At 41.4% G+C, this 72,089-nt stretch overlaps 1 protein-coding gene across 10 annotated transcripts; it reads left to right on the forward strand.

Moving 5' to 3' along the window:
• Window positions 1–6,583: 6,583 nt before the first annotated feature.
• Window positions 6,584–53,221, forward strand: wipi1 (WD repeat domain, phosphoinositide interacting 1). Of its 10 annotated transcripts, none has more exons than XM_033644607.2 (13): window positions 6,584–6,950; window positions 17,860–17,942; window positions 21,776–21,945; window positions 26,366–26,462; window positions 26,826–26,923; window positions 27,630–27,722; window positions 29,788–29,858; window positions 30,198–30,305; window positions 30,540–30,704; window positions 39,721–39,828; window positions 41,556–41,695; window positions 46,294–46,446; window positions 52,383–53,221. In XM_033644607.2, exons 1-12 carry the CDS (start codon window positions 6,862–6,864, stop codon window positions 46,413–46,415), a joined length of 1,344 nt encoding a protein of 447 aa, XP_033500498.1. In that variant the 5' UTR covers window positions 6,584–6,861; the 3' UTR covers window positions 46,416–46,446; window positions 52,383–53,221. The 10 variants fall into 10 exon arrangements, with proteins under 10 accessions (XP_033500498.1, XP_033500497.1, XP_078017876.1 ...); XM_033644606.2 differs by having other exon boundaries at window positions 46,294–46,394; XM_078161750.1 differs by having other exon boundaries at window positions 21,779–21,945; window positions 46,294–46,394.
• The last annotated feature ends 18,868 nt before the right edge of the window (window positions 53,222–72,089 follow it).

Here is a 72,089-nt window from a genome sequence, read left to right on the forward strand (position 1 = left end):
ACTTATGAGAAATGGCTTAACAACTAAACATATCCTGCAATTAAACTGGTACACTGGTTTATAAACAGTGTGCTGGTGGATCTCCCGCTGCGCACCTCACAATTGTGCGTAATAGTCGCGCGTAATGACCGCTCCTCATCTGTTCTTAACTTATCAGAGGAGGAGGGTGGCTGGTTGATTGTTATTTCATTTATTTATTTTATTTAGATCCCCCCTGTAGCCACAAATATTTTTCCTTGAGCTTTTCGAAGTGAATGGTGAAAATTGCATGACCCTTCACCATGAATTAGATTTTTAAAATTTAGCTGAGCTCATCGGATGAACTTAGCTGAGCGTGCCAGGCAATCCAACTACAAAAGCCAGTGGACTAAAGACATCCTTTGTGTCTAATAGTAGAGCAGTAGGCCCAATGTAGCCCTGTGTGTGTGTGTGCCGGGCCCTTACCACACACATAATGGAGGAGAGGGTGACTCCAGAGGAGCCTTTGTATTTTGTTGTTTTCCTATTGTGTGTTATATATGGGGCAGTCTACCGAATGTGTGCAAAGTTAGGCTGGAAATATTTTGTTGTTTTATTTCCAAAACTTTGTCCCTGTATATATTGTACCATGTGTAAAGGTCACATATCTAGTAAAATGATTGTAAATTTTTATGTTACATTATATATTTTTATATAATATATATTTATATTATATATGTTTTTCCTCTCCTAAAATTTGTCACTACCGAAACATATAGTATTATATTACACAAAAAAATATTTATCAACCTGTCATCCCTAAAGATTTAAACTTTTACAAATTTTGACTGAAGGTTTTCACAATTAAATCTATAAAAATGGTTATTTTAACAAATTTTGAAGTATAGAATTCTTCAAAATCTAAATGCAATCTTTCTTTGTAAAATTCATAACGCTGATCAGATTGATTTCACAGTTAATAACTGATGAAACAGAACATAAATGTAAATGATTAGCATCATAATACTTACTACTTAATTTTTGAGAGAGCAGAGCAGAGTAGAGTGGAGAAGAGTATAGTGGAGCAGAGTATAATAGAATAGAGCAAAGTAGAACAGAGTATAGTAGAGTAGAGAAGAGCAGAATAGAGTAGAGCAGAGTAGATCAGAGTAGAGCAAAGTAGAGCAGAGTAGAGCAGAGTATAGTAGACCAGAGTAGAGTAGAGTAGAGCAGAGTATAGAGTAGAGCACAGCAGAGTAGAGCAGAGTATAGTAGAGTAGAGCACAGCAGAATACAGTAGAGCAGAGCAGAGCAGAATAGAGTAGAGCATAGCAGAGTATAGTAGAGCAGAGTAGAGCAGAGTAGTGCAAAGTAGAGCAGAGTAGAACAGAGCAGAGCAGAATAGAGTAGAGCAGAGTAGACCAAAGTAGAGTATAGTAGAGTAGAGCAGAAGAGAGCAGAGCAGAATAGAGTAGAACAGAGCAGAGTATAGTAGAGCAAAGTAGAGCAGAGTAGAGCAAAGTAGAGCAAAGTAGAGTATAGTAGAGTAGAGTAGAACAGAACAGCACAGAACAGAGCAGAGCAGAATAGAGTAGAGCAGAGTAGAACAGAGCAGAGTAGAGCAGAGTATAGTAGAGCAAAGTAGAGCAGAGTAGAGCAAAGTAGAGTATAGCAGAGTAGAGTAGAGCAGAAGAGAGTAGAGCAGAGCAGAATAGAGTAGAGCAGAGTAGAATAGAGCAGAGTAGAACAGAGTATAGTAGAGCAGAGTAGAGCAGAGTAGAGCAAAGTAGAGTATAGTAGAGTAGAGTAGAACAGAGTAGAGCAGAGCAGAGTAGAGTAGAGCAGAGCAGAACAGAGCAGAGTAGAGCAGAGTATAGTAGAGTAGAGTAGAGCAGAGTAGAGCAAAGTAGAGTATAGTAGAGTAGAGTAGAACAGAGTAGAGCAGAGCAGAGTAGAGTAGAGCAGAGCAGAACAGAGCAGAGTAGAGCAGAGTATAGTAGAGTAGAGCAGAACAGAGCAGAGTAGAGCAGAATAGAGTAAAGCAGAGTAGAGTAGAGAAGAGTAGAGTATAGAGTAAAGCAGAGTAGAGTAGACCAGAGTAGAGTAGAGCAGAGCAGAGAAGAGCAAGACTTTGGACCACAAAATTATGGGGTTTAACTACTGACCATTCCATTTTGTCACTACCGAAATGATCATGTCACTACCGAAACTTTACCATAGGTTTCGGTAGTGACTGTTTCAGTAGTGACAATCCTAGCTATTTTTCAGGATAACTAAAGAATGCTAGCAGTCACATGGCTAACAAGCACATGTTTGAAGAGTTGTTCACACCATAGACATATATACATAGACGCCGCATTGACTGCCGCTGCCGATCAGAGCCGACGTCCGCGCCGGCCACCATCTTGGATGGGTCTCGCTTCGCCTCCACAGTGCATTCACTTCTATTGAGGAAGGAGCTGTATGCACAAGTAAAATAGAATAACTCACTGAATTTTCAACTGATTTTCACGTGGTTTGGTTTGTTACAAACGGCACACATGTAGTTATGATACAGGATGCTTTCGTACATTAAAAATGCGGGATTTCATGCTTTAATACTTTCTGCAGATAGCAACAGCATGTTATTTAGGTCACAACACAGTTCTTTTATTCACCTCAACCCCAGAGTGGGATATGGATATATATATATATATATATATATATATATATATATATAGGCTATATATATATATATACATATATATATATACAGTATTTATATACTGTATAAACTGTACAAATAAACTTGCCTTGCCTAGCACACCTTTGTGCACATATTCACTTTTCCACCAGCTGTGCTACAAATATCCCCTGCTGCTCATCCTTCTGTATCTTTTTTCAAATTATCTTGACCACAGTCCCATTTTCATAGTTATAATACCAATACCAAAATTAAATTCAGTGTTTATGTAAATACTGAAAATGTTTTTTACTACTTTTGAGGGATCACAGCAGTCAGTGTAATAAGAATAACTTTACTAATCCCCGAAAAGAAAATTTCAAAGAAGTCTGTAAGATCATCTATTTAACAAAGAATTATGAAGTCTGATGGCTGTGGGTATAAAAGAGAGTGGGTGTGTGTGAGAAATAAACTCAATCAACAATAGAGCTTTTTCTTTATTAAAATATTAAGAAATTTATTAATATGCTATACTATGTTTTGTATTGTGTATATTGTGTTTATACAGTGTATATATATGTGTGTGTATATCTATATCTATATCTATATATATCTATATCTATATATATATCTATATATATATATATATATATATATATATATATATATATATATATATATATATATATATATACATACATGTATATATACATGTGTCTGATTTTCAGACTTTGGAAGACATTTATTTAAAAAATGATGGGAGTCAGCAACTTCCCATGCAGCCATCTGGGACGGGGGTGCAGTGCTTCTATGGAGCTATATTTGTGTCTTTATTACATGCGAGAAAATAAATGATATGAGAGGGAAAAAAATGTTTGAGAGAAAAGAAAATATTTGAGAGAAAAAGTTTTCACACTGATAGCAAAAAATAATATTTGAGACTAAAAAAAGTTTTGAGAGAAAGTATTTTGTCAGAATATAAAAAAAAAATCATTTGAGATTTAAAAAAAATGATTTCCAAGAAAAAAACTCCCTCAAAAAAAAATTTTGTTTCTCTCAAAACATTTTTCTTCTCTTTCTCAAAACCTATGTCTTTGCTCTGGTGTCAGGATTTTGCTCTCAATGTGAAAATAATGTCATGGGCGGGGCCACGTTCCTAATGGCCAGTCTCAATCGAATTGACAGCTAGGTGAGGATCGTCTTGGGAGTCGAATTCAACTGAATCATTCATCCACCATGGTGGATTCACCGGCATAGATGCGCTGCGTTATTTGGGAGCGGATATGCATACATTAACGTTATGCATGTGTGGCCAAATGGAGAGGAGAGGGAAATGAACCGACAACGCCACCTGTGGAATTGCACCCCAGGGAGTACACTCAAACCTGTAGACTACTCTTAACAACAGAAGGTCACACAGATTCGTACACTGGTAAATATGGGGACAGGAGACGGACTTCCAAATATAACACAGAGGTCCAAAGCCGCATGAATGCACAGCCGCATTACAGTGTGCTTTAATCAGTCTGTGGAAAACCGGCAGAACAGCAGTGGAAAACGGAGCAGCCGCACCGGGGCTGGAGGCCGTGGATAGCCGTCCTTCAGGATGCCCAGCTGACGGCCCACGTCACTGGGCTACGGAGTGCAGCCCCACACAGTGCGCAGAGGAGGAGGAGAAGCCACAAGCTGTGGCCTCAGCTACAGCAGGATAGAGAGCAGGACAACCTGTTAACATGAAGTTAACAAAACTAGCAGAAGTAGAAATAAAAAAACACAGCGCGTTTACTGGAGCGAAGGGAGCTTAACACACAGCGCACAGCTCAAACCCAGTCACCGTCTCGCAGTGAGGAAGAGCAGACACCACGCTTTTCAAAGTCCCCTCCGAAGCTGCACACAACAGGAACGGCCAACGCCGCTGTAAAGCGAAGAGTCACGGCAGCTGTGACACCATAATACGCTTTAACAGTACACAAACACTGCAGCACCCATGCCTACCTTATGAGTCCCAAGTTTGGGTACAGAAACCAGAGCACAACACACACAAAGCACGCCAACCGGAGCACGCCACACACAGCCCTCGCCAGGTAAACGCCAGGTAGAAGTGAGCGTGCCCGTGAGGGGAAGACCAAATAACGCAGGTACCACCGCTGCGCAATTAGGCTCCGACAACTGGAAATTAGGCCCAGCTGATGCCAATTAAGGGCGGAAGTGTAGCAGCGCTCACCCTGCCACACATGGAATGTTGGAAGAGAAAAGCACCGTAGTAAAGTAACGTTAATGGGATAACCTAGCTAGATGTAAAATTAACACTAGCTGGCTAGTGCAGTTAATAACACAATCTCGGTAAAATAATGTTAGGTGAGGAAAGGGATTCATTATAGGAATGATTTTGATAACCAACTTGCTCAGCTAATGACCCATCAATTGTGTGTGTCATCATCTTACCCAAACATTGGAGTCTCTGCTCCCAAATAACACATCTATGTTACATCTATGCCAGTGAATCCACCATGGTGATGAATGATTCAGTTGAATTCAACTCCCAAGACGATCCTCACCAAGCTGTCAATTCGATTGAGACTGGCCAATAGGAACGTGGCCTCGCCCATGACATTATTTTCACAGTGAGAGCAAAATCCTGACACCAGAGCAAAGACTTTTTTTTTGAGAGAGAGAAGAAAAATGTTTTGAGAGAAACAATTTTTTTTTTTTGAGAGAAAATGTTTTCACAGCAAAAAAATAATATTTGAGAGTAAAAAAAGTTTTTTGAGAGAGTTTTTTTCTTGGAAATCATTTTTTAAATCTCAAATTATTGTTTTTTTTATATTCTATGACAAAATATTTTCTCTCAAAACTTTTTTAGTCTCAAACATTATTATTTTTTGCTATCAGTGTGAAAACTTGTTCTCTCAAATATTTTTTTTTTCTCTCAAACATTTTTTTTCCCTCTCATATCATTTATTTTCTCGCATGTAATAAAGACACAAATATAGCTCCATATACTACCCCCCTTCTCAGAAATTCAGGGGTGTGGCTAAAATCCAGACCAGTGCATTAAAACTCTTGTGTTTCAGTAGTGACATGAAAACAAGGGGCACTATTTTTTAGCATAGTTTCTTAATTTAAAAATGAATCCCAAAATACATCTAAATCGTTCAATTTCTGTTTAAACTTAATCACAAAGATGTTTTAAATTAGACTTTTGAAAAAAATATGAAAAATGTTGTTATTAGTGTTATTTACATGAATTGAATTTTAGAGGTCAGGGTTGGGGACAGCTACTTCCCAATAGAAAGTACCCTATAAATGAATAAATAAAATGAATTTTTTATAAGGCTTAAAGTTGCGCATAATTGAGGGCGTGGTCATTTTGAGTGACAGGTGGCGCCATGGGGGGGCGGGGGGATAATACGAAATATGCATTAAATAGCCTATATAACTTACTCAATGATTGAGAAGGAGTCCCTTAAGGAAAAAGGTTGGGAACCACTGCATAAATAACATAACGAAAGATTTCCTGGGATCATCAGGATGATCTGATATATTCGGCATATGCAAGTAACTATCAAGCCGCACCGAATTTCATTAAAGTTGAAAATTAGTACTGCACCACAGTGCTCCTCCACGGTCTATTTTTCATGTAATGTGACCAGTAGGCCTAAAGTTGATGTTATGGCACATGTTTTAAGAAATGCAAAATACAATCACGTTAAATGTGACTGCATCTCGACCATAAGAGGAAAAAACAAACAAACAAAAAAGTAGCCTTGTCAGTTCCCCACAGCAGAGAGCAATGTTGATATCGCTGTAGGCTACGTCACATGAATGGACGAACACAAACAAAGCCCTCAATGTTTAAACAGCCAATCAAAAGACACTGTTGCACGTCTGTCAAATCAAAAATAGAAGCCAAACAACATGGTTTCACTACCAGCCAATCGTAAGAGGCGGAGATGTGACGTAGTGCTGTCAGCTGTTCCTGTTTTGTTTCTGTTTTCCCCCTCTTTTCCTCCAGTGTCTGGATCACCGACTTCAGTAAATAACTGCAGTAGAACTGAAATTCATCTCATTTACAGCGGAGAAATACTCCAGCTCTGCCCGGGGCTCTTACCTACACACCAGCCGGTCACCATTTCTTCCACATTGGAGCCGTCTTCCGCCGACATCGAGCGAAGAGGTGCAGCCGATCCCGGGCCTCCAATCCAGGGCGGAGGGAGGGAAGGAGGGCGCTGGGAATCGGGATGGAGAGCGGAGAGGGTGTCGGCGGGCCTGGTGGGCCGGACGGACCGGGGCTCCAGTTTGGCTGCGCCTCTTTCAACCAAGACTCCACGTAAGCAAGCCGCCAGATAACAAGCTACTGGGTCAAGTACAGACCGCTCCTGCTTCATTTCTCCCTGGAATTTAACAGATGGATAAAGCTGTTGTCACTTATGACAGAACGGGGTATTCAGACTAGGTTTTAAAGTGGCACTACACAACTTTACAAATGAAAATCAGTTTGATTATCATGAGAAGTGCCATTCAACCGGCAAAAATGCCATCAGTATCATGTTTTCTGTGGCTCTGGAGAGGCTTTCCAAAGTTTGAGAACATAACCCTTATTACGTCATCATAGTGATGTCACCAGGGTTATCTTGGCTTGAGCTTGGAGACTATAAACAACAGCCTGAAAACCTGGGTGGGTGGGTGATTACATGTACTGGGGGAGGGGTTAAAAATCTGCATTAAAGGAAATGACAGATTCACCATTTTTTGAGCTTGAGTAAACCAGATACTCAAAGTCAGGATGTCATGGCCTCAGCGGCTGCACAGATTGTGACCAATCCTGCTTTACAAACTGGGTGTCGATGTTGTCTCGAAGATGTCAGCTGTTTTTCTGCCACTTACTACTGTAGGTAATAATAATAATAATAATGATAATAATAATAATAACAATAATAACTTTATTTGTACAGCATCTTTCATACATAAAATGCAGCTCAAAGTGCTTCACATTTGAAACTTCAAAACAAATAGGTACAACAATATTATAGTAGAAACAGCAATCAAATGCTGCACTCAAATCTAAAAGAATAAGGATTGACACTCAGTTTAAGTCAGTGGCATATCTAAGATCGTTTACTATTTTGACTAAGGCTGTTTCTGTACTATGATTTGATCTGAAACCTGATTGGAATTTCTCTAGGATACTGTTATCATTAAGGAAGGTGTTGAGCTGATTAAAAACTACTTTCTCAAGAAAGTTAGGTTAGATATGGGTCTGTAACTAAGGACAGTCATATCCAGATTTTATTTTTTGAGTAAAGGTTTCACTACAGCAGTCTTAAAGGCACTATGTGTAACAGTTTCAGTTGTTCTTTGAGACAAACAAGTTTTGCAGTCAAAAGTGTGTCCTAGCACATGTGTATTTACCTCCATCAGCGTATCTAAGTAGGTCCGTAAGCTCCGAAATTCTCATTTACATATACATTGCGACCAGTGTCTCATGATGTACGTGCGCCATCTTGAAAATACAGGTACGTACAGGGACAGGTACGTACTTGAGAAAAATGGAAACGCCTTTTTCACTTGTCGGTTTCCGGTTTCCGCCTGCAGGTAGAGTGACTAAATGCAGCAGCAAGAAGGCTAGTCACAAGTGCCGGTGCATTTGAAAAAAGGCAACGTGGCCGGCGATTTCAAAAAACGAGGGTCAACATTGGGGTAGCCTTTCCCAGGTGGAGAGAGCTGCTGAAGGAGGATCACAGCTAACAGCGGCTAACAGTTAGATGGGAGAAATTCCTACACAGTACCCGTTTAAAGGCAGTAGGAAATATACCTGCTTCCAATGAGGTGTTGGTTATCTTAAGAGTGGAGAGAGCCAAACTGTCATATATGTTTTTAAGGAATTTTGTAGGTACTGGATCCAGAGCACATGTTGAGCAGCTTGTTTGAGTTACAATTCTTTGCAACTCAGATTACGAAATACTGCTAAAACATTTCAGTTTCAGGGGACTGATTTTTGGTGTATCACAGGAGTTACCAGCATTTAATGTATTAGCAATACCTGTCCTTATAGAGGTGACCCTGTCTTTGAAAAAGCTTGCAAATTCTTCACATTTCAAAGCAGATGCCTGACTAAGTGCATCAAAGGGTGTTGGATTTAGTACTCTGTAATTAGTAAGTAAGTAATCAGATAGTAAGTAATTATCTGATCATAATTTGTGATGATGAGTGACATAAGTCCAGAGAACTGATCGAGAAATCCTGCCCGTAGTTAAGGGGGACGGTACAATGTTAGTAAAAGTACAGCTGGTTCATCCTTTAGAGTGAGGGCAATGTACTCAAATGAGGTGAAATCACCAAAATACACTCTAGAACAGCTATATTTATTTGAGAAGATGGTGGCAATTCCGCCTCCTCATTTGCCTTGCCTAACCGAATGGAAGAAGTTGTAGTTGGGGTGCAGGTCTCAAGAAGAGATAAAAAGTCTAGTTTACAATCATTGATTGTAAAGGTCTTAGAAGTGAGAGTTCCTACATTCAGCAGAGCCATGTTAATTAAAGATAAATCTGGTTGTAGTGGTACATTTTGAGGTACAGTTAAAATATTAGTTGGATTCCTGAAATTTATAGCTTTGGAGCTGCCATGGGAACGGAAAGAGCTTGTTGTGACAATGGTCTGAATGGGGAGACCAACAGCAGATGGGGTTAGTGACGGCTGGGGCCTGTAGGGGGAGTTGTCGCGGGAAGAGGTAGACTGAGAAGGCACTGCAGAAGAAGAGGGAGGTACCTGAGCGTGTGTGAGATGTGTAAATAGTCAATCACGTGGGTAGGATTGCACAGCATGTTGCAAATTGGCCGTTAACATGCGGCTGCCCAGCTTGTTGGGATGGACACCGTCGGCCTTAAAAAGGATTTGCGCTCCCAGAAAAGATTAAAATTATGAATGAAGCCTACATTGTTTGACCTGCATGCAGACAGGAGCCATGTATGCAGGGAGAGGACTCTGGTGAACCTTTCTGACCCACAGCTGTGAGGAGAACGCGGCCCACTGATAAAAACAGATTTTCCACAGTCTTTTAGGAGCTGCAGAAGTTTGTTAAAATGAATTTTGGTTACCTCAGACTGTCGAAATGCCGTGTCATTATAACCAAGGTCAACAATTACACTGTGGATGGAGGACAGCAGTGTGTGCAGCAGACCTGGGAGCTTCGCCAAGATGTCAGGGACCGTGGCTCTGGGGAAGCAACGCCTTACTGCATTGAAAAAACTAATGTTTCTGGTTATGGAGTCACTGATAATCAGTGTAGTCAGAGGAAATAGGGGGCGAGGAGATGTTGGGTGTGGGCTCTCAGGACTGGATGATGGACGAGTGGACGGTGTAAACAGCGGTATAGAGCGGCGTCTATTGGAGTGGGAGGATTGCTCAGGTATGACTGGAGGAGGGGTCGGAGTTGATGAAGATCCACGGGGCCCCTGGAAAGGCAGGGGGGATGGAGAAGAAGGCTGGGGCTCCTCAACCAGTGGAGGGAAATTGTGCTCGTCGAGAGGGGCAAACTTATTCTCCAGCACAGTGATAGGTTGGCGATGGAGGGTAGCAGCCGCTAGCAAGGAGGGTACGGGCACTTGCAGGCAGGGGCTCCAACCCGGAGCCCACAGCGTTGAAATGGCTTAAGAAACACAGAGAGGACCGGGTGTCAGGCAGCGGGACTTAACCGGCATGCTGCGGAGATCAGGCTTCAGTTGGTGGAGATGTTTAGACAGCGTCTTGACACCCAATAAAGTCCTCGGTCTGGATTAGCTCCACAGCTAAAAACAAGCCGGTGCAGAAGGCGGAAGGGAACTTTCCCACACTGACAAGCAGGTTGTCACTTGCAATGATTTTGATAAAAGCATAAAATCCAGGGCAGGCGACTGAAGTCCTCAACAGGTTGAATTATATAGTTAAAACAGCCACTATAAAAAAAGTGCAGTGAAAAAAAAATGCGGATAAAAACTTGATAAAAAGTTAATACGGATAGAGGAACGGATAGAGAAACTAGCGAGCTCCTGGCAAGCATACACAGACGCCAATGCATGCACTGACACAGACAGCACTACCAGCACTACCAGCCAGGTAGGCTGGCCCTCTTACACATTGACTACTGTGATGATAACACTAAAATTAATTGTTATGTAATAGCCAGATATCAGGGCTGGGAATCACCAGAGCCTTTACACAGCCTGTACAAGGCAGGAATATTGCCTCTTCGTTGCTGTGTATAAAGGGTACAATTGCGGAATGAGAGGACAGAGTTGTTTTGCCTCTGAGCTGGCAACAAAGGTAGTTACGGTGCTGAAACACTCTCTGTAGAAATCGGACAGGACGTGATCATGGTTGGCAACGTTATGACATTTTGATAAAGTGTTATGCGTTCAACCCAGTGCAGGAGACTTAAAAAGTAGGTGGTAGCAGTTAGTGGCCATCTTAAAGAAGAAGAGCCGTGGCTGTTAATGTCTGCAAATTGGGAAAACAGTAAGGTCCAGGAGCTCCTCAACCTCCAAGCAGAGGATGAGATCATCTGTGATAACAGAGATGGTCATTGATTGTTATTGACATATTATGCCATTGTTAATGTTTATAAAGTGCTGCCGACGTGTATGTTATATGTTACACCAGAAGTCGAAGCTGTTGGGTTACATGTCACACCTCTTTTGCTTCTGCAATGCCAGTATACTGTCTGAAATCACACACTGGAGCAGCATGATGCCGCAGTTGTTTGGTTCTATGTAAAAATACAAAGGCAGTATGATTTGTAGCACCCCTGTGATGCTATCTCTGTGTTAAAAGGACTATATATTCAGATTTTTTTTTTTTCAACTGATTTATATAGTAGTGAATTGTTACTTGGTGCCTGTGTATCGATACAATATTGCCACACAAAGTATTGCGATACTATACTGTATTGATTTTTTTCTCCGAACTCTACTATAGATACCTCTGTCCCACCTTGTACTTACCTGTCCAGGGCAGGCTGTTAAATTAGTAGTGATAAATTTGGCACAGTGGCTGCTGTCCGTGGTGCTGATGCCAGGCTGTTTGCAGGATCAGAGGTGCTTGGCGAGCCTCTCCATGGTGACATAATACTTGTCTGCTTTGCAATTTTCTGGAGTGGTTGTGTGTCTGGTGTGCACGAGTGTGTGCTTGTGTTTTGGATAAAGCGAGGGCCCAAGAAAAACTATTTGCTCTGGGGCCAGTCCCAGTTATGCTAATCTGCTGGGCCTTGGAGTTAACAAGGTGAACTGTTTTTTCATTCATCCAAACTAGGGTCATGCTATGTCAAGATATATCGGCCTCTGCTGGAAAAAATCTGTCTCAAAAGTCCACTTGTTTCGTAGAACGAGGTTGGGGTTGCTGGAGTAGTCCTTAAATCCCAGTCCCACTGGGAGCTGCCCAGTCTAACCACAGTATCCTCTGTTGTTGGCTGTTACAGCAGCTCTACTGGGTCAGTAGGGTGTTCTCAGTGCCTTGCTCAAGGGCAGTCTCTGCCAAACAGATGCTCTAATTTAAGGGTGTATCTCTTGTTGCATAGAGTCACTGTAAGCAACTGCAAGTTCCAGCCAGGATTCAAACAACAGGTCACAAACCCCTTACTTAAATAATAGTACAAATATACAACTACACAACTACAAAGAGTTGCTTTATGCTGAGTACGTTCCACTGTTTGTACATTAAACAGGATGTTCACACAAGTCAGCCTCTGTCCATTCAGTTTAAGTGCTGTGTAATGCAAAGATAAGAGGGAGATGTTGCGAAACAAAGGACTGTGTTCATTTCGATGTTTTCTGTCTGTCTGTGTCTGTGCTAACTCACACTCACCTGACATAATCATCTTCAGTTCATGTGGCAGGAACAGTTTTCAGACAGCAGAAGACTCCATTTTATGTTTTGTCTCCAGCATGTACAGTATCTCACATAAGAATTCATGTTTCCCTAAATGAACCGAGCTCCCCAGAGCCGGCAGCACTCAGGCAGCCCCAAACCATGATGTTGCCACCACTATACTTGACTGTAAGCAAGGGACAGTTGTCTTGGTGCTCTTTCAGCATGTGTGGCACCTTGGTGAAGAGCACCAAGACAACTGTCCCTTGCTTACAGTCAAGTATAGTGGTGGCAGCATTCTAAGCAGAGCATGATTGCCCCTCTTCAGAAACTGAGCCGCAATGCAGTTTTCCAACATGATAATGACCCAAAACACACCTAGTAGATGACAACTGCCTTGCTGAGGAAGCTGAAGGTGAAGGTGATGGACTGGCCAAGTATGTATCCAGCCCTAAACTCACCTGTGTACCTGTGGGGCATCCTCAAGCTGAAGGTGGAGGAGCGCAAGGTGTCTTCACATCCATCTGCTCCATGATGTCATCATGGAGGAGTGGGAGAGGATTCCTGAAGCAACCTGTGAGCTCTGGTGAATTCCATGCCCAAAAGGGTTAAGGCAGTGCTAGATAATAATGGTTGGCACACAAAATATTGACACTTTAGGCACAATTTGGACATGTTCACTGTGGGGTGTACTCACTTATGTTGCCAGCTGTTTAGATGTTGATGGCTGTGGTTTGAGTAATTTTCAGAGGAAGGTAAATCTATCCTACTATACAAGCTGTACACTGACTACTTTAAATTATATCAAAGTGTCATTTCTATAGTGTTGTCTCATGACAAGATATAATAAAATATTTCCAAAAATGGGAGGGGTGTACTCACTTATGTGAGATACTGTAATTACTCAGTCCTCTCTCTTATATTAATCAACTCTGTACAAACTAAGGAGGAGATCAGAGAAAAAAGACGCATCTGTCACAAAATGAGATGATTGTGCATGAGCAGCAGAAACGTGCTGTATCTTCTTCAGAGTTCTGCAGGTTTGCTTCTGCTCAGAAACAGGATGAGGCAGGACAGGAATGTACACATCTCATGGTGGGGAATGAGGGCACAGGTGGCCATTAAGAAAATGACTGGTGTGAAAAGAGACAGGTAAGCAAGCAGGTAAGAGACAGGGAGTGACAGGAAGTTGGTTAGCTTGTTTGACAAGACATCAAATGAACTTTTAATGTGTGGTCCTGAGGGCTATGGCAACAGGTGAGCATTTACAAATGTCTCACCTTGACAAAATGTTTTTCATTTTTGCCCTGGTGTTGCGCACCAATTGGAAATCCATTTCAGGGCATGTTTTTAAATCATAGATCAATTTTTGGACCCAGCTACCGAGGGGAAGTGAAGCACTGTAAAACCAGTTGGAACTGAATTTTTTGATTAATGAGGAACTTATATTTTCTCAAATATAAATATAATAGGGAAAAGAAAGGGCCAGTGGGTGCTATTTAAATCAACTAAACAAACAGAATCAAAAGAAGACTCTAAAATAGGTCCCCTGACCTGCAACTCCTGAATTGGAGGTTTGGGCTGGGTGCTACTCCAGTCAGGATCTCTGGATATCTAAGCAGGCAGTGAGATGAGCAGTTCCGGGATAGAGCCGAACTTGAACAGGGAACCACACATCCTACTTGACTTATGCAAAGGAAGCACTACATGGGTTATACACATCAGAAGGTGCTGGTGGCATCTCTAACCACAATAGAGCAATGATCCACTTGTGCTGTGTCTTGGATCTGTATCTCAGTTTTGTTATAGTGATGCATTGTTGTTTTTCGAGGACTAGAAAGACAGTTTACTGGTGTAGACATGGTCAGGAATAAAATGTATTTTAGCCACCTAAAAAAATCAATATTAGTTTAAATGTATGCTATATTGAGTGTATTTTCACTGCTTTACCTTTCCATTAAACAGCAATATCCGTCAGGGAAATGAAGCCATTGTATCGCTCTAAAAGCCAGATTCCACTGAGAAAAACAGTGATTTAACATAACTGAACACAGGAGCTGCTGGTCTTCTGTTGACTCTTATCAGTTAGTTTGTTTTGTATTGTGTGGGCACTTTCAGCAGTTAGATTAGATTCACCAAAGTCACACAATAACACAAACTAACTAACTGATGATAGCAGTGATAGATCAGCTGCTCCTGTTTTCAGCGAGCTAAAATTACTGTTTTTGTCAAAGGAGTCTGGTAGCTTTAAAGAGAGCACAGATGTGGAACTGAAGCTGTTAACAGATTCCCTGTTAAAATGGGCTGTCCCACGGAAGGGTATAGCAGTGAAATATAGCGCACACTTAAACTGATACTGACTTTTTTAGGTGGGACTTTTTTTAAGGTGGCTAAAATATGTTTTGCTGATGCCCCCCATCCACAGCAGTACAGTGCTAAGCTTCCATTTTGGCACTCCTGACACTTTTCCATACTGTAGGGGTGTGCTGACAGACATCTATCGTAGGTAATACATTGATTTGGAAAAGGTCCTCATACAACCCCACTTCATAAACATCTAAAGTATCACATCCAAAGTATCCCTTTAAACTATCCCTGCCTACTAAATGCATATTTCTTTAAAACCCTACAGCACCATTATAATGCAGGATTTCTATGAAAAGTTTTAGGTCTTAAGCCGAAATCAAGATAACCCTGATGACATCAACATATTTTGTCTGACTTGAATCTTCCAGATTAGATTAGATTAGATAGATTAGATTAGATAGAACTTTATTAATCCCTTGGGAAGACTCCCTCAGGGAAATTAAGATTCCAGCAGTATTGGACAGCAGCACACAGGGTAAAGAGCACACAGGGTATCAAAACGTAAAAAGTAAAAAAACAAAATTTGCAAAATATAAATATAAGATATATGATATAGATATGATATATACAGAGAAAATAAGTAATGCGTATTATATTCCTTATTGTAGTGGCTACAGGCTGCTGGTTACTGCTCCTTCCCATCCTCTGTCTTCCTGTTACTCCTCCTCCCCCCGAGTAAGGAGTTGTACAGTCTGATAGTCCTGCACTTGGGAAGGAGCAGTCTTTGGCTGAACCACAGAGGAAAAGAAAGAGCACTCAGAAAAGCACTCAGAGAGTGCAGACCTCCGCCAAGTAGGTGATATTCCCTCCCCCTCTGCATCAGATTTTGCAGCCTGCATCACAATTAGGTTATTTGCATTATTATATATATATTATTATATATATATTAGGTTATATATGCCTTCACCATGGAGACACTGTGGTGTATTTATTTTGTTTTTATTTTGTACCAACACAGAATATAATATGTTTTTTTGTATTTTTCACTTTCTTTTTTTCCAACACAGAACATTAATTTCAACTTTAGAATTACAACAATATTTAGCAAGTAGAACAAGACGTGCTTTCTGGCCACCAGATGGCACTATTTAGAAATTGGCTGTTAGACGATAGACTTTATTTTTCATTATTTTATCCACTTTGCTTCAGCCGATCACCACCAAAATATTATCATCTGTTCCTTGTCCCATTATCCAGTTTCCTGAAAATTTCATCAAAATCCATTCATAACTATTTGAGTTATTTTGCAGACAAACAAACAGACCAATGCCGGCAAAAACATAACCTCCTTGGCGGAGATAATTATACAACTGTTTTCACAAGCTGAGTGGTACTCTTTGAGATGACTAAACTGAACTTGAAATATTAATAATGTGAAATGCACCTTTAACCTAAGCTTGACCTACTGACTGTACACCTTGCTTTTAACTGCTTCCAGTGGTCTTGCTCAGCAAATACCATGAGTCATCTGTGATCAAAATTACTACATCTCTATGACCACTGAGCAGAATTCATTCACTTAGGAAGGCTATTAGATGCTCTGGAGAAACGTAGGTAGTAGACTGAACCACTTTGATGAGCTGTGAGGGTTGTTTGATTACAACTTAAGCTGATCCCTTTGTTCCCACAAAAGCTTACTTTTTGTACATGACAATTCTTACCACTAGAGGGCTCTATATAGCAAGTATCAGGGAGAGTGTGATGATCAGGAGTGAATCCAAACCCCCTCATATCAGATTTCCCCTGAATATTCAGGTGGAGTGCAACAGAATTTGATAGATTTATTCCTTCCCTGCTGAGAATGGCTGTAAATTAAATAGTGAGAGAAATTAATTAAAGGGATAGTGCACCCAAAAATGAAAATTCACCCATTATCTACTCACCCATATGCCGATGGAGGCCCTGGTGAAGTTTTAGAGTCCTCACATCCCTTGTGGAGATCAGCGGGGGGAGCGGCTAGCAAACCTAATGGCATACGGCGCCCCAGACTAACGTCCAAGAACACAAAATTGAATCCACAAAGTATCTCCATACTGCTCATCCGTAGTGATCCAAGTGTGCTGCAGCCCCAACATAAAAAGTTGTTTCGAAAAACATCATTTGAACTCTGTTTTTAGCCTCACTGTAGCCTGTAGCTTTGACTGCTTCTCTGTGCTCCGCGGTCATGTGTGCACGCTCAGGGTGATCGGTGATGCACGGTCTCTGAAGAACAGCAGTCTCATCAGTACTGATGTCCAGATTCTCAAGTGCAGGCATCGCCAATTCCCAGTCTGAACAGCAAAGACTTTCCTCATCCGATGGCATTGCTTTGCATTTGAAACAACTACACCACCAGGTTTCCAGTGCTCAACTCCGGTATTCTGCAGCTGGCTGAGGCTCATGTGCTGCGGCGGCTGCTTCATCCACTAGCCTGAGTTCCGTCCGTATACTCGGGCTCAAACAAATACGGCTCAACAAAGAAATGCTGTTCCTCCTCAATTTCAAAGTCTTCAGACATGTTGGGCTGTTCTTTGCTAACGTAGTGCAAATTATCTTTTAGCTACTGTGGTTACTGTTGTCTCCCCCTGTGGTGCACGTGATGCAAACACGGGTGAGCAAAGCTCATGCTTTCGCTGGTCTCGCGCAGGCGTGCACACATTAACGCGGAGCACAGAGAAGCAGTCAGAGCTACAGGCTACGATGAGGCTAAAAACAGTTCATATGACGAAACAACTTTTTATGTCGGGGCTGCAGCACACTTGGATCACTACGGATGAGCAGTATGGCGGTACTCTGTGGATTCAATTTTGTGTTCTTGGACGTTAGTCTGGGGCGCCGTCTGCCATTAGGTGTACTAGCCGCTCCCCCCGCCGATCTCCGCAAGGGATGTGAAGGCTCTAAAACTTCACCAGGGCCTCCATCGGCATATGGGTGAGTAGATAATGGGTGAATTTTCATTTTTGGGTGCACTATCCCTTTAAAGCTTTGTAGATGTGTTGCAGTTGTACTGATGGTGGATATACAGCATGTACATGTTTGTGTTTATGTTGCAGGTCACTGGCTGTGGGAACAAAGACTGGCTACAAGCTGTTTTCTCTGACCATGGTGGAAAATTTGGACTGTATCAATGAGAGTGGTTAGTATGGAGCTCTAACTCTAGACTTTGCATCAGCATGGACTAAACATCCTTCCAATGGCATCAGTTTAGCCATTAAATGATGACAGCATGAACACCAGAATCATCCATATATCCCTGATGGATCATTGAGTTTTATATGACAAAAAGGACAAACATTTTTTTCCACTTTTATACACTTGTGCACTACTTCTACACAAGCTGTTGTGTTAGCTCATCTGTCCTAGACTCACCCCCTCAGGTTTCACTGAAAGGAACACAGAGTTATTGAAAGACTGAAAATACTGAAAATGTTACATGTACCCACAGTGCATACTCTGTTTATTTTTCAATCTCTAGTTAAACTCCTATTAAGGTTAATCTGTTTCCATCAAACAAACTTTTTTCTGAATCCCTCTCTTGCCATGAGTTAACCTAACAACTGTTAATTCACCTCTACTGCTACCTTGTAAAACAAAGAATATACGTGAAAATGCTAAATACAACTCTTGGTCGCATTTTTACATCAAAATATACCCATGGCATGATGTGCACCTGGGTGAGAACACAAACACAAATTCAGAGTCACACACACAGTGACAGGGCTAATCCTTAGCCTCACATGGCTAACATTACGTGGTGGTTATTAACAGGTTTAATAACTTAGTCATTTATGTGTCGGTGTGAGATTAACAACTCAGTGTCAGATGTTAACCACTGCTACAGGGCTTCTGCCCAAGTGGCAAAATATGACAAGTTGGAGTGAGATCATGTTGTGCTGTGTTAGCTCATAATAATTGGCTTAGAATCCGTGTCAGCATTGGAACTGTTTTTGAAATTTTCACTTGCAAAATTGCCCCCACAATTTCATCGCAAAAAACACCTATAATCATTGCAACATGCATCACAGTTTTTTAGAAAAGGTGCAGTGAAGTCAGACATTTCAGGCCACAACAATCCCAAAAACAGGACTGATTGAGGGCTATGGATGTCTGGGTGCTAAGTAGCGGTGGGGGAAAAAAATTGAGACAGCATAGTATTGCTATATTTTGTGTGGCAATATTGTATCAATACACGAACACCATTTCTCAATTTTTTAATAATATAAATTATAAATATTGCAACTACAAATGAAACTTTTGGTAGCCCAATAGAGTAATGACATAAATTGTATTTTCAGTCCACTAGACACATGTTGCTTTCATAAAAATGATTAAAGTGAGATGAACAAAAACGTGATCTTACTACATAAGAACAGATGTGGACAAAGTTTTTCCTTAATTTGCAGTTGAAAAATGTTTATAAGTCAGTATATCTATCACAATACTCAACATATCGCAATACATTTAATATTGCAATAATATTGTATTGTGACCAAAGTATCATGCTAGTATCAGATCGGTGGGCCTCTGGTGATTCCCACCCCCACTGCTAATCATTTTTGCCATCTTTTAAGTTGTCAAAAGAAAACCAAAAACAAAACAACAAAGGATGGAATCTTAGAAATGTTCTACAGAAGCCAGCTACAGTATTAGCAAATTTTGTAAATTTGGTAACACATATGCATGTCACAATGTGAAAGTGCAAAGGAGTAGGTGTTGTGTTGTGTATTTGAGCTGTTTCTCATTAAAAAATTAGAGAAATGTAGCAGCCAAACAACCAACAGTACTATCCACAGAGCCATGTCAGAAGTATGGTTAAACATGAATTTATGAAAATAATAAAGATCCTATATTAGGTGGGAGGCAGCAGTGGTATGCAGTGATGCTCCAGAGTTATAGAAGAGTGACTGGAGTTCTTTTGATATTCTGTCAGTTTGTAACACATCTGGAAAATTAATGTTCTGATTGTCTAGTGAGCTGAAATACTGATCAGCACTTTTTCTTTTTTTTTTTCTTTACTTTTATAAATATGCTTAACATTTCCATTTGGCTGGAAAGCTACAGTCACTCTCAGACTCTCAGACAAGGCTGAGCTTGCTGTAATCACACAGTGCTCAGTGCTTTTGGCAGGAGCCTCTCATGGCAGTGAAGAAGAAGAGAGTTTCCCCAGACTGGGTGTGTTTTGGCTAAAGTGTCCAGTGTCAGGTCCAGTCTGGTGTGCTGGATGACATATGTCAACTTGGCATGCTGGGAAGGTTATATTAAAAAGCTTAACGTTATTGAGCATTTGTGTCAAGTCAAGTCAAATTAATGTTCATGGCCCAATATCACAAATCACAAATTTGCCTCAAGGGGCTTTGTGTCAGAGCATGATTCATTATTTAAAAGGATTATAGCACAACAATTTAAAGTCTAGCTGATATTGGATTATGTAGATATATCTATATTTGGCAATTTAAACATCAGATCCAAATCTGATCAATATGTTTTTGGCATTTCTGCACTGCAACTTTTGTTACTTATTGGCCGACATATCCACCGATACTGATATTTGTGATAAACTAAATTGGTTGATCAATCAAATAATCAGTCATTTATATGTCACATGGATTTATAAACATACAACTCCAGTGAAATGTGATCCCATCATCTCCTTTAACTTGTGCACTGTATTTTGTCATTTGTTTGCATCTTCTTACATTGTTAACTGCTGCTTTATAATTGTCCATGTTGCTGGATGGTTCTGGTAATCCATCGTTTCTGCTTGTGAAATAATTTAACTGCCCACACACCCTGACTTCAGCAAGACGGTTGTATGGTCGCTCCTGCTGAACACGGGCAGTGCCGCACTGCACATGCCTCTGAGTGGTGTATAGCAGTGATCCGCAGCAGGAACAGGACAGCACTTCACATTCCCACTGTCACACCAGTCCTTATTCACTGTAAAGCACTCTCCCACAGTCCTCTGCTCTACCAGATCAGCATATAGAAAAGAGCCTCCTTTTTGAGAGGCGCTGTCCAGGATTTAGCCAAGTTTAAGCAAATCAAAAGATATAAAAGGTTCTGATATCCTGTTGGAAACTGATGCAACATGGAGGTCGTCCAGTTTATTATCCAGTGTCTGTGCAATGGCCAGCAGGATACTAGTTCAGCTGGTTCCCATCTTCTCCATCTTTTCCTGGATGTTTACTGATGTTTACATTTAAAAAACCCTCAACATGGCTTGTTAGCAGAGATTGGCAGGAGGAGAGTTTATAGACTGATGAATGGATTTCCTCATCCCTATGAGTGACTTGCAGGCACACACCAACACTGTCCAACACCAACCACAAAAGGCGCTACCAAGACTTGCAAAATAGACATTAGAGCATAATTAGCCCAAAATTGACAGTTCACAGAGAGGTGACTGGAAACATCTGCAACTGCAGTAAGTCATATTCAACGAAAACATTTGCTATACAATATATTGATCAGGCTGTAGATATAATGCACCTAAATTAATATGACAGATTTCATAATAAATTTATTTGCCAGCAGGTGACAGGTAACCTGAAATTGTTAAAATTTCGATAACCTCAAAGCTGTTTCTGATCCATCCACCTTTCCAGTTTTCCATGATACAATTTAAGCCTGTAATGAAGCATTGATGGATACTGATGGAGACCTCTGCAGCTTTACCTGTCGCACAGGTATTTGAAGGGTCGACCCGAAGAGCTTCGACCCTCAGGCCCCCAGGATCCTGAATAACAAATATATAGTGAATAGAGAATACAGCGTCACACAGCATGGGAAATTATTTCTTCTGACCTGAAATTAAAGAGAACATCTGGGTTGAAGTGGTTAGAATGGCTGTATTTCTTTTGAGGGAAAATTTGTAGGTGGCCTTCTGGGTCTAAGAGATAGTTTTGATTTGTCGACATTAAAGCTGTATTGTCATCACTGCCTGTCTGTCTGCCCCCTGTTCTTCCCCAGCAGAGACTCCAGATGTCTACATCGTGGAGCGTCTATTCTCCAGCAGTCTGATAGTCATGGTGAGCACCACCATGCCACAGCGCATGAACATCTATCACTTCAAGAAGGGGACAGAGATCTGCAACTATAGCTATCCCAACAACATCCTGGCTATCAAGCTTAACAGACAGGTGAGCTACCCCATTTCATACCTACAACCCTCAAATATTAGTGTGTTTCCATGTAATTCATCATATGTAGGAACTGATTCACATAGGAAGCCTCTTGGTCAAAAACATCCATGTTGCTGAAGCATCTTTTTTGCCCTTGTGTCTTTAAAACCTGCTCACCATCATTTGCATTCTGAATGAGATGTGAGCTGCAGCACATGTAGAAGTGCAAATCTCCAAGTTTAAAAACACACCCCATCCCATGAACTCCTCTGGATGCACAGCACTATGCAGATTACAGTTATGACACTGGCAGTTAGGCTTAGGTGGTATCTATTTTGGGCTGCTGTGGCTCAGAGGGTAGAGCGGGTCGTCCACTAGTTGGAAGATGGGCAGTTTGATCAAAGTATCCTTGAGCAAGATACTGAACCCCAAATTGCTTCTGAGGGCTGTTCCATCAGTGTGTAAGTTAAAAACTGATTAGCAGATGGCACCCTGTATGATAGCCACAGCCACCAGTGTATGAATGTGTGTGTGAACGGGTGAATGTGACTTGTGGTCGGAAGACTAGAAAGATCAGAAGACTAGAAAGGCGCTACACAAGTGCATTCCACTTACTATATTTTTTTGTACCCTCATACCTGGAATTTCCCCCTGGTATTCAGTATATGACGATATTTATGTATAGCGCTTTCTGCACACATCTTTATTACAACCTTTCCAGTATGAGGTTAATAGACAGATGAGCATCTGTAGGAGCATCTGTCAGGATTTCTAAACCACCTGGTATACCCCAATACTCTGATACTGTCCAAGCCTACTGGCAGTCCTCTGTCATAGCATTCATATCATGTCTCACCATGGGGAACACTTTCCGCGTAACCTTGTCAGAAGATCAAATAATGTTATGTCAGCCTTAATTGGCTGGCACTTGTGAAGCCTATGTTAGGATGAGATGTGACCCTCCTCCTATATATTTGGCTGACATAAGCACCTCTTGTCATTCAGAAACCTCTTCTCGCTTCTTGCAGAAGCCTGTTGAAAACTGTGCTATTGGGTGCTACGCTAAACTATCCACAGACAGTGGATAGCAGTGCATAACTCTGATAATGCTTTGTTCCCAGCTATACAGTTCACAAACTAGTTTACAAACAGTAGCAAAACTCTTCTACATCTAGTTTTGGTGTAATGTAGCAATACCTTTAACTTGGTATATTTTCCAAAGTAGTAACACTTTTGCGAATAAAGTTACTATTAGCAATATCAAAATGTGACAACACCTCGTAGCAGGTGGTGTTAGCAATACGTCCCAACAGGTAGCAATACATCACAGGGAGCAGTGCCTCCAAAAAAGTAGTACTTCTTTTTGCCCCCATGCTAGTGGGGAAAATAGCGATATTCTCCAACCTTATTCCACTCAGTTGCTGCACAAGCTGTTAAGCAAATTCACAAACCCACTAGCATCTACAACCCACTAGCAAACCATGGCTACAGCTAACTACCCTAGTGAGGTTGGGAAAAGGCCAAAGCTTTCTTCCTGCAGCAAATGAAATATCTATCTGGGACACTAGCCCTGTGTCTAACAGAATTAAATGTGTACCAAAATACGTGTATGATGTTTCAAATTGTAAACAAAATAAATAATAGATTGTCTGAGCTTTTTCGAATCTGCAGTCCTCAGCACATTTACAATACCAGAAAAAACATCTTATCTATGGTAAAAAACAGAAGACTTAAAAACACCAGTCTGACCATTGCTTGCAGGGGCCCGCAGATTTGGAACGAGCTCGATGAGAGCTTAAAAATGTCCATCTCTACCTTCAAAAAACTGTTAAAGGACAGTTCATATATTTGACACCACTTGTAGGTCCTACATCTAACTGATCTGAGAAAACTAGAATTGTGATGTATATGGTATGTATGATGTTGTGTATTGTTATGTTATGTATTGTTAGTATATTGTAAATTGTTATTTATGTACCCCAGTCTCCCTTTATAAGCTTTAGATAGCTCCTTCGGGAGACCTGATTCGCACACTGTAACCTCCTGCCATGTTCTAAGGAAACGTGTGTGTGTGTGTGTGTGTGTGTGTGAATAAAGAAAGATAAAGATAAAGAGTATGCGGCACGTCTGGGCTTACCCCTTGCTTAGGCTGCTTTAACCTCCACCTACGAGTGTATTCACTGCGTTGCTTTTCCCACACACTACTTCACTGCTGGAAGACCTGCCAAGCTAGCCAGCAGTAAAGAGAGGGGGCCCACCTATGTGTGATGAAACTGTGCTGCAGGGAGAAGCAGATATGTCAGAAGGCTTGGCCTCTACACCCGGACCAAGCTGGGTGGAGGCAGACCCCCTGCTCCTGGCCCCTGTTTTTTCATGTCACAAGAGACAGATAAGGGTTACAAAGGCATCGCTGCTGCTCATGCCATTCTAAAAGGAGATGATGATGATGGTGGGGGAAAGTTGGCCGATTTGAAGTTTCCTATTTGATGACAGTGAGGAGAAATTTACCTTCCTAGGCAGCACTCGCAGGGCTGCAAAGCCCCTCGCTGCTAAGGAAGGTAACCAAACTTCTCCATTTTCTCCTCTGGATCTTGACATCCAGGACATGTATAAGTGTGCAGCTACTTAGCATTCCATGCCTGTTGTCTAAGTGGAGGGTGTAAAATCTTAGCCTGGCATTGCCAGACCCAATTTGCAAAACGTGAATGGGTCTGGATACAGACTGTACATTTCCTCTATTCCCGAAGGGCGGTATCAACAGCTGTCACTCAAAGTGCCCCTTCACGCAATTGGAAAGACGGAAAACCAATCAGAGTAAACAAAACGTGTGACTTAGGCTAGCACAACGCCACTGTAAACAGACCAGCAAGCAAGTGCAGCATGCACTGGAGATGAGCTGTGATGATATTTAGGATAGAGTGTTGCCGTCTTTGCAGATTTCCTCCACACTGTGGACTCCGAGTTGCATGGCTGTGATTCCTAGTGATGGTGAAATCGAAGCTTCATGAAGCAGTGAAACACTTTGACACAACTGCTTCAAGAATGACACACTGCTTCGAAGCATTTCCAACAGTCAGAAGAGTGACATCTGCTGGCTGTGTGTCAGAACGGCATCTAAGTGGAAGACCTGGAAAAGCCTCTAACAAGGCCTCGCTTTCAGTAGTCACGTGATTGTGGGCGTGCCAAAGCAGGGATCGAAACGCGCTTCATAAGATCGACACTGTGTCGAGCAAAGTGACTCGAGCATAACATCACTAGTGATTCCCAGTTTGGTCGCTTCCCTGACCTGCTCCTCCATGAGAGCAACTAGTGGAGAAACAACAATAGCCACTGGGTTTTCAATGAGCTCCATCTTTTTCCCAATCAACGGAGCCAGTTGGTAAATTAAACTTTTACCAAACCCTGTATGAAGGACGGCAAACACATCTTTTTTTTCAATAAAAGCTTTCGGTGCAGCCGTTTGTTCTGCTTTTAAAGAAAATGAACATTCCAGTTCGTTCAACACATACCATCGCAGTTTCAAAATAAGTAGCCATGTTGGTTGTTTATGAAATACATTCACTCCACTCCTTGTCCCTCCTATTCTGATGACATGATTTCAGATAACCCGCACCACAGTCATAAACGGTTGTGATTGGCCCGGTAAGCCAAAACCGATGCCAGAATTTGCGTTTATGACTCCATGGCCAGACTGATCTGTGGAGCGAAATACAATATGAGCTCGCGAGATCAGGATGGTTTCACCAGGCTAGTAAAATCTTGGTTTCAGCAATAAACTACAGAAAGTGAAAAAGACGGTTAGGTAAGTGTTTGCTATTTTCATGGTATTTCTTCCTCCATGACAAGTTTGCAGTGACGTGAAAAGATAGGCGATACAGTGAGAAACACCCTATCATGGTATGCTGGCTGATAGATTGTAAGGTGATGGAAGCCCATGGTGTCCACCAGATGCATCCTATAGAGCCACTGGTAGTGACCCACCTTCAGACACACTGTCTCCGAAAATGGCTGCAAAATTGCACAAAATGATTGCAATCTGGAGCCGTGCACTATGGACATACTAGCCACACCGGCGACTTGTTTTAAGGGAGGGCAATGTTAGTGGGTCCACTATGTTAGTTCCATCTGATATAACTCAGTACGCATTGAGAAGATTGCCATAGAATGTTGTACATGTATGTTCTCCTCAGGATGAGGACATCACCATGTCAACATTTTAAATGTGTCCAATACCTTGGTTTATGACCAAATACCTGCAAAAGTAATGGCATTCCCATCATCCTCGGCTGTACCTTGTGTTTAGTGCAATCTATATGCTAGCAAGCTAAACTAAGATCATTGACTTTTTTTTAGTGGGATTTCACTGATATGAGTAATATAAGCCAGTGCTGACTGTATTACATTAGAGTAGAATGACCTGAGGTCTGCTGTCTTGCAGAGGCTCGTGGTGTGCCTTGAAGAGTCCATTTATATCCACAACATCAAAGATATGAAGCTGCTCAAGACTCTGCTCAACACTCCTATCAATCCCTCTGGTAAGACATTAATACCAACAACTGCAAGTAAGTTGTTAATGCATACAAACCCACTTCCTGTGGCACTGTGATAGCTGGGTTTGTCAACTGAAACATCTTTTGAAAGGATAATTCCAGTTGTGTATTATTGTCAATAGTTTTAGACCCCTGAGCCACTGTCTGTAAAACACATCTGTGCTCATTCCTTGTTCACATTAAGTTTCTTCATCCTTGCTTGTTTGGAATGTTGGAGTGGTTTAATAGTCTTAGTGCTCTGCCCATAAAAAATGATTGTTGAGTTTCTTGACTGACAAGCTCCACATCTTTCATGAACCGCCATTTGCCATTCAATAGATGTTTCTTTTTCCTTTTTCTCCTCTGTAGGTCTCTGTGCTCTTTCTATCAACCATTCCAACTCCTACCTGGCCTATCCAGGCAGTGCCACTATTGGGGAGATCATAGTGTATGATGCCAACAGTTTGGTAAGAAATATGGCATCACAGAACACAGTCAGCTGATGTTATAACAGCTACACTGTTAGTTGTATTTTATTCAGTGTGTGTAGACTTGGCATATACAGTGTAGTCCAAAACATAAAAACATGATGAGTCCTCACCATCAGCCAGAATTCTAATTTATATCAGGTGTTAATTGGACAACCAAGTGCAGCCATGCACTTTTTTAATAATATTTTTGGTGGCAAATCACACAATCAATGTGTTGGCGTTTAAAGTGTCTTTTGACAGTAATGTATTGAAGCCATCACAAAAAAATCTGTTTAGCTTCCCCCACAGTTTTAAACTTTTGGCATTATAACAACATGTGACTCTATTGTAAGTTTAAATCATATGTAAATTAAGAGGATTATTACCAAAAGACCCAAATTCTACTATATAAAAAACAATGCAGGCCAAGCCTGTGATATTATTTATTTGACCAATGGTTTCCATTACAATTACATCATATAATTTCTTTATCAATGACAGTTTCTTTCAGGAGACTGTAAACCATTTCACTGTTGGAAAATTCTGAATTTCTGGATTTTACTTTTTTTAATTTGATGCCTCTCTATGATAAACAAACTGCAGCTAGATGGAAATTCATCTCATCTTAGTGGCATGAACATAATTTCAGTATGGAATAACACTCTTTTTCCTGTCCAGTGTATCACCCTCTTGGTCATTTCAGAACACAGTGACCATGATCCCGGCTCATGACAGTCCTGTGGCAGCTCTCACCTTCAACGCCTCGGCCACCAAACTTGCCAGCGCCTCAGAGAGGGTAAAAAACCTATTTCAACTCTCAGACCCCCTGTGATAGTTTTACTGTAATTTACCTCCAAAGATAAAACGATAGTTTGAGGGTGGCAGTCTGTCCATCCAGCACTTTTGTCCTGTTATGGATGTTCAGGGTCCCCAGAAAATGAATTCTTGTTATTCTGACCTTTCTTTTTACGCCACTGTCAGACCATAAATTTTCTTACACCAGCATTTTCATCCAGGGCAAGGCAGTTCAAAAGCTAGGGCTAAATTTCCATTACGTTTGTTTTGGATGTTGGATCTTTTCCTTAAGTGCCACCACCAGGTTTTAACAATCATTTAACAAAAATTAATATATCCAGCAGATCACTGAAATATGTTAAGCACATTTATTTTCCCCAGAGGATGAACCTTTTTCATTTTGAACAAATTGTCTTTCTACTTACTATATGTTTAAGCCAAAATGTGAAGTTTGGGCAGGGCATTTTGCAATGACAGTTGAGCACATCCTGTTTCCTAATGGAATAGAGTTTTAAATTACCTCATAAACTTTTCTCATGTGCCACCTTCAGGCTTTATATCCTTAACCAAACTACTTTTGTGGCTCTATTAATAATAGCAAATTCACAAGTACATTGTTTCTTTCTTTCAAAACTTTTGTTTTGTTGGATACAACAGCACTGTAGCTTCAAGTGCTGTAAGAGGGCTTAAGATACATTGGTATTTTTAGGTGGAAAATGGGTGGACAACAACTACTTTGGACTGATGCAAAAAACAGAAAATTATACCATTTGACAAAATGTGCTATTTTACATTTTCCACACAGTTTAACCCAGGTGATAGTCTGAGCACATACATGATCTAAATTTGCTGTTACACTGCTCAATCCTTCATTTATATGCACAGTAAATGGATTAGAATTTGGTTGTCAAAGGTCACTGTGACCCTGCATCCATCTTATTCTAATGAACTTGATATTTTAAGAAGGATTTGAGGGAATTCTCTTAAATTTGGCACAAACGTCTACTTGGACTCATGAATGAACCAGTTAGAATTTAGTAGTCAGAGGTCAAGGTCACTGAGACCTCACAAAACATGTTTTTGGCCATAACACAAGAATTCATAGGCATATTATGAAAAAACTTCACACAAACGTCTAATAGGATAAAATAATAAAGTGATGACATTTTATATCCAAAAGGTCAATAGGCAACTTCACCTTGGCATCACAGTATATGGCAAACACACCGTTTTGGCCATTTTTCAATGTCGTATCTCAGGAACGGAAGGGGAGACATTTGGTCAGATACTGAATTGGTGACACTAATCTTGGGTGTCCACCTTGAAACTGTGTTGCTTGTATACATCTTTTGTGCTGCTGGGGGGAGATGTGTGTGAAACATCTACATTTTTGAATATGTAGCTTTGCAACAACATCCACATTTGAAGCACTATCAACTGTTGTGGCTACATATTAATTTTAGGCGGGCGTGGATGTAAACTGAAACCTGACTGGTTGCGGAGGCAATACAACAACAAATCTAGTTTTTGTTTGTTTGTTTGTTTGTTTTTAATCAGCAGTTTGGTTTATATCCATACCCCTGGCTGCTGGGCACTGAGGTATTTATATCTGAAGTATTTCTTCAAATGGGAAACTTCCAAATTCGTGCTGTAGAAGAAAATCCACAGTGTTCATGATAACCACAGTTGCAGTCTTGTCTAAAAGAAATAACTTTTACCAACTATGAGCACAGTATTTGGCAAATAGCCATGCAGAATGCAGCAGGGCAACAGGCAATCAGCCCCATGTGGCATCAAATTAGTATAATGTGCTTCAGTGTCAAAGGCTTTGGGTATGATATTGTTGCTTGCTCACACTCTGGGCACTGAACACTTAGTGCAGGGCTAAGCTTGTTTCAAACACCACTTTTCTAAAACTAAAACTGGGAAACTGTTTCATGTTGCATTAATCCAGAATTATGTTAATTTCTAAGGCTTTGCCCCACTTGCCTCAAATGACCCATTACCTGAGTGACACATGTAAACCAAAATAACAGTGACACCTCACTGGCTGTCTGTCCTTACAGGGCACCGTCATCCGAGTGTTCTCTGTTCCTGAGGGTCTGCGTCTCTTTGAGTTCCGCCGGGGCATGAAAAGGTCAGAGTTCAAACACAGCATTTGTGATCTGCACTCTTTTTAAAGAAATACACAGTTCTACGTATGAGCACAGCCAAAGATCATGATTTCAAATAGATATGGAGTCATTATTGGAGTGCTGCTTTGCTGGTACATTGGCATACATGCACTTATGCCTTCATTACATGCTGATGACAGATTTATAGTTATTGAATGGCACATGATCTCTGGTGGCTGGGATCCTCGAGCTGAGGAGACTGATGAGGTCAGATGCTTCAGTTAATAGTCTACTAATGGTCTTTAATAATTATCCACATTGAATTTTTGATTATTCCTCAAGTTTTTGCACTCTGTCTGCAGGTACGTCAATATAAGCTCTTTATCCTTCAGCCCTGATGGCCAGTTCCTCTGTGCATCCAGCAACACAGAGACGGTGCATATCTTTAAACTAGAGCAACTTGGACCAAGGTACACACACACATACATACATACTCTAAACACAGTTTAACCATGTGGCGAGAATTTGTAGACCTGTGTCCTATTGGGTGCTGTATTTAAGGAAAGCTACAGTTTATTCCACCTTATATTTTCTGTAGCCCCGACCAATAATTCTATCACTTTGGAGAACACTGTACTCATGAAAGTATAAATCAAGTTGTTGGATGAACTTGTTCTAAAGGGCACTTGTTACCTTGTATTTAGTGGAGGGGACGAGCCTAACACCTGGACAGCCTATGTGGGAAAGATGTTCTCAGCAGCCAGCAGCTACCTCCCTGCTCAGGTATCCGGTATGATGAGACAGGACCGGGCCTTTGCCACTGTTCACCTCGTTACATCTGGACAAAGGAATGTCTGCACCCTCGCTATGTGAGCTTCTCTGTGGTTTATAATAATAATAATAATAATAATGATGATAATGTTAATAATGATAACTCTTCAGGGGAGGGGGGCCTTGGCACCCATGGTGCTGAGGCGTGAGGTGGGGATGGTAAGGAGACCAGCAGAGGAAGAGCGCAGGTGTACTCCTGGAGGAGGTCAGAGAGATAGGTGGGCTAGGTTGTGGAGGGCTTTGAAATTGATTTACATTACCAGGCTGTAGTCAACCAAAGAAAATCTTGGTTGACTGAAGTGGTACATAATCTACATAATCAACTAGGGATGCACCGAATATTCGGTAACAAAATGGAGCTTCAGGATGCAAAGAAGAAGTTAATATCTGGGGAATTAACACTCTCCAACTGCGCTGGAAAGTCTGAGGTATGGAGCACCTTCAAGTTAGTCGTGAACACCAGTGACAACATGTGCGTTGGCTTTGCCAAGTGCATGAAGTGCGACGTACTGATAACTTGTGACAGCAAAAAGACGGGGACCTCAACACTGAATTGGCACATGAAGAAGGCCTGCTATGGCAAAAAAGATGTAAGTCAGCTGTCAATGTCCTCATTTGTGACAACTGAGAAGACCATCCCACTGAGAGTGAAGCAAGCCATTACTGAAAAATGTGTGGACTTTTGCTGCAGGGATATACGGCCATTTAATGCTGTCAGTGGAGAGGGCTTCCAAGCGTTAGCTCAAGAACAGATAAATGTTGGTGCCACACATGGTCATGTATCAGCCCTGTCAGTCTTGCCTCATCACAGCACCATTTCCAAAACATGTTTAGCAAAGGCAGATGAAAAGAGAGAGGCTTTCACACAGTTGCTCAAGGATGTGCTGAAGACCGGAGATGTTGGAATGAGCGCGAATATGTGGACTGACGACTATCGGAAGCTCAGCTACATGGCAATAACGTGCCATTATGCGACCTCCGACTTCATCTTAGTTGGAAAAACGCTGACCACAGCCGCGTTTCCTGCAGAGGATGCCAAAACGGGGAAAAACATAAGATGGGAAATAGTTAACCTGCTGGTTAACAGATTTGGCCTAGACCCCCTCTCCCTGAGCCGAATTGTGTGGGTGACAGATAAAGGCAGCAACATTATCAAAGCCCTGGAGCCATACAAGAGGCTGTCTGGTATGGATCATCTCATCAACACTGTCCTGCGTCACGGACTGGGCACCGATGCCCTATCCGAAAACGCACCAGATATTGGAGAGACCATATCTGCTGCCAAAACACTTGTGAGGTATATAAAACAATCTGGCCTGGCTGCTCAGTTGTCAAAGACAGTGCTACAAATGGGGGACACCAGATTTAGCACTGTTTACCTCACTCTCAAGTCAGTGCAGGACATCTACTGGAGACGCGTGGAGAGCTTGAGCGCATTGAAAATATTGCACCAGACACGCTGAGCTTTTTGATCAGTTTTTTGCAGCCATTCTACAATGCGCAGAAAGAGCTGGGAGGCGACAAATATGCCACATTGAACCTGGCTTGCCTCTGGCTTGAAAAACTGAAAAGACACTGCCGGCCCTCTCCCACAGATTCGCAGCAACAAGCCTTTGTGTGCCAGAGACATGCAGAGTTAGTTGCGCAAAAAATCAAACTTGACATGCTACACAAAGTTGCTCTTTTTCTCTGGCCCAAATTCAACCAACTGAGGATGATGTCAAGTACACGCCCACATCCGCACCATGCTCTTGCCAACGATGGGGGAGGAGGAAGATGCTGCAGCAGAAGAGACTGACAGGCCGGAGAGGGACACCGGCTTTACGCCGCCAAAAGCCAAAGCCAAAGCCAAGAGAGACTTTTCAGAGTGGGAGAACCAACATGTTGATTTTGAATCACACGAGGATGAAGTGACCATGTATATCTCACAGAGACATGTCATGGAGGATGACAGGGACTTACTGGGATGGTGGAAAATCAACAGCGTGGTCTACCCAAAACTGGCGAGGTGTGCAAGATCCGTCCTCTGCGTCCCAGCAAGCAGCAGCAGTAGTGAACGGGTGTTCAGTGCGGCTGGCCTAACGATGGAGCAGAGGAGGACTGCTCTAAAACCAGCAACCGTGGATGCAATCTTGTTCTTGCACGACAATATGTAGAACCATGTAAGTAGGATATATAGCTTCATACTTAAATATGCTGTTGTAAAATGGTTGCACGTATTTATATGGTGGACAGCCGCAGCACTAAGCAATCGCCACACTTTGTCCGCAGGTTCAGAGCTGCATGTCCGATCTAATGACCCCGGGGGCCAGGCCAGCCAGTCCATCTCTTTTGGAGTGTTTAAATCGGCTTAATTTAGCCTGTTTTTTTTTTGGATTTAGTTTTAGTCGTTTTGAATACAGTTTATTATGTTCTATTTATTCTATTTATCATAGCCTAAATGCAAAATTTATGTGCATAATAGCCATATTTGTTTGAGCTTTTTTGTTTATTGCAACCTGAGCGTTTGCACTGTCTAATTCATTTATTTTGAAGACAATCTATTTGTCTATTATAAATAAGTGAATATGTATGTGTGTGTGCGACGTGCGTGCAAGCACGGGCCAGGCAGCCAGTCAGTCTCCTCTCTTTTGGAGTGTTTAAATCGGCTTAATTTAGCCTGTTCTTTTTGGATTTCGTTTTATTCGTTTTGAATATATTTTATTATGTTCTATTTATTCTATTTATCACTGTTAATTTTTTTCGTTTGACCTTGGGATCCTAAAATAAACACCTGTTTTAATACCTTCCGTGTTGCGCCATTCATTAAGATCCCATATTTCTGTCATCCAAATAACAAGAAGTGTGGTTTAATACTCTTAATTATAACAGCCAACTTATTGAAAAATGGCGTGTTTAAATCGGGCTCGGGCCCATAATTACAGTTAATTGGACGGGCTGGACTGGGCCCGGACATAACGTGCACGGGCTCGGGCCAGGTCGGGCCGGATTTTTTGGGCCCGATCTAAGCTCTAATCTGGAGGGGGTTCATCTGCAAAAACTAATGAAAAACTAAACAACGGTATTCGGTACTCGGTATTCGGCCAAGCGTTTAATTTTACTTGGCTTCGGCCACAAATTTTCATTTCAGTGCATCCCTATAATCAACTAATCGATTAGTCATGGGAAAAAAAAAATCTGCACCTTAGTTTTACTTCTGTGGTGGTGTGTCCAGTGTTGCCAGCTTAGCAACTTTGTCGCTATATTTAGCGACTTTTCAGACCCCTCTAGCAACTCTTTTTCAAAAAAGCGACTGGCGACAAATCTAGCGACTTTTTCTGATGTTATTGAAGACTTCTGGAGACTCTGTTGTGAGAGCACATATCATTCTTATTCTTCTCAACGAGCAGCAGATGCTGCCGTGGGCTCCTCTCTCGCCTCAAAGCACTCACAGACGGCCCAGTCCTCCCTCACAGCAGTCAGTCAGAGCAGGAGATGTTAACCCCTCCACGTCCAGACTGCAAGTGAATCGCGCATGCGCGGAACCGCCGCTGGCTGATCCCGACCTGGTTTACAGTCAGGGCGGGATGTAAATGTAAAATTTTCTTTGTCTAATATAAATCACTGAAAGAAGGTTCATTTGCAGTTCTAAACATATTCAGGGTGTTTTTTTACTCAGTTTTTGTCTCTCCCATGACGTTATTCCTCTCTCCTACAGCAGCCATTACAATTACATGCATATGGACAATTATGCAAATTAGGCGATGACGTCATTTAGCGACTTCTAGCAACTTTTAGGACAGCCAATAGCTACTTTTCTTACTGAGGAGTTGGCAACAGAGTGTGTCTGTCACTCTGCAGTTACACCTCCAAAACACTAGGTGGAGGACTCTGTTAAGTGTTGTAAAGTTTGGTTGATTCAAAACACACATTAAATACGGCTTAATAGAGACAATCGGAGGTCACTAAAATTAATATTGCCTCGGTGTGTGAATATGCAAAAACGATGTCGGACTTTTCTCTGGACCCCTCCCAAATCTGACCAGTGATGACATGTTTAGCCGCATGTCATCATTTAATTGCTGGCTGTCCAGGTGGTGTCCAGCAAACAATGTGGGTTTCGTTAATCATTGGCAAACTTTCTGGGGAAAACCTGGTCTTATTAGGAGAGACGGCATTCATCCCACTTTGGATGGAGCTGCTCTCATTTCTAGGAACCTGGCAAACTTTATTAGTAATTTAAATCCCTGACAACCCAGAGTTGAGATCAGGACTCAGAGTCGCAGTCCTATACGCCTCTCTGAGCTTCTAGTTCAGTTACCCAGTCATAGTTTTCATAGTTTTATACAAACGGTGTCTGTCCCCCGACCACCTAAATTATTTAAATCTAAAATTAAACAAAGAGGAGTTGTGCATAACAACTTCATAAAAATTAAAACCTCTTCTGTGACAGAAAGACAGAACAGGAGAATTAAATGCGGACTGTTAAATATCAGGTCTCTATCGTCTAAAGCAGTGTTAGTAAACGAATTAATATCAGATAATCATATTGATTTACTCAGTCTCACTGAAACCTGGCTGTGTCCAGATGAATATGTTAGTCTTAATGAGTCCACTCCTCCCAGTCATAATAATACTCACATTCCTCGAGGCAGCGGCCGAGGAGGGGGAGTTGCAGCCATTTTTAACTCTAGTCTGTTAATCAGCCCTAAACCTAAACTAGATTATAATTCATTTGAAAGCCTCATTCTTAGTCTTTTACATCCGACCTGGAAAACCTCGCAGCCACTTTTATTTGTTATAGTGTACTGTGCTCCTGGCCCGTATTCTGAATTTGTATCTGAATTCTCAGAGTTTTTATCCAGTTTAGTTCTTAAATCAGATAAAGTTATTGTTGTAGGCGATTTTAACATTCATGTCGACGTTGATAATGACTCCCTGGCTACTGCGTTTATCTCATTATTAGACTCCATTGGCTTCAGTCAGGGTGTACATGAACCCACTCATTGTTTTAACCATACCCTTGATCTAGTTCTGACGTATGGAATTGAAATTGTTAACCTAAAAGTCTTTCCACAGAATCCCTCGCTATCAGATCATTATCTGATTACTTTTGATTTCTTTTTACTCGATTACACGCCACTCAGCAACAGTTACTATACTAGATGTTTATCAGATAGTGCTGTCGCAAAATTTAAGGAAAAGATTACTCCGTCGTTAAATCCAATACCAAGTCCCTCAGTAACAGAGGTTTCCTGTACCGACTTTAACCTCTCCCAAATTGATCATTTTGTCGATAGCGCTGTAGGCTCGCTGCAAACAACACTTGACTCTGTAGCTCCTCTTAAAAAGAAGTTAAAAAAGCAAAGAAAGTTAGCTCCTTGGTATAACTCTCAAACCCGTAAGTTAAAACAAATATCGCGAAAATTTGAAAGGAATTGGCGATTAACCAAACTGGAAGAATCTCGTTTAATCTGGGCAGACAGTCTCAAAACTTATAAGAGGGGCCTCCGCAATGCCAGAGCAAACTATTACTCAGCATTAATAGAAGACAATAAGAAGAACCCCAGGTTTCTTTTCAGCACTGTAGCCAGGCTGACTGAGAGTCAAAGCTCTATTGAGCCTTGTATTCCTTTAGCCCTTAGCAGTAATGATTAAAGAGCTTTTTTAATGACAAAATTCTATTACAGGCAAAATTCATGACCTCCTGTCCTCAGATAGTACCTATCTAACCTCAAACACAGCTGTAAAACCTAATATATATTTAGATTGCTTCTCCCCAATTTCTCTTCAAGACTTGACCGCAGTGATTTCTTCATCTAAATCATCAACGTGTCTCTTAGACCCCATCCCAACTAGGCTACTTAAGGAGGTCTTTCCTTTAGTTAACACTCATATATTAGATATGATCAATATATCCTTATTAACAGGCTATGTACCATAGTCTTTTAAGGTAGCTGTAATTAAACCTCTACTAAAAAAGCCCACCCTGGATCCAGAGGTGTTAGCCAACTATAGACCAATATCTAATCTTCCCTTTATGTCAATGATCCTTGAGAAAGTAGTCGCAGACCAGCTGTGTGATTTTCTCCATGATAATAATTTATTTGAGGAATTTCAGTCAGGATTTAGAGTGCATCATAGCACTGAGACAGCACTAGTTAAAATTACAAATGACCTTCTGATTGCTTTAGACAAAGGACTCGTCTCTGTACTTGTTTTATTAGATCTTAGTGCGGCGTTTGACACAATTGACCATCAAATTCTACTGCAGAGACTGGATCACTTAATTGGCCTAAAAGGTTCTGCACTAAGCTGGTTTAAATCTTATTTATCTCATCGTTTTCAGTTTGTTGACATTCATAATGAATCATCCTTACGTACCAGAGTTTGTTTTGGAGTTCCACAAGCTTCTGTGCTCGGACCAATCCTATTTACTCTATATATGCTTCCTTTAGGTAACATCATTAGAAATCACTCTATAAATTTCCATTGTTATGCGGATGATACTCAGTTGTATTTATTGATGAAGCCAGAAGAAAGTAATCAATTAACTAAACTCCATAACTGCCTTAAAGACATAAAAACTTGGATGAGCACCAATTTCCTGATGTTAAATTCAGACAAAACTGAAGTTATTGTTCTTGGCCCCAAACAACTCAGAGACTTTTTATCTGATGACATAGTTTCTCTAGATTGCATTGCTCTGGCCTCTAGCACTACCGTAAGAAACCTCGGAGTAATATTTGATCAAGATTTGTCTTTTAATTCTCATTTAAAACAAACCTCACGGACTGCATTTTTTCATCTGCGTAATATTGCAAAAATTTGGCCTATCCTGACCCGAAAAGATGCAGAAAAATTGGTCCACGCTTTTGTTACCTCTAGGCTGGATTACTGTAACTCTCTATTATCAGGTAGCTCTAGTAAGTCCTTAAAAACTCTCCAGCTAATTCAGAATGCAGCAGCACGTGTACTAACAGGAACTAAGAAACGAGATCATATTTCTCCTGTTTTAGCTTCTCTGCACTGGCTCCCTGTAAAATCCAGAATCGAATTTAAAATCCTACTGTTAACTTATAAAGCTCTAAATGGTCAAGCTCTGTCATATCTTAGAGAGCTCATAGTGCCATATTATCCCACCAGAACACTGCGCTCTGAGAACGCAGGGTTACTCGTGGTCCCTAAAGTCTCCAAAAGTAGATCAGGAGCCAGAGCCTTCAGCTATCAGGCTCCTCTCCTGTGGAATCATCTTCCTGTTACGGTCCGGGAGGCAGACACCGTCTCCACATTTAAGACTAGACTTAAGACTTTCCTCTTTGATAAAGCTTATAGTTAGGGCTGGCTCAGGCTTGCCCTGTACCAGCCCCTAGTTAGGCTGACTTAGGCCTAGTCTGCCGGAGGACCCCCCTATAATACACCGGGCACCTTCTCTCCTTCTCTCTCTCTCTCTCTCTCTCTCTCTCTCTCTCTCTCTCTCTCTCTCTCTCTCTCTCTCGTATTCTATTACTGCATCTTGCTAACTCAGCCATTCTGGATGTCACTAACTCAGCTTCTTCTCCGGAGCCTTTGTGCTCCACTGTCTCTCAGATTAACTCATATCGCAGTGGTGCCTGGACAGTGTGACGTGTGTGGTTGTGCTGCTGCCGTGGTCCTGCCAGATGCCTCCTGCTGCTGCTGCCATCATTAGTCATTAGTCATACTTCTACTGTTATTATACACATATGACTATTGTCACACATGTATACTGCTAGATATTAATACATACTTTCAGCATATTGTACCACAGTAGCCAGAACTATAACTATAATATTATTACTTTCAATAATGTTGTTGTAAGCTACTGTCATTACCTGCATCTCTCTCTCTCTTTCTCTCTCTTTCTCTCTGTCTCACTGTGTCATACGGATTACTGTTAATTTATTATGCTGATCTGTTCTGTACGACATCTATTGCACATCTGTCCGTCCTGGAAGAGGGATCCCTCCTCAGTTGCTCTTCCTGAGGTTTCTACCATTTTTTTTCCCGTTAAAGGGGTTTTTTTGGGGAGTTTTTCCTTATCCGCTGCGAGGGTCATAAGGACAGAGGGATGTCGTATGCTGTAAAGCCCTGTGAGGCAAATTGTGATTTGTGATATTGGGCTTTATAAATAAAATTGAATTGAAAATTGAATATAAAGTCAGGGACAACAGCAACATTTAAGAAAGGTAAGGGCACTCAATTTGGCTCCATTACAACTCACAAGATTCACCGACAAAACAACTGTCACACTAAACACGTTTTCCAAACAAATACAACATGCTAGCGTTATTAGCGCCAGCCTATGGCATTTTACATTGTATAAATTAGCCTAGCAACGAGCAGAGATTTCCTCTGTTCATATGAAGCCAGGATAAATCCCGAAGTATAAAACCCTAAAGGATAAATCACATACAAGACTTAAAATGCTATTTTAGTGGAGGCTTTACTGTCTTCACAATTTATTGTTTCTTATCTGTGAAATAGAAGTAAACACAAGCTTTGTTTCCACTGAGGAAAACGGTGTCAGAAACAGGCAGGAGGCCTGTCTCACCGCGACTCTGAGCGTTAGGGTGGGCGAGTTCAACGTTGTGTAAACGAAGGGGTGTTTTGAAAACACCCCCATTTTCACAGGTACCTGAGCCTGTCCCTCCCGCCGCAGGAAATAATGGATTAATCCTGGAAAGCTATTGATGTAGCACTTTTCTCCTTATGACAGTAACACTGTGATTATTCAACCAATGAGAATTTGGTCGGACGAGAGCATATCCATCAAATAATCAACCAGTCGACCAGGAGACTACAGCACTATACATTACACATGGTCATACGGTGTGTTTGTTCTTGTAAGTGTAACTCTGACAGAACTAGTTGTCTACATTCCTGGTCCAGCTTTTCCTGGTACATAGAAGTGGTTAACGGCAAACTATTTTTAGGTTGACAAAGTGTAAATTAATCATTTTATTGTTCCTCTTACTGTTGGGTTGGGGGTAAGTGAATGTCTGTAATTGTTACAAAACAGCTGAAACAGATAGCCTACTCAATCCAATGTTCCAGAATCCAGAAGCTTCCGAGGCTACTGGTAGCCACAGCTGATGGGCAGCTGTTCATCTACAACGTGGATCCACTGGATGGAGGCGAGTGCATGTTGGCCCACAAACACAGGTGAAGCTACAACTGATTTCATGGGGCTGGGACAGGTGTGAATAGTGTTTTTTTTTTTGTTTTGTTTTGTTTTTTCACAATTTCACTAAAAGTTGTATACAACCTGATTCCAAAAAAAGTTGGGACGTTGCGTAAAACTTAAATAAAAACTTAATACAATAATTTGCAATTCCTTTTTGACCTACATTCAATGAAATTCAGCACAAAGATAGTTAATGTCCAAAATTATACATTTTATTGTATTTTTGTAAACATACAGTCATTCTGAATCTGATGCTGCAACACCTTTCAACAAATTTGGGACAGGAGCATGACTACCACTGTGTCACATCACGTTTTCTTTTAACAATACACAGTAAGTGATATTGAACTGAGGACACTAATTGATTGTCTTGCTGGAATAAGCAGGGACATCCCTGAAAAAGACGTAATCTGGATGGTAGCATATGTTGCTCCAAAACCTGTATATATACCTTTCAGCATTACCCATGATGCCATGGGCACCGACACACCTCCATACCATCACAGTTGCTGCCTTTGAACTTTGAGCTGGTAACAATCTGGATGGTCTTTTTCCTCTTTAACCTGGAGGGCATGATGTCCATGATTTCCAAAAACAATCTGAAATTTGGACTTGTCAGACCACAGCACTCATTTCCGCTTTGTATCAGTCCATCTCAGATGAGACAAACGTCTTTGAATGCAAGTGCTGTCAGAGGGGTCAACTGTCACAGGCTTTCAGTATTGGTTTTCAGCCTTAATCCAGGTTCTCTGAATCTTTTGATGATTTCATGGATCGTAGATGGTGAAATCCATAAATTCTTTGCAATTGTGTTGTTTTGAAGTGTTTGACTGTTTGCCGAAGCAGTTTTTCACAAAGTGACCATCCTTTCTTATAAGCAACTGAGTCTTTTGAGGATGCCATTTTAATACCCAATCATGATACTGTCACCTTTTACTAATTAACCTGTTTACCTGTGGAATGTTCCAGGTGTTTTTGTGGACATTCCATAGCTTTCCCAGTCTTTTTTTTGCAGGCATCAAATTCAGAATGAATGTATAAATATCTTCGCTTTGTACTGTACCAAAATGGATATCAGTTGAAAAAGATTCGCAAGTCATTACTCTAGCAACTATCCTGATCAACGATTAGCCACTCGGCTGGGTGCGGGTGAAGACCTGTTTTAAACTTGCTTGAATAAAAGAATGAATGAATATCCAGGCGGTCTTCCACTGTTGGGTGAGGTTCCCATTTAATGATGCTTCATTTGACAGGAAAAGAGTTGTATACGGCAATCTGAGCATGCAAGAGGTAAAAACCGTGCGATCTCCCAGTCACCCATGCATCATTACCTGCTCTGCTACACCTGTGCCTAATATAAACTTTACCTGACGCATCCACCCACACCGTCACCCGTGGCAACCGGGACACGAACAATAAACAAATATAAAACCATAAACAGTGGCTCCTACAATTACATTCTATTTTTATTCACGTTTTACAAAGTGCCCTGACTTTTGTGAAATCGGGATTGTACCCCTGTATGGTACACTTATGGGTGGCAGTTGCATACTGTGATGTAATAAAAGGGCATGAGAAGGTTGTAAAACACAAAACTTTGAGTCATTGTTTACAGTGCTGAATGCATCTGAAAGGAAAAGAATCAACTGTGCTATACTGCTTTGACTTCTGTGTTCTTGCTTCCTTCTTTCTCTTCCTCTCTTAGGCTTTTTGGTACTGATGATGATCAAGGTGAAGGAAAAGAGTCAGAAGGGTCAGAGGTCACCGGGCCAGTACAGGCCTGTCCATCCTATGCTGCGACTGCTGCCTTACCAGCCGCTGGTCCAGTTACTGCAACCCTTACTGGTTAGTAGTTGCAGACATTTCTCCATCTGTGTGTAATAGAAAGGATTAGACTTCTCGCTCAGTTCAGCTCATTCAGGTTTTTTTTTTTTTTTTTAAAACCTTACTGCTGAAATCACTTCCCCATTTAAATAGAAGTGTTTAGCCAAAGGCCTTTTAGTCCTGGCTTTTTATTTACATTGTTATGACTGTGATAGCTTGATGAAACTAGGACTGCAGTGCTTGTGGTAGGCAGAGTATTTTTGGAAGACAGAGGCAGTGAGAGTTAGAACTCTTACTAGTACTGCACTATAGCCACACTAAACCAAAGCTTGATGCATGTTGTATGCAGGGGTTTTTGTTTTTTTTTTGGCAGTGTCTGACCGTCCTCAGGCCCCCTCTAGATTGGGTCACTGTTTTACGTCAACTGATTTATATACATTAGGTTTAAGTAGGTGTTCCACAGCTCCAAAAAAGTAGCCCATGAAGATCTTTACCTGTCAAGGCTCATTGGTGTTTCTCCAAATTATGCCCACATTTTTCTGTCACTGCCTCCTCCATCTGCTGTTACAGGAAGCTCTGAAAGCCTTAGCACTGTGTAAACCATACCATACCTTACCTGTTAGTCTCATGACTAATCTAGGCGATTTCAAATCAAATGTCAACGTAAAACACACCCATGTAGGCTGCTAATGTTGGTTGGTGTTCTTCTTGGTAACAGTAACAGTAATATTGTTTAAATCTCAATATGTATTGTATCATGTATCGATGTTTGTAAAACGCATGTACTTGCACCTTCCCAGTGGAGCCAATCTTTGCCCTCGGCTTGTCAGAATGTGGTCTCAGTGTACTTCAAATAAAGTGCTTGTTGCCAGAGGTGTGGACTTGAGTCACATGACTTGGACTTGAGTCAGACTCAGATCACATATTTAATGACTTGAGACTCAGCTTGACAACTTGACAAAAAAACAAAAACAAAAAAACACTTGCAACTGCACTTCAAAACTAAATGACTTGTGACTTCACCTGAACTTGAGCCTTTTGACTTGAAAATACTTGATACCTAAAAAATGGGCCATGAGTCACAGGGTTCATACAGTCATGGAAAACCTGGAAAAGTCATGGAATTGGAAAATAGCAATTTTCTAGGCCTGGAAATGTTTTGTAAAATAAATAAACCTAGAAGGTTTTGGAAAAGTCTTGGAAATTTGCTGCACATGTATAGAGCATATATAATGTATAAATGTATTTAATGTTTGGACAGATCAGTCCTGTCACTTGACGTTATGTTGTTCTCTGCGTAGCCAACGTCAGACTTGGACCTGAGTCACAGCTTCTACTTAGTCCAGATGTAAATTCACATAATGCCAGAAAATGCTGATTTATTAATGTATGGCTTCACTCAGACAAGTGTAAGGCAAGGCATGAGAAAGACCAGGACCTGGTATGTGCTAAATGTGGACAGTGTACTTAAACTTATGACTTTTTGAACATAGGAGAGGCAGCATTAGCTAGCCATGCCAAAGGAGCTAATGTTAAACTGCTGCTTCAAGAATCAAGTCCCATTACCAACGCTTTCACCTGGTGACCAATGTGACACCCGCTGGCAGCTGCAGTGCTTCCCTCTCACTACCGCCAAACACAGAACCATTTTGGGTGCTGTTTCCAGAAACAAAGCCTTAACTGCTGAGGTACTATGGGTGCTCAAGGTGGCTAATTCTTACTACCATTATTCTTACCAGTTATATAAAGACACAAGCTGGCTTTCTGAGGTAAATTGCAGGATTGATAAGGGGAGATTAGGGGCAATTAAAACAGTTTTTTGTTTTAATGTCATCACTCAAAAACCTCTTACACTATTTGGATACAGTTTTTTAATGTAGGTAACTTGTCTGTGCGTTCCACTTGTTAACAGCCAAAACTCACTTATATGAGCACTGTTGCTGGAAAAGATCTTAGGGGAAACATGGTATGGTCATGGAAATTTGCCTCAGGGGCATAGACAAGTCATGACAGGTCAGAAATTTGTTGATAAAAATGTGTTTGAATCCTGGAGTCAATTAATTTCACTTCATTTCCTGAATCGACAAACATTAACGCTATTCATTCCCAGCAAGTCAACACTTAAGCCCCAGATCCACTTAGTTTGAGCCAATCTGACAGCATCCCGTCAGGTTGCAGAAGTGAACCATGAAGAACTTATGTTAGGTTACTGAGTAGCGTTTGAAAAAAATTATATCAAAGATAATTTTACGAGATGGTTAAAAACAACAACCAAAAAAAGTACAAATAGAAATTTATGGGTCAAAAATTAAATGGAGACTCAACAACTTCCAACTTTGTTTGACATTTGAAGTTGCACAAAGAATGGTTTGACAGGACTAATATTAACATTAGCCCCTTTTCCACCACAGGAACTTTTCTAATTTACCTGGGATTTTGAAAAACCTCTGTGCGTTTCCACCGAAATTACCTGGGTAAAATCTTTCCCTCAACCCCAAATTTACCCTGGAAAAAGTACCTAGTAGGGGGGTAGGACTTTTCAGATTACCTGGAATTCTTGAGGGGCGGGGCTGTGTGCTGAAGAATGCTGATCGGTGGAACACACACACACAGTGTTCCGCACTTCCTGGTACGGGCAACTGCTGCAAATTTTATTTCACTTCTACAGGCTCCACTTCGTTTGTGTTTTGATTAAGGATGGGTATCGAAATCCGATACTAAATTAGCCCTGGGGCTAAATTATCAAAGACCGTAGTATTGATAAGTGCTAACGGTATCGGCTCTTTTGTGCCGGCGCTGAACTCCTCCACACACACACACACACACACACACACACACACACTCTCACATCCATAGACACATACATCAATGCGACACGATAACCGGTGAACAGCGGTGTAACGAAGTTAAGATAACTCGAAAATGACTCGAGTTAACAGCAGCTACACTCGTTACTGTAAGTGACATTAAACCTCAGCGAATAAGAAGCCAATACTTTATCAATACATGTGTACAGCAAGCATGAGCATGTAAACATGTAGACAGCGATATTCATTATGCTCTGTCCACAGTCTCTCATACACCGACACTAACGTTATGTCTTACACAAGGACAGCATGCTAGTTCAGCTGATAGCGAATTGTAACTACTAAGCTCAAACAACAGCTGTCTTTATGTAGACTAACTTAGTTTGACACTTATCTTAAAATACTTTAAAACTTAGCTGCTGGCTGAGACAAACAGCTCCAACCCTCTACCAGCACGTAACCAGCCAAGCTGGCGGAGCCAAATACAGGACACAAGTCGAATCATCTATGTCATCATGCTAATTTGAATAAATTTCCGAGAACTTTGAGGTGGGTGGAAAGGCAAACCACACAGATTACCAGGAATTGTTTTTCCCAGGTAAATAAATTCCTGGTAATAAAAGTTCCTGGAAATGTTGGTTGAAAAGGGGCTATTGTTAGCGAGCTAATTCTAGGCTAACATCACCTCAACAGCTAAGTAACTTTTTAACAAACTGTTTTAAGGAATAAAGACAAATTGTAAAAAGCATACATGATTTTTGTAAATGTAACACATTATTATTATTATGTTGTTAAGATGGCATTATCTTGGGAAAGAACACATTGTGACTGGTTAAGGATTCAAAACTCAAAGTTTAGAACTTGGAACTTGACCCTTGGCTTGTGAGTCTTTACTTGGAACTTGACTCAGGACTTGTCTCCCTTGACTTGGGACTTGAGTGAGGACCTAACTTTGGACTAGCCTGTCTTGACTTTGGACTTGACTCAGAACTTGCCTGTCTTGACTTGGGACTTGAATTGAGATTTCATTGCAAAACAATGACTTGGTCCCACCCCTGCTTGTTGCTTAACCCTAGTTCACATTACATGATTTTCACCCTGATTTTGCGTCACAGAGACTATTGTAATCTTTTGAGTGTTCATACCTGGCGACGTGTGTTTCTGTCATCAGGAGTCTCGCCAACTGCGTTACGACCTGTGTGTGCACACCACAAGATTTCTCCACAGAGCCCTCGCCGACAGAGCCCCAGATAACACGGTGACGTCACCAAACTACGTTTAACTTGGAGACGACACATCATAAAGGCATGGATATTCTTCCCAGTGTTGAATCAGATCTGCCTCGAGGGCCTGGGTCCAAACACAACGCACTCCCCGTGATCCTGTGGATGCCGCCATTGTTGTTGTTGCTTGCTGGCTTGTCAGTGTTGCCAGATCTTAGTAGAGAAACAAGCAACCAGGGCTATGGAAACAAGCCCAAAAGAAGCGACTATCATGTGTTTAAATAACTTATTATATAGATATATATCAAGAAAGGTTACGTTTAGAGAGCATGCCCAAATTGTCGTGGCAAACTACCTGCCGACTCACCCAAGGGGGCTGTCAAGATCCTCTGTGACATCACATTCACGGTGAAAATCATGTAATGTGAACTAGGCTTTACTTACTATCATACTTAGACCTAGATGTAGGTAAAACTGAGCAGATCCAATGGGAACTCAGGGTATATGGTGAATTTGAGGTCTGCTTGTGTCAAGTAAAGCTGAGGCTGCTCTCATGATTGGTCTGCCTCTGTCACCTGTGTCTACCCAGGCTACTCTGAAGACGGTGGTGTAAAGAAAGGGGAAGTCATTCCAGAGCATGAGTTTGCTGCTGGACCTGTGTCTCTGGACGACGAGAACGAGTTTCCTCCTGTGAGCATCCAGAAGTGCTAGCTGTCAGCTAAAGCTACCTCTCCTACAACAGGTGTACTTTATAGGCTTGCCAGAGTGAGATTACAATATCAGTCAATCAATTTTATTTATAAAGTCCAACATTATGAATCACAATTTGCCTCACAGGGCTTTACAGCATACGGCATCCCTCTGTCCTTAGGATCCTCGCAACGGATAAGGAGGACTGACTGTGTAACTGACTATTTGGCACAGTTGAGAAAAGATGATTACGCCAAACTCCCCAATACCAACAGTAGTTTTACTGTCAAATACCAGCAAGATTGTCTGCAAGTGAGAGCAAAGTCAGGCACTTTGGACTTAACTCAACTGAGGACAAAGTTGTCTCAACATAATCTACATTTGCAATAAGTTGTTAGTTTATTAGCATACACAGAGTTAAACTAATGCAGTTTAATCCAACAGTCCTGCCATAAACCCTACTTTCATGAAGGTTATAATGTTCCATTTTTGTTTAAGCTGTTTTAGAGAAGTTTATTCAACTGTACGGTCATTTTGGAGGCTGCAGTTTGAGCTACGGTTGATTAGTGTTGCATCATAGTGAGAGGTTTCTGAATATTTAGTCTTCTGTCATTGTTTTAAATTGGGTGAAAATACTTGAGGGAGTTAGCAGTAACAGCAGCCTTCATACTCACCATTTCAAAAGGTAGAAGTAGTTGAAAATGAAAAATAAGGTGCCCTCCTCATCCTCAGGGTAATCACTGACTTTCCTGTCCAGTTTAATTTTTCAGCATTATCTGTTTCTTTATAATCAATCATTAAAGCCCCTGTCAAACATGCACCTCTTAATGTTAAGTTGATAGCAATTCAACATGTTAGTCTCTTGTCTGAGTAAGCACCCAGGTCAAATGTTTGTTAAAGTCATGATGACAATCTGACAAGGTTGGACCTGAAACATTTCTGTATCACCTTTAATATGACAAGTCTGAACAGAATGATGTCAGATGAACATAAAGGCCGCAGCAGCACAAGGTAGAACATGCAGAGAGAAATTAAATGCATGCTTGCTTTCCTTTTAGCAGTACTTTTTCTCTCAGACCAACTTCATGTATGAATACATGACCATCTGGCAAAACAGTGTTTTAGCTAATAGGAATTATATACAAAACTTTACATGGTGTCATTCTATACTTCTGCACCACTTGAACATTACAAAATAGGCAGTGTGATTTTTATAAATAGGTGGCACAGTGGTGCAGTGGTTAGGTTGTCGCCTCACAGCAAGAGGTTTCCTGGCTTAAGCCCAGGGTGGAGGAGCCCTTCTGTGTGGAGTTTGTATGTTCTCCTCGTGTCAGCGTGGGTTTTCTCTGGGTGCTCCGGCTTCCTCCCACAGTCCAAATACATGCAGGCTAGATTAATTGGTGACTCTAAATTGCCTGTAGGTGTGAATGTGAGTTTAAATGGTTATCTGTCACTATATGTCAGCCCTGCGATAGTCCAGGGTGTACCCTGCCTCTCATCCAGTGTCAGCTGGGATAGGCTCCAGCCCCCCCGTGACCCCCAACAGGATAAGCTCTTACGGAAAATGAATGAATGAATGAATGAAGTTTTTATAAATGATGAAACGGTAAATCCCAATCCGGGATTCACTTTGAGTAGACGAGGCAAGCACCCCTCATGTTTATTATAATATAATCTTCAACAGCAAAATAAGAATTAGAATCCATCATTAATAAAGCCTGTGACCTTGTCCACATGTACACAGGTATATTTATGTTTTGCATTTTCATTTGGACGGATATTTTTTTATAGGAGTGCTTGTGTGGAAAGGAATTTTTGGGGAATGGCGGAGGGAAAAACCATCCATCTATCCATTTTCATTCGCTTATCCAGGGGCCTGGTCGCTGGTGCAGCAGGTTGAGCAAAGTACTCCAGACGCTGCTCTGCCTAGCAACGCTTTCCAGCTCCTCCTGGGTGACCCCGAGGCATTCCCAGGCCAGATGAGATATATCATCCCTCCAGCGTGTTCTGGGTCAGCCCCAGGGCCACCTTCTAGTGGGACATGCCTGGAACACCTCCAACAGGAAGCACCCAGGAGGCATCCTGATCAGATGCAACGCGAAGGAGCAGCGTCTCTAGTCCAAGCTCCCTCCAGATGTCTGAGTTCCTCACCCCTATCTCTAAGGCTGAGCCCAGACGCCCTACAGTGAAAACTCATTTTGGCTGCTTGTGTCCGCATGTCACTACCTAAGGCTAATGACCATAGGTGAGGGTTGGGATGTAGATGGACCAGTAAACTGAGAGTTTTGCTCCCTCTTCACCACACCAAACCCATTCATCTCACGCCCCAGATTACCCTCACTCATGAACAAGACCCAGAGATACTTGAAGTGAGGGCAATCCACTGTTTTCCAGCAGAGAATCATGGCCTCAGACTTGGAGGTGCTGACTCTCATCCCAACCACTTCACACTCAGCTGCAAACCGCCTGAGTGCATGCTGGAGGTCATGGTGTGATGAAGCCAACAGAACCACATCATCTGCAAAAAGCAAAGACGCAATTATGAAGTCCCCAAATCCCCCCAAAAGAACCATCTACAAAAATACCTGTTGTTTTTGTTGACTTACCATAAAAAAAACATGAAACACTCTTCTACTTTTGTATCATTCTTTAACAGCTGACAAAAATTACACAAGCAGCAGGGGTCTTTCCATAACAGTCATGTCTGAATAAAGCCATGAGGAATATTTGTTTGTGTGAAAATGCCCTGAATGACAACAGGCTACCACTTCAACAGACAGGTGAAGCCAGAGATGTAATGAACAGAGCTTAATTGGAAATCTATGTAGTAATGACACTGACGTAGTTCTCGTGGTCTTTGACTGTTTGCCATGTGAAGACCTCTTGTGTTAGCAGAAAAAGGCCTCCTGCCTGATCATGAAGAGTTTCTCTTTATCAGCCCATTGAAACACCCCATTCAAGTTCTATGGTTCCACACTCAATTACAGTATGTTACCACATGACCAGAGTGAATACTATGGGCATTACCTGATTATGCATTAAAAGAAAATGCTGTTATTTTTCAGCTTGGGGTCTGAAAGCCCAGACACACCAAACCATGTCTTGACCAAAAAGTTGCACATGAACACCAAACCAATGGCCAAAAAGCACGTGTCCTTTGCCTGAGTGAGAGGACATACCCCACCCTACCAGCAGATGGCCGTTGTCTGTAATCGTCATCCAAAAAGGGAAACCAGAAGATTGTCTTGATGCTAGTTAGCCAGTTAGCACATTAACAACACAATCCAATTTGAAAACAACATAGCATATTTACCGTGCGCCAGTGAACAAGAACACAAACCATTAGTAAATGTTTCTGCTAAAGAGATCAATGGCTAAAGACAAATAATCTTAACTCACAAAACAAGTTTGTTTCGACCTCACTCCCTCTCGACTTAAGTCCTTAGTTAACATTCCTCACTTCCGTTTCTCTTCTCATGCACAGAGCTGAACTGCCAATTAGGGTCGCTCATGGGCTCTACTGTGTCAACACTGAATCAACATGATGAATCGGCAGAAAAAAGGCCAATTGGTGAGGGCCAACGATGCGGGACACACCGCACCAATGAGGGTGGCAGACACTCACCAACGACCCAACTTTGACCAACGGCCAACCATCGGCTTGGTGCATCAGGGCCTTTACTCTCATGGATGTATTAAGAGACCTGGATACAGCATTGGCGGCAGGGCTCTGTTCATTCTTATGAAAGTTGCTTAATGGCACATGAAGCCAAAATTGCTCTATGTCTGCGGTATGAAATTACCCAGATGATCAGCGCTGCTTCTGCATCATAGAGCAGGCATACTAGAGACTTACAGCTGCTGCGGGGCATGGCTGAGCAGCTAGCTTTTGTTGACCAAGTGGCTGACTTCCAGTTTAGTGCTCCGCTAACTTGGATGGGTATACAACAGTTTGATCTTGTGGCTCTTTCAGACTTTCATGTCCAAATGTTATCGGATTGAGTGAATTAAATCTTGATAGCGAAATTACTCATTTTGTGATGGCTGTGATGCTTCACAGACGTCTCTTTCCCAGTATAGGTCTATGGGAAAAAGTCTTTTTGGGGCCCAATGGCATCATGTGATGGACCCAGGAAACTGCAGTAACACTGTATGGCCATTACAAAAATTGGCTTCAAAGCCCAGGGCACTTCTTGGGTACCTGCTTACTCCATTCTGTCTGTGAAACATGGCAAATTTACATCTCCTTGAATGTGGAAAAAAATGATCAGGATTAGTACCCTATGCCTCCTAAAGCACTCCACATTTACATAACTGTACATCAATTTTTGACGATATGTTTCTGAGTCCAACTGAGGTAAACACAGGAATTAGCCCTTTTATTAACTAACTGCTAATTATAACTAACTGCACTGAGATTTTCTTTTTTTTTTTCTTTTTTCTTTTTTTTTTTTTATTAGTGAAATTACAAGACAACAAACAAGGTGATACAGGACAAATAAAGTGCAAAACAAAGCAAGCAGACAAGAAAATAACAAAAACAAAACAAACAAAAACAGAAATAAAAACCAACAGAACAAAACAGGTAGCTGCTTACATCAGTTTTTGAGTTTGATAAGGGAGTATATAGGAGTAGGTGAGTAGGTGTGTGTGGATGTGTGAGTGAGAGCGTGTGTGCGTGGGGGTGTTTGGATGAGAGACAGAGGATGCGATATTAATGTTATAATGTAGTAATAAAATGATATAATAATACTGACGCTATAGATTATGTCTACTATGGTATATCATTATATAGAATAATACAGTACAACAAAACAAACTTAACAGGAGTGTGCTATAACACTGTATAAGATAATATGACAATCTAATGATAATATATATAAATATAGTATAATAACACAATAACAAAACACAATCTGATATAGTAAAACATGAAGTAGAACTATAATAATAATAATAATAATAATACTGAACTAGAATACAATATAATAATAATAGATAATAATAGTCATCATCATCATCATCATAATAATAAGAAGAAGAAGAAGAAGAAGAAGAAGAAACAAACAAACAAAAAATAAAATAAAAATATGACAAAGAGAGGAGGCAAGGCCAGACTGGGGTATCGGAGAGGCGAGGGAGAGGCCCCTCCACCATCTGCAGTATTAGCTAAAAATTTATTATGTAGTGTTTCATATATTTATATATAGGATGATTTTATGTCAGCAGAGGTAAACACGTATTACAAAACATATCATGAAATGTTTTGATTTTTTGTGTGTGTTGTTCCCACAGACTGCATATAAAGATGGACTAAATGTCCCCAGTTCCTCCTATTGCATAAAACTGAAGCCAGAATATTCCGGATTGGCCATCACCATCTTGTGTTGGTGACATCATTTGAAGCCAGTGTCTACGCAGTAGCCACCTCTGAGATATTGATTTAAAACCAAACTCATCAAAAAAAACACTTGAACATACATCAGTGTGACCATAGCTACCTAAAATGACAAAAAAACATCTTCATGAAAAATGTATTTGACATGTAGGCCTACTTTGAATTTTTAGTTTGTCCCATCCACTAACATGGAGGGGGCAAGGGTAATGACCTATACTGCAACCAGCCACTAGGGGGCGATCTGACGTTTTGCCTTCAGTTTTGGGGAGCTGTCATGTCATCCATTTTTATATACAGTCCAGGAGGTAACTGGGATGGGATTTGCCTCCAGCAGCAACTTGCCAGCTAACCAAACTAGCTTCCTATTCATCTGCAGTATTAGCAAAACATGTATTACTTATGGTTTCATGTAGATAGGATGATTTTACGTCAGCAGAGGTAAACACATAGTACAAAAGAATCCTTAAAATGTTTTTATGTTTTTGTATGTGTTGCACAGGAATTTGTCTTAAACTCACAAACTTGGCTGTGAGCTGCATTTGACAAACCCTGTAGACTAAACTAACAGGTCTGTTCATGTGTTTTGGTAGATTAATTGGTGCCGAGACGGGACTGGAGGTGGCCAGGCCAGGCCCTCATGAATGGATAGAAGGACAGTTGGACAGACAGACAGGCACTGGCAAGTGGGATGAACAGCAAAAAAGGGGAAAAAAGTCATTCAGGGTGCCAAGTTACGTTTTTCCATTTGAGACAAAGTAATATTGATTGCCATTGAAGTTGACGTTGAAAACAAAACACTGACCAAGAAGTAGATGTCGGAGAAATTTCTGAGAGAACCTGTATCTGGTCCTGATGTTACCTAATGGGTGTGTTAAAAATACACTTCTGATTTTGTAACAGAACCAACAGCACCTCGAAACTTCATTTTAGCTTAGGGTTGAGTTTTAAAACAACTGAACTCAGAGGAAATTCCAGAGGAAATTCCCCAATTTATAGATGCTGTTGACTACTTAAAAAAATCAGGGAGTTTGTCTTCATGGAGTGTTATATGAAAGTATGAGGTGCATGCTGGACAAGAAATATAACCACAATTTTCATAGCTTTTTTACTTGACAAGTATTTTAGTAAGTTTCATTATTGTAGCAAAATTTTTACTTCTCATAATAATAATATCTTAGTTGACGTCCATAATAATAATCTGAATTGTTTTCATTTTTATTTTGTATTGTATTTTACTGCAATGACATTGATTTGATGTTTCTGTGTATGTCTCCTGGATACATTTCAGATGGCATGCATGTACTGTATTTTTGTTTGTGCCTATTATGATTTGTAAACGAGCAAAGCATTTTGCTACTTGCACAAGACCAAAACAAGTAAAAGAAACAAATAAATAAAGTGGAGTAAGAATGAACCTATGCAAAGCAAAGAATTGGTCCTGTTTTATTTTATGTTTGACATAACTAAAGAGATAGTATAGTTTTTTAAGTGGGGTTGTATGGGATACTTATCCACATACAGTATAAGCACAGAACCTGGGGCGACAGAGCCTTCTCCATAGCCGCCCCCTCCCTCTGGAACACCCTCCCTATACACATCCGTGACTGTCCAAATCCATCCACCTTCAAATCACTCCTCAAAACCCACCTTTTCAAATCCGCCTTTGACCTTTAACATTAGCTTTTCGTTCTTGGTTCCTCATGTGCCCTCCTTTTCTTTGTTTTGCACTATGCTTTTGCACCTTGTTGTTTTATATTGTCCTTGTCTTCTGTTTATGTCTTTGCACATACATGTATGTACTTCTTTTCTCTGGTTTTAAATGTAAAGCGTCTTTGAGAGCTGTAAAAGCGCTGTATAAATAAAATGTAGTATTATTATTATTATATTACAAACATTAGATGTCAGGAGGAAGGCCTCCAGTTTGGAGAAGCAGAAAGGAGTCCAGCATGGAAGCTAAGCAGTTCTCAGCGCTATATCATGGGAACTTTGTTGGAGGCATTTCACTTCTCATCCAAGAGGTTTCTTAAGTTCTAACTGACTGTTTAGGGGGTTGCAGGCTTGAAACCCTGTGTGGGTGTGAACCCTTATAGAGTCTTTGGGTCACATGTGAGCCCTGAGTTTCAGAGTCGTTAAAGTCACTTGTGAGTAGTTGACCCACCCAGCCATCATGTAGATTGCATTGTAAGTGGGTGATAAGTGGTGTTGTAGGCCACCTCTGTTTAACGATGGTCGTTCCAGTTTGACGTAGATCGCTTCTTTCACTCCTCTTTCCCACCATCTGCCTTCTCTGGCCAAGATGTGCACACCGCTGTTCTTGAAGGAAATTACCTTTCTCCTTTAGATGTAAATGGACAGCTGAGTCTTGACCTGAACAGCTGGCTCTTCTGTGCTGTGCCCATAAATGGGGAACTAAAGTCATTAACTGCTTCTCAGTCAGAATAGGCTGTCTGATGGAAAGGTAAAGCGATGAAATGACTCTCAATATAGCATGCTCTTAAACTGATGTTGATTTTAGGTGGCTAAAATACATTTTGTTGCTGACACCTCCACAGCAGTACATTGCTGAGCTTCCATGTCACACTCCAGCCTGCTTCTCAAAACTGGAGGCACACTGACTGTCATCTACTGTATCTATTACACTGACTATGGATAAGTACCCCATACAACCCCACTTCAAAAAATCTGAGCTAATCCTTGATCTTATAGTTCAGATTTGGATGACAGATGTATGTGGCTATGGCTGTTTATGATGATGTTTATGAAGTGCAATCAGTCACAGGTCAAACGTTTCACAACATTTACAGCCATCATTCACAGGTGTTGCATAAATGTGTTTCACTATCACTACACAGTGATCTATTCATTATTTGGACCATTCTAGGCTGTGAGTAACATCAACAGCACAGTACACTGGGCTTTTATTGTTGCTTATATAACATTTGAACCTAAAAATGGCCCTCCTGGCTATGTATCTCAACAAATGCTACAATATTCTCAAGCAAAAGCACTGCCATTTGACTCATGGGGGTAAAAGACAAACGTGTCACTTTTGAACAGTTGTGGTACCCCTGGACCAGTATAGCAAAATAGTAGTAAATAATATATTATGGCATCCTGAAGGCCTCAATATACTTCAAAAAGTGCTTCATTACCTGTGTTTCCACCCAACGCTCTCATTATAGCACACTTGGAACCGATACATCACCTGTGCAGACCATAGACTCTAAGGTGAAGGCAGGGAACTGGGACACTTTTTGGTAGATGTTAAGAAACCAAATAGAATTCTGTGCGCTGCCCTAAGTGTCACTTTTAAAGCTTGTTTTGGTTTGCTGCTATATTTCTATGAAAAAATAAGTTGCCAGGTAAAATATTTTAGAAACTTGACATGAAGAACCCCTACCTCACCCTATGACATATTCAGGTAAAATGGGACAATCATGTTTGTTTTTTAAATGGTCAAATCAATATATCAGTTCAGTCATTAATTCATCAAGTCGTTAGCTATTTTTAAAAAGAAATTGAAAACCTATCTTTTTAATTTGGCTTTTAATATGGGTTGATTTGATTTGATTTTTTTATCACTGTTATTGTTTTTGTTTTGTTGATGTTGTTTAAATTGATGTGCTGTTTTTAACTGTTGTTGTTTTGTTGTTTCTGATATTGCTTTGTTCAAGCACTTTGGGCTGCATTCCTGCATGAAAGGTGCTCTATAAATAAAGTTTATTATTATTATTATTATTATTAATGTAACTTAACTATTCATTTAAAAAAATTGTCCAACCTTCCTGCATTCTACATGCTTAATATTTTTTGAAAGACAAAAATACTGAAAATGTTTGTAATATGACAGAGTGGCACATAATAGCACAAGTCATGATTTTATGGTGTCTGGTAGATTGCTGGTTTCACTTCTGAAAAATGTTTAAATTTTTTTGCCCATTTTGTATGAATGTAGTAAGTTCTCACTCAAAACCCTTCATCATAAAAGTAAAGTGCAATTTGAAAATATTTTGATTGTAAGTCAAACATTAAATAAACTGCAAAATCCTACTACCAGTTTTGTTGTTATACCCTTAAGTTACACCATGTCTATCTGGGTGCAAGCTTCAGACTATTGCGCCACTTTGCATTACATCGGACACTCTCTTTCCATGCTGGATGCGCTGGATATGGAACTCTGTCGCATGATGTTTACCTAGCAGCTGTGGTCCCAGAGTAACCACTGAAAAAATGGGTGTATATGTACCTCCTTATTATTCATATTCACAACAGTACTATCACAGGTAACTTATAGATCTCATTGTTGAAGATACCATACTATATAATACCACCATGTCCACTTTGTAAAACAAGCTTGCTTGCTAGCCTCCCCCACAATTCTTACCAGAAATGTTCATCTTCCTGGCCACCTCCCTCCAGCCAGATGCCAACTGATTTAGGTTTTTGTAGTGAAATAAGCACAAATCCTGTAAATAATTCCTCATTTAAACCGTGTGAATCGGCTGTTCCTCGCCCACTGTGGCTCTACCAATGCAAGCAACAGATAAGAAAAATAGAACTGGGGCGTCTGACAAAAGTTTAGCTCAAAACAGTGTGCTGCATCACGTCGTGCCACTCACAGGCAGTTAGAACAGTCCAATAGAAAACATTGCAATCAAACTGATTTAGTTGCTGGCGCTTGCTTGTGTCACACACACCTTTGACATGGTGTAATTGTTTTGGTTGCAGCACTCTTATTACCAAAATGAGAAAATCAACATGCTACATGATTTACATGGCAAGATGTGGGACCAGTGATTTTTTTTAGAAAGTTATTGTTTCATGTAAAGCGCATTTGTAGCAACAATGTGATAACATCTTTGTTGACTAGCTGCTAATATTTAAAGAGCCCAAGATGTAAAACCTTATTTGTCCCATTTTACCTAAGGTCATGGATGGTCAGGATGGACAACATGACAGCTCCCTAAAATTGAAGCCAAAACATCTGGATCGCCCCCTGGTGGCTGGTTGCAATACAAGTCATAAAGCCTGCTCTCTTTATGTTAGTGGATGGGATGGGAGACAAACTAAAAACTCAAAGTACATGTCAAATGAATTTTTCCTAAAGATGGCCTCTGTCATTTTAGGTAGTTCTTATCACGCTAATGTTTGATTAAGTGTTCATATTTTCTCATAAGTTTGATCATAGCTAGTTATTTGATGCTGTGAAAAGGAGGTTTGACATCATGACTGACAGCTCTGTGTGCCAATCAGTGTGCGTATGATCAATGGGGCTCCTCATTATTGGTTGGACAGTTGTATGGGCAGGAACTCGATACAGCGGAGATGGCTACTGCACAGACTAGCACCAGCGCAAGATAGCAGCGGCTGCATCTGGGATATTTTGGCTTCATTTTTGTACGGTGGCAGGAAGTGGAGACTTATTGTCCACCATTATATACAGTTATTGGTCTGGACATGTATCTAAACCCTATATCTGTTTATAATTTCCACTACAGATAGTACTCCTTAGGATTGTTATCCACTGCCCAATCCAGCTTCCATTGTATTTCCTCTTGACGGGTGATGGAGAGAGACATCAGCAAATCACTGATCACCCACAAAACAGGGTTGCATGTTGACATTTTCAGAATCTATGGGATATTTAGAAATAGCGGGTAGAATAGTAAGAGTGACGATTCTCTCTTAACCAATCAATGAACTGCAGTGTTTTTGCGCTACCTTATATTGTCAGATCACGTGATCTGACAATATAAGGTAGCAGGGTGATGAAAAAACAAGATTAAACAGAGAAGTTTTATTGATAGCTTCCAAAACCTTTGACAATAGAAACACAAAAATAACTTCTAAAGTGTAACAAGCTGAACTGAGCCAAACAGAAATGCTTGGTAGAAATGAGGCTGTCAAATCACATCTGAAACCCTGTTTCCAGCAGGAGAATAAGAGAGGAGTTGCCTCAGAAAACTTTTGTAACTTTGTGAAGGAGACAGTGCAACTGTATGCTGACTGATTGGTCAGGTGTGCAGAGGTGAAAAAGTAGGGTTTGAACGTCTCTCTCAAGTTCTCGTTCCCTTATTTACACAACTACTTCTATAAAATTAGTGTTTGCATATAATTGAGTGTGACACCATCCTTTTTCCCAGCAGGCATTTTGACTTGTCACTGTAGGAAAAGCACAAGTGTTACTACTAACATTAATGGAGCTGTGTCATATCCAAATGTTCCAGTAAGGCAGACACTGAAACTTAAGCATCTAAATGGAATTCAGTCATCGTTCATTTTATCTGACAGGTCAAAATGTTTTTAGTGAAAAAAAGGTCTATTAATGGTTTTGAGGGGATTTTTTTTTTGAAGGTGTAAATGTTTTCGCCATTTGTATGATTCATCCTGTCTCCCCCTTTAAGTGATGTTTAAGTGATGGTTGGCTTTGTATGCGTGGCCATATAGAATGGTTAAACAGATGTTTCAGATGAAACATTGTACATAGTGAGGCATAAGCTGTCTCCATGTGACCATGAATATGCCATACTAACGACCCATCTCCAAAGTGAGAACCGTTCCTTAAAGAACCGTCCTCACAGATTGCTTCACAGGGGGAGAGGAGGTGCAAATCCACTTAAAATAAATCATCTGACTAAGATGTAATGGCAGACTTTAACTACGCTGGTCTTGTCCTTTAAAAAATTAGTTTTCCGTATTATCGAAAAATCTACTGAAACAAAAGCAGAGTTGATGTATGTAAGGTTGGTTAAAAGCTACTCAGTTACGGTACTGAGAATACTTTCATTAAGTATCATTTCATTTCATCATGATGTCAAGCTCAGCTCACATCCATGCTACATAGGGTGATCTCAAGCAGCCCAGTCAAGTAATGGTTCAGCTGATTGATGGAGGGGAGTCAGCTGATACATCACATAATTCCTTTCTATGCAAATAATTGGCAAATCTCATTCAGGACGCCCTATTCAAACTTCTTCGGCCTGCCTACTGTTGCTACTTCCTCTTTAAGCCGGTTTGCTACCTGCCTCCACCCCAGCTTCCCCTTTTCAGGTTGCATCTGACTTATCAGTGTCATTTCTGTTTGTCATTGATGCTGCTCTGTTCTGTTCCTGAGGGGTCTTTGCTGCTCTCCCTGCCTTAGGTGTTCCATGTAGGCGTGTGGAAGGGCAGGGAGGTTTGCTTTCTCTGCCTTAGGCTTTCCTTGTATGCACGTGGATAACAGAGAGGTGTGCTCTCTCTGCCTTAGGCTTTTCTGTGTAGGCCTAAGGAAAGGCAGAGAGGCCGCAGAACAGAAACATACCACCAAATATAATACTGCAAATGGAAATAAAGTTTTGTTTGACTGAAGTGGTCTTGACTTAACTTTTGTTCTGCCCACACTTTGACCAATTCATACCTGAATCCAGTCATTATTTAATGCCTGTATTTCACTGTTCACACATCCATTTACCTAGGTAGACTTTGATATTTACCTATAAGGGGGCTGCTGAGCAAAGTTTGCTTGTTGGGCCCCCACTGACCCTCCACACACACCTCCAAACCTTTGTACATGATACCCAGATGTTGCGCTAGACTTTTTTGTCGCCGGTCATTTTGATCGACAGGGTCATAAAAATCGAGTCATAATCTATTTTAACCGGTCATTTTAATTTTTGTTTTTAAATGATAATAAAGATATTCAAAGACATTTAGTTTTCATTCGTTCGTTTTTAATAAATCCAATAAGCAAATTATAAAGTGTGCATTAATAAGGACATGGACGAAAAGATGAACAGACATCCACGCACCCGTGCCATTAGGCTTCGCCCTGGACACACCGGACGGCACTAACGTGTCCGGGGTGTCCAGGGCGTTATGTAGTTATGCCTGTAGGCCGAACTGAAGCGCTGCCTCTACTCCGCGGGCGCTCCACTCTGCTCAGCGGCCTGTGTGGACAGTCAGATAGGTTAACATGGGCGCTGACTGAAAACTGCCTCTGCTGCTGGGTGCCGTGCTTCGGTTCCGCGTCCGGTGTGTCCAGGGCATTATGTCAACAACGCTACATGAAGCAGATGAATGACTTTTTCTCTGCAGACATTGTGAAAACGGCAGCCACTTAAACCACTGACTGTGCACTCCACCGCCAAGTGGGCAGGGGTAGTAATTGCAACCGGTGAAAATGACCGACGGCCTTCAGATTTTCTGGTCATTGTTGTAAAAATCTGGTCAATGACCGAGAATATCCGTTTTACGCGACTGATGACACCTGTTCCCTTTCACCTCAGAGATTCCATCAGGGACTGGGCACACAGAGACGAAGAATTTTTTTTTTTTTTTTTTTTTCTGATTGAGTACTATTTGCGCCCATATGCAAAAGAATATATAAAATATAGCTGCAAGTGGCAATTCCAGGGTTCAAGCCAGCATGGAAGTTGAAAACTGGGTAAGATCAAGACCTCTGACAGTTCAGGACACCTGTGTTAAAGATAAACAACAGGTTTATGACAATCAGACAGATGCTCATTCAATCAATCAATCAATCAATCAATTTTATTTATAAAGCCCAATATCACAAATAACAATTTGCCTCAGAGGGCTTTACAGCGTACGACATCCCTCTGTCCTTTGGACCCTCACAGCGGATAAGGAAAAACTCTTTAACGGGGAAAAAAATGGTAGAAACCTCAGGAAGAGCAACTGAGGAGGGATCCCTCTTCCAGGACAAACAGATGTGCAATAGATGTCGTACAGAACAGATCAATATGATAAATTAACAGTAATCCGTAGGACAGACAGTACAGACAGTAATGATAATAGCTTACAACAACATTAATTTAAGTAATAATATTACTATGTCCAAATCTCTACCAGGCCATGCTCTTCTTTGGAAACTCTGTCGCTTCCTATTGGTCAAACATTTTGGGGACATGCTTTAATGGCTAAGTTAAAAAAGTCCACTGAGTTGGCTGATGTTTGAACAAAACCCTCATTGATATATGGCCAAATTATGAGAGACCATTGCACTTGTTTGGAACTTGTAGCGCACCCCTATTGACCAATTTCAAAATAATTTAACACACGTGGTTCATCATTAGTATTTAACAGACCTTGTAAGTTTTGTAATGATTGGATCATCAATTTCTGATTTCTAGTCTGATTTGCATTATCCCAAGCAAATTATTTGCATTTGTGGTGCCCCCCTAGTGCTCAATTTGAATGATACTTTAAACATATGTTCCTGGTACCTCTTAAGACATTGCTTGCTAGGCTTGTGATGATTGACCAAAAGATTGTGAAGTTATGTGCTGAGCCATGTCCCCTCTGAGGTTAATTGGTCAATATCTTCAAAAAGCAATGAGATATCAATAACAGTTAAAGTGTTGGTGATAAAATTCTGATTAAAAAAACTCACATCATTCTGCTGATTTCAGGTACATTGTCAAAATGTTGGTGTCATTTGGTTAAAAATTAGATGAAATAGGAAATGTGCATACAGCACAAATTACAACAAGATAATGAATATCACTTGGAGCTAACTGTTGAAATGATCTGAACGCCATTTGATACATGTGACATCTAGTATCCAAAGAATGTCTCTGTAAGGGGTGGTTGCATTTAGATGAAGACTTTTGGAGATATAGATGTTAATTAATTTTGCATATTCTTAAAAATATAGAGTAACGACTTCTGAATTGACTAAAGGTTTGCACTCGGCAAACTTCTGTCACAATTCAGTGGATGTGCTGAAAAAATTTCAGCTCTGTGGGATGTTGTGCACTGTGATTTATTATGATTTTTTGAGGTATGGAATGTGAAATATCTTGAGATTTAGATTTAATGTAGTATGCCACGCCCCTTTAAGCAATTATTTTCAAATTGTGTGCATCGACTGAGACATGACCTTAGATGATACAAACCAAATTTCGTACAAATATCTCTGGCTGACTATGAGATATCAACTTTTGGCATGTGTAGCAGCTCCTATATGTCAATTTGAATAAAACTTTTAGGGTATGATCCAGTTACTTATGTAGCCATTTCCAGTTTTGTGATGATTGGCTCAATGGTTAAGGAGTAAAATCCATTAATGTGCTGAGCCACGCCCCCTCTCAAGTTCATTGGTCAATATTATCAAAATGCAATGACATATCAAAAAGTCTTTGATAGCTTTAGAAGAGCTTTATGCCATGATGATCCAAATAAAAATTTGTACAAATCAGATCAACATCTTTGGAAAAGATGTCAAAAATGTGTTTTTCAAAAAAATCAATATTGCAGACAATGTAGTCAGGCAGACCTTGAGGGTTCTTGAAGCTTTCATAGAACCCTTTTCATCTGAACATGTGTGTCAAATTTCAAGGCAATGTGTGATAAAGTGCGAGGGTGGTGGCCTTTCAAAGTAACATTTTTTCAACCTTAATTTTAGCGCCCCCATCTGGCCTATTGGCATTATATTTCTTGAGCACCATTTGCACACAACTTCCAATCATTGGTGAAAATTTCATGTCTCTACAATGTACCATCTCACAAGAATTTGTGAAAACATTTCTGAATAAAAATAGAAATAGAAATAAAAATAAAAATAAAATAATATTATTAATAATAAAACAGGACAAAAACAACAACTCCGAGGCGGGTGGATGAGATTCGTCCTGGATATCTCAAGGCTCTGGATGTTGTAGAGCTGTCCTGGCTGACATGCCTCTGCAACATTGCGTGGACATCGGGGGCAGTGCCTCTGGAGTGGCAGACTGGGGTGGTGGTCCCCATTTTCAAGAAGGGGGACCAGAGGGTGTGTTCCAACTACAGGGAGATCACACTCCTCATCCTACCCGGTAAGGTCTACTCCAGGGTGCTGGAGAAGAGGGTCCGGTTGATAGTTGAACCTCAGATTGAGGAGGAGCAATGTGGTTTTCGTCCCAGACGCGGAACCATGGACCAGCTCTTTACCCTCGCCAGGGTGCTGGAGGGGACATGGGAGTTTGCCCAACCAGTCCACATGTGTTTTGTGGATTTGGAGAAGGCTTACGACCATCCTGTGGGGGGTGCTCCGGGAGTATGGGGTTGGTGGCTCCTTGCTAAGGGCCATCCAGTCCCTGTACCGAAGGAGCATGAGTCTGGTTCGCCTGGCTGGCAGTAAGTCGGACCTGTTCCCTGTGAGGGTTGGACTCCGCCAGGGCTGCCCTTTGTCACCGGTTCTGTTCATAACTTTTATGGACAGAATTTCTAGGCACAGCCGAGTGGTGGAGGGTGTCAGGTTCGGTGGTGGGAGGATCTCGTCCCTGCTTTTTGCGGATGACGTGGTCCTCCTAGCTCCATCGAACAGTGACCTCCAGCTCTCGCTGGGACGGTTCGCAGCCGAGTGTGAAGCGGCTGGGATGAGAATCAGCACCTCCAAGTCTGAGGCCATGGTCCTCAGCCGGAAAAGGGTGGATTGCCCACTCCAGGTCGGGGGGGAGGTCCTTCCTCAGGTGGAGGAGTTTAAGTATCTCGGGATCTTGTTCACGAGTGAGGGTAGGATGGAGCGGGAGATTGACAGGCGGATTGGGGCAGCGTCAGCAGTGATGCAGGCGCTTAACCGGTCCGTTGTGGTGAAAAGGGAGCTTAGCCAGAAAGCGAAGCTCTCGATTTACCGGTCGATCTACGTTCCAACCCTCACCTATGGTCTCGAGCTCTGGGTAGTGACCGAAAGAATGAGATCGCGAGTACAAGCGGCTGAAATGAGTTTCCTCTGCAGGGTGGCTGGGCTCAGCCTTAGGGATAATGTGAGGAGCTCAGACATCCGGGAGGGACTCGGAGTAGAGCCGCTGCTCCTCCACATCGAGAGGAGCCAGTTGAGGTGGTTCGGGCATCTGGTAAGGATGCCTTCTGGACGCCTCCCTTGGGAGGTGTTTCGGGCATGTCCAACCGGGAGGAGACCTCGGGGCCGCCCCAGAACACGCTGGAGGGACTACATCACCCGGCTGGCCTGGGAACGCCTCGGGGTTCCTGCGGAAGAGCTGAAGGAAGTGGCTGGGGAGAGGACTGTCTGGGCTTCTTTGCTGAGGCTGCTGCCCCCGCGACCCGGACCCGGATAAGCGGAGGACGACGAGTACGAGTACGAAAAACAACAAGGTTTCAGCCCTTCGGGCTTCAACCCCTAATTAAAATAAAGTCTTATATTTAGATTGTGATACATGTACCACCTAAACCAGATTACGTTATAATGCAGGAGCCACATAATATTTGACCATTTACTTAGCTGGTAGCCCTGTCTGACTACTGACATTCTGCCTTGAAATAGTTCTCCTGCCAAAACCACTGAATGGCTATATAGTTGTGTGACAGAGTTCTCAAAAACTTGAAGAAGCAGGCTGGAGTCCGACATGGAAGCTAAGCAATGTACTGCTGTGGAGGGGTCAGCAACAAAACATATTTTAGTCACCTAAAAAAGTCACACCTTAAAAAATCACCATCAGTTTAAGTGTATACTCTATTTATATTTTTTTCCACTGCTTTACCTTGCTGTCAGTGCTTTTACATTGCTGAACACAGGAGCTGCTGGTCTACCGCTGCCTCAGACAGTTAGTTTCTCTGTGTTAGTGTGACTTTTGCATTTAAAAGGGTTAGTTCAGATTCACCAAAGTCACACAATATCACAAACTAACTGACCGGTCGAAGCAGCAGTAGAGAAGCAGCTCCCATGTTTAGGGAGCTAAAATGATTGTTTTGTTTTTTTTTCAGTGGAGTCTGGTGGCTTTGATGAGAGCAGAAATAGAGAACTGAAGACGTTTAACGGCTTCCCTTTGGAATAGGCTGTCTGATGGAAAGGTTAAGTAGTGGAAACACTCTCCATGTAGCTAAGCAGTTGCAACATAGCTCTCTGGCACAAAAGCTGCTGAGACAGTACCTGGTACCAACCAAGTGTTTAGCCTCATTTCCCTCTTGGAAACCACTTAAATCGGATTTAGAATTTTCCAGGAGTAGAGCAGAGGACAGTTACTGCGTATGTGGTAGACAAGCAACATTACACCATTATGTCTTGTGCAGTTGCAGGAACCAAGTGGGAAAAAGAACAAATGAATTGAATGGGTTTGGATTAGATGCCTGAATTCAAATAAACACAAGAAGTTTGTGCTCTAGAGAAAGGATCAGCACTCAGTGAATAACCTCCTAAACCCTATGATAAGCTATTATGGCAAGGCTTAACTATACAGACCAGTGAGCAGTGATAACTAACACGTCTTTGAGGTCATGAGGTGGGAACCTCCTTTCACCAGTGTTTCGTCTAGTTGGTCCAAAGACACCTCCAGGAGGCTACACAGTGATCTCTGGCGTTCCACCTTCAACAAACCCAGGATCCATTTATACGCGCTCCAGGTAGAGACAGTGCCTTTACTACCTTTCCTGGCTCATTCACCATACTCATACTCATATTTCACACGCTACATAGCATAACTCCAATATAAGCTAAAGTTAAAGGAGATAGAGAAGATAAACTCACAGGCTTTCTCAGCCCAAACAGCACTGCCAGGGGCATAGCCATTATTTCAGAAGTGAGGGGGACAAATAGTAAAGAGATCTATTGAGTGATTTATCATCCTGTCACATTCAATTGCACCTCTCCTTAGCGGCTGAAGAACCACATAACCACAAACAGCCACAGTACAGCACCAGGGGACCAACTTTATTTCTTTAAAATTATATACTATCAAAATCTAAAGTTTTAGCTGCCAAACTCTGGTTGAGTTGACACAGAATCGAGCATCTACAGGGTAAGTAGCCAGATAATTAAGTGCCAAATACCTGCCTGGTCTCTCACTGTCCCTCTTCTATCTATTGCAATAATATAGATAATAAATGTGCAAAGCAAAATTTATAAATAGAATTAAGAATAGTAGTGGTGACATAGCTGTGGAAATTAATTGCAAAGTCACTTTTATGCTATAGATATTTTTTCCAGTTATATTCTCTTCTCACCTGTGAAGACCCTGCATGATCATCCTTGCTGGCCTCTGGTCCACTGTCTCCTCCCTGACCCTGCTCTTTGTATTGTAGCAATAAAGATTAAAAAAAAATATGTGGAAAGCAAAATTTTGAAATAGAATTAGGAATAGTAGTTGTGAAATTGCTGTGAAAATTAACCTCAAAGTCACTTTTATGCTATAGATATTTTCTCTCAGCCAGTTATAATCTCTCCTCACCTGTGAAGACCCCGCATGATCATCCTTGCTGGCCCCTGGTCCACTGTCTCCTCCCTGACCCTGCTCTTTCTATTGTGAAAATAAAGATTAAAAATATATGTGTAAAGCAATAGTGAGCACAAGTTCTGCACAGAAATTAAGGAGGAGTGGGTTTATTCCTAGCATGAAACTAGCTAGCAAGTGATTTAACATAGGTAACAATAACTAACTTGATATATTGGCATCTATTAATTAGTCATCATTTAGCTAACATTATCTACATGCAACAGCATTACTCAACTTACACAGTTTGTTTGGAAGAAACTGTGCAAGGTTTTTTGCTTCTTGCTGGCTGGTTTGCTGAACATAGTTGACACACAGCAGCACTGCCCAGCAGCACACATCTTGTCTGTGCGATTGATTCAGATCACAACATGCTGCCTGGCACAGTCTACTCATGGTGCATTTAAAGACGGCTCAGAAAAACACGTTACCACATGTTCAAAACGAATTGAATGGTTGTAACGGCTGTAACAGCTGGGACAGAGGGCACAGTTAAGGGAAGTGCGGGGGATATGTCCCACGCGTACCCCATGTCCGCTACACCCATGAACACTGCCACCTTCAACAAACCGCGGCTCCATTTATGCAAGTTCCAGGTAGTGACAGTGCCGATACTACCTTTCCTAGCACATTCACCATACTCTGTTTCACACGCTACATAGCATAACTCCAATATAAGCAAAAGTAAAGGGGCTAGAGAAGATAAACTCACAGGCTCAGCAAACACACTCACCTTGCAGCATGGTCTCAAACAAAAGGGATTCAAATAGGCCACTCCCACACTTAAATATCCTTCCTCTTCCTGGATTTTCTACTGAGAGGACTGATTGGTGGATCTCTCCACATGATCTCAAGGAGTTATGTATCCTGCTTAGTAGTTCCCCCTGCTGGCCCTCAACTGACATTATTCCTCCTCATCCAAATCCACTTACTAGCTCTAGCTGCTTCATCTGACATTTCCTTCACTGTCTTCCTCAAACTCTGTCCCCGCACTCCGAGTTCCCCCAGGAGCGAGACAGCTGTTCTTGCTATGAATCCCCTACACCCCACTTCCACTGGACAAATCCTAGTTTTCCATCCTCACTGCTTAGTTTCTGTTCCTAAGTCTGCATACCTAAGCTTTTTTCTTTCATAGGCTTCTTCCACTGAGTCTTCCCAAGGAACTGTCAGCTCAGTGAAATAAACTATCCGTTGACTCACTGACCACAACACTATGTCAGGCCTCTGATTGGTACAAACTATTTCTTGGGGAACAACAAGCTTTCCCCCTTACTTGCATTTCCCAATCACAAGCACCTTCTAGGCGGCCACACCCTTGCCTCCTTACTAACTTATCCCCTCTGTATTTCTCCCCCTCACAGACAAACTGAATTGCTAAACTCCTATTCTTAAAACCTTCTGAATTTGCCTGTCTTCGTTTTCCTTCAATGCCTGCAGCTAAACTTTTCAACACCTGGTTATGTCGCCATGTATATCGGCCTTGTGACAAGCTAACTTTACAGCCTGACAAAATATGCTTTAAGGTTGCAGTACCTGAACACAATGGGCATGATGGGTCCCCATTTACCCACAGTTTTAGGTTCTGGGGGGTTGGTAAAACATCGTATGTAGCCCCTACTAGGAATCGAATACAATTCTCCTCCATACACCACAGGTCCCTCCAACTAAGCTTCCTCTTTTCTACGCTTTCCCAATTCAACCACTGTCCCTGCTTAGCCTGGGCCACTACCTTTGCACCCCTTAATATCTCCTCCTGTCTATGTATCTGTTCCACAACCAGCTTTCTCTTGTCTTTAAGACCTGCTTTATTCCATACCGGTTTGAGCCAAGCCCCAGGCCTCCCCGGCCAAACTAAACATTACCTACAATCTCTGCATGCCTAAGAGCTGCCTCTGCCTCCTGAACTGCCGATCTTGGGTTCCACTTCCTCCTCTTGGTTGGATTTGGAAACATTCTCCTAACTACCATGTCCTTACTCCCAGATAACAAAAGCTCTGCCCCGACCTTGGTACATTTAAATTCCTTTGTTAAACTGGAAGCTGAAGTATCCCTTTTCCATACAATGCAACACTACTTAGACACCTAGGAGCGCCCAACCACTTCCTAATAGAGGAGCTAACCGACCTTTCAATTCTCTCCACAACGGATATTAACCTAGGATATAGCCCAAATTGCAAACACCACAACTTCAACTTTCCAAGAAGTTCTGATTTATCTATTCTATCCAGTCCTTCAGCCACATCTTTTCTAAATTTCACCACCTGTTCCTCATCATTCAACTCCACATTGTACTACCTACCTAAGCTCTTTACTGACTTTTCCCTAATTGTTGGGATTTCCTCATCATCTATGACAAACTTCCTATCACTTAACTTCCCTCTACATAACGAGATGCTTCTAGACTTACTAGGCTTGATATACATGGCATTGTTGTGGTCACCAGTGTCATGTCATCCATGTAAGCCCTAACTGGTGCAAGATGCAACCCGTTCTGCCGTCTCTCCCCACCTACCACCTACTTACAAGCCCTGATGATTACTTCCATCGCCATAGTAAATGCTAATGGTGAAATTGTACCCCCTGCCATAATACCTATTTCTAGCCTCTGCCAACCTGTTGTGAAACCTGCTGTACTTAGACACAACCTAATATCCTGAAAATATGCTTTCACTAAGTTAACAACTAACTGTGGCACTTTGAAGTAGTCAAACGCACTCCAAATGAGGCTATGTGGTACTGAACCAAACGCATTTGCAAGATCTAAAAATATTACATGCAGGTCCCTTTTTTAATCTTTGCTGAAATAAGGTCTGTGCTTAACACAAGCTAAAGAGATTTTCATGTTTTATTCTTCTACATAAAAGATGCCAGTAAATACCAGTGGCCCTACAGCCTCATTGTTGTGGTGACAATTAGTCATGTGACCATAGTTCATTTATTCATTTTACTTCTAGCTGTTACATTTATGCTTCAAACATTATAAAAGTGGTGTTCATTGTGGAGATTATCATGCTGAACAAAACATATGAGTATTGTTAACTTTTGTTTGTCACAGATATTCTTTTCTGCAATAATCCATAATCTAATGGAAAAATCCTATAGACTCTTTGACAAGGGAACCAGGTGGACACTAAAGCCCCATTTCCACCAAACACTTTGGTTATGGTACCTTTGGAACCCAAAGTAACCCGAGCGTTTCCACAGCAAACAGTACCCTTAAATGTGGGCAGAATTGTTCTCACTCACTGCTCCGTCAAGCACACGCTGTATTTCTTCATTATCGGTGACAGAGATGGAAGTCTTCACCTCCTTTAACGTCCACAAAGCAGGTTTGTGCATTTCGTCCTTCTCAGGCAGTCTCAGGGGTTTAGTGTTGCTCACGAGAACGGCGTTCCGCGACACTGTTTTTAGAATATAGCAGGATTAGAATATATACAGTTCACATAATCTGGTCGAAATTAATATATATAAACATTTGAAGATCCACTCATTACTAAAAGTGTACGTTGTAGAAAAACTAAAGTCATGGTCAAAGTTGTCACAATGAAATTTAAGATGTGTCGAATGATTCACATACTCAGCTTATGCATTGAGTAACATTACAAGTTAACGGTCCACCTTAAAAGTTACCAGCAGTCAGCCCAGTGAAGTTTCTCTCTCTGACTACAACTGCTGCGAGAGGCAGCAAAACATATTTTCATTTTTTATTTACAGTCTACTAGTAAAACTCTCCACAATATGAACAGTGGTTACATGAGCCTCAAAACCAGCCACAGCTCAGCCCTGAGCAGAGTGAATGGTTCCACTGGTACCATCCACAACTTTTCACCATGGAAACGGAAAAAAAGCGAACCAAACTGAACTGTACTGTACCGTGCTGCTTGGTGGAAACAACGCTTAACTTCCATATTGGCCCTCAACAAAATGTCATTCCAAGAGCACTCTGTGGTGGGGATCATGAATTAACAGGCAGTAAGAGCAAAAATAGTAACACGAAGAAAGTTAAAAACTGAGTAGTAGACAGCATGGTAACTTTTAAGGTAGAAACACATCAGGCAAATATAAAGTAAAAAAAAAACAAACAAACAACACACAAAAAAAACATTCATACAAAAACGTGTGAAATCAAAGATGACAAAAAGATTTCTTTGTCACTCACAGACTGGAGTGTCCCTTATCATCAGCATGCTCAGTGCTGCCATTGGTGGCAGAAAGATGTATTACAGCACTGAATGAAAAAGTCTACTTTCTACTGTATCGCCCCTTTTCCACCATCATTTCCAGGAACTTTTATTACCAGGAATTTATTTACCTGGGTAAAGAATTCCTGGTTATCTATGTGGTTTGTTTTTCCACCGCACCTCAAAGTTACAGAAAATGTATTCAAATCAGTCTGATGACTAGATGATAGATGATTCAGCGTGTGTCCTGTATTTCGCTGTATCACCTTGGCTGGTTACATGCTGGTGTAGCTGGTGTAGAGAGAGTATGGGCTGTTTGTCTCAGCCAGCAGTTAAGTATTTAAAGATAAGTGTCAAACTAAGTTAGTCTACATACAGACAGCTGTCATTTGAGCTTATTAGTAACAATTCGCTATCAGCTGAACTAGCGTGGTGTCTTTGTGGAAGACATAACGTTAGTGACGGGGGATGAGAGACTCTGGACAGAGCATAATGAATATCGCTTTCTACATGTTCACATGTTCATACCTGCTGAACACATGTATTGATAAAGTATTGGCTTCTTACTCGCTGAGGTTTAGTGTCACTTACAGTAACAAGTGTAGCTGCCATCAACTCGAGTAATTTGCGAGTTATCTTCACTTCGTTTCCACCGGGGCCGCTCGGCTGTTCACCGGTTACCGTGTTGTGTAGGCATATGTGTGTGTGTGTGTGTGTATGTGGAGGAAATCAGCGCCGGCACAAAAGAACCAATACCGTTAGCGCTTATCAATATTACGGTCTCTGATAATTTAGCCCCGGGGCTAATTTAGTGCCGGGTCTCGGTACCCATCCTTAATCAAAACACAAATGAAGTGAAGCTTATAGAAATGCGAATGCGAATATAGTGAATGCAGCCTCCTGAAGCTGACGTGCTGACGTATTGCGGTAAGCGAGTTGTGTCATTTCCGGTGTTTCTGTGACAGCGTCTCTGTACTGCTCTGGTGAATTCTAGTAGCCTGCTTTCTCACTTCAGTTGCTTTAACATTGCTTTAACGTCTACTTCAAGTCTTAACCCACACTGGTTCTGTTTAAGCACTTATAGCTCTCCTCCTTTTTACGACTTCCCTGCTAATCTCTTAGCTGTTGTTTGCACGTTACTAGCCTTGGTAGCTACATTAACTTTACAGTTAGCGATGGCTTCTCCCTCTGCTCTCTCTTGCTCGGTGTGCCAAATGTTCAGTTATGCCTCTGCCTCCTTTAGCGACAGTGGCAATTGTAACAAGTGTAGCTTATTTGCTGTGTTGGAGGCGAGGCTTAGTGAAATAGAAGCGCGGCTCCGCACCATGGAAAACCATTCAGTAGCTGCGGTATTTAGCCAGCCCCCTGTAGCCGGCGCGGAGCCACATAGCATAGCCTTAGCCTCTGCTAGCTGTCCTCCGGTAACTCCCGTTCAGCCGGGAGGTTGGGTTACAGTTCGCCAGAAGCACAGCTCCAAGCCGAAGCCCACAGCTCACCACCAGCCTGTTCACGTTTCCAACCGCTTTTCCCCACTCAGCGACACACCCGCTGAGGATAAAACTCTGGTTATTGGCAGCTCTATTCTGAGAAACGTGAAGTTAGCAACACCAGCGGCCATAGTCAAATGTATCCCTGGGGCCAGAGCAGGCACATTGAATCTAATTTAAAACTGCTGGCTAAAGCTAAACGTAGATTCAGTAAGATTGTTATTCACGTAATGACACCCGGTTACGCCAATCGGAGGTCACTAAAATTAATATTGCCTCAGTGTGTGAATATGCAAAAACAATGTCGGACTCCGTAGTTTTCTCTGGACCCCTCCCAAATCTGACCAGTGATGACATGTTTAGCCGCATGTCATCATTTAATCGCTGGCTATCCAGGTGGTGTCCAGCAAACAATGTGGGTTTCG

This window comes from Epinephelus lanceolatus, chromosome 18 (genome assembly GCF_041903045.1).
Source record: "Epinephelus lanceolatus isolate andai-2023 chromosome 18, ASM4190304v1, whole genome shotgun sequence".
Classification (NCBI taxonomy): domain Eukaryota; kingdom Metazoa; phylum Chordata; class Actinopteri; order Perciformes; family Serranidae; genus Epinephelus; species Epinephelus lanceolatus.

Coding starts and splice junctions, on each gene's coding strand:
- wipi1 (XM_033644604.2), top strand. CDS start 6,862: ATGGAGAGCGGAGAGGGTGTCGGCGGGCCTGGTGGGCCGGACGGACCG. Junction 21,946..26,365: donor CTATCAAGCTTAACAGACAG/GTGAGCTACCCC, acceptor GCTGTCTTGCAG/AGGCTCGTGGTGTGCCTTGA. Junction 30,705..39,720: donor AATGTCTGCACCCTCGCTAT/GTGAGCTTCTCT, acceptor CCAATGTTCCAG/AATCCAGAAGCTTCCGAGGC.